The sequence below is a fragment of the Camelus bactrianus genome, chromosome 5 (genome assembly GCF_048773025.1).
Source record: "Camelus bactrianus isolate YW-2024 breed Bactrian camel chromosome 5, ASM4877302v1, whole genome shotgun sequence".
In the NCBI taxonomy this organism is placed as follows: Eukaryota; Metazoa; Chordata; class Mammalia; order Artiodactyla; family Camelidae; genus Camelus; species Camelus bactrianus.
In genome coordinates this window covers 67475890-67547978 of record NC_133543.1, presented here as the reverse complement: position 1 = coordinate 67547978, position 72089 = coordinate 67475890, and the positions used below count along the sequence as shown (strand labels likewise).

Sequence of the window (72089 nt, the reverse complement as noted above, 5' to 3'; positions counted from 1 at the left end):
TAAAAAGTAGACTATGTGGCACATGTAAACTCCATTTTGGAGGAAACTGAGGAGCACCACAGGGATAATGTCTTGGGGCAAGTGGGAAACAGGTTCTTTCAAGGACAAAGAAAAGCGACATCCAACAAAAAGGCATTTGATGGTTGTCTAGAGAAGGGCTGCTTAATCAAGGGCAACTGAGAAGGATGCTGTGTTCATCTGCTCAGGCTGCCATCACAAAGCACCACACACTAGGTGGCTTAAGCAACAGAAGTTTATTTTCTTACAGTTCTGCAGGCTGCAAGTCCAAGATCAAGGTGTTGGTGAGCTGGGTGTCTTCTTAGATCTCTTTCCATGGCTCACAGATGGTCATCTCACTGTGTCTTTCTATGGTCTTCCCTCTGTGCGTGTGCATGTCTGTGTCCTAATCTCCTTCTCCTCTTATAAGGACACCAGTCATCTGGGACTAGGGCCCACTCTTATGACCCCATTTTACCTTAATTATGCCTTTAAAGACCCTATCTTCAAATACAGTCACATTCTGAGGTACTAGGTATTAGAATTTCAGCAAAGAGATTTGGGGGCACACAGTTCAGCCCATAACAGAGGTCAGAAGGACATCTGAATGCCTGAAGTGGAAGGCAGTCAAGGCATGGTTCAGAACATCTGAAATGGAGGTTTGTGATATACCCATGGGAGGGCATGTCAAGCCTTCTCTTTCTCAGAAAGGGAAACCAAAGTCTAGTATGAGAAAAGTTTCGCTGCCAATAAGGAGGAACATACCATAGTCTAAGATGCCATGAACAAAGAACACAATGGTTTCGGTGATGATCCCAAATGAAATTACGCTAAGAAACCTAGTATCAGCTCGATGTCTGAAGTTTGTTACATCTACCGAGACTGAAAAGGGGAGGTGATGTTGAGACACATTATTCAAGAGAAAGGTCCTATTGGAGCCTCAGAGCGTTCACAGTCTTCATCAATGAAACATCTGGGGCTCAGACACTGTTAAAAATAAACCTTTAGGATTTACATGAGTGATTTCAATGGGGTGTGATAGCAGGGAAGCAACATAGACCCCCCTGAATATCGTTGGTTTCCTTCAACTATTATTTTTGCTCTCAGATCCCTAAGAGTTTCTACAGACCTGGTATCTGTTTCACCAGGAGTCTATCATAAAGCCAAACATCCCAAATGGCAGGTGCTCATGTCTGACTGATGTGTTTCAGAAACTAACAAAGACGGATCCAGAGTGAGTAGCAGCAGAAGTCTGTCCATATGCACCTCAATGCAATTAAAAATACAAGTTATTATGATACACTTCATTACAAACTTGAAAAAAAAAAAAACTTGAGGTTTTCTATCAGCCCTGTCCAATAGAAATACACTGAGGGTCGTATTTGTAATTTAAAATTTTCTAGTAGTCACAGTAAAAAAAAAGTAAAAAGAAACAGTGAGATTAATTTCAATAACATTGTATTTAACTAATTTTTCCCAAATACTATCTGTTCAACAGACAATCAGTATAAAAGTTACTCATGAGATATTTTATGTTCTTTTTTGTGTACTAAGTCTTTGAAATCTGGTGTATATTTTTTACTTATGGTTCATCTCAGTTTTCATTGGAAATACCTGATCTTCATTTTAGGTTTCATAAAATGTATTGTTAAAAAGTAGATTCATGTATCCACATTGTTCTAAACCTAACTTAAATGTTCTTAATAATGTCATCAAGCATGTTGTAAATTTAAAATTTAAATTAATTAAACCTTAAAAATTGTGTTCCTCAGCCATACTAGATCACTTCAAGTGCACATTAGCCATATGTAGCTGGTGGCCACAGTATTTGACAGCAGAGCTTTGAATACAGTTACATGAATACAAGTAAAGAAATAACTATAAGTAAGGAAAACTATTATCTTCAACAGTATTTTTTCTTGTTTCTATTATGCTTTAATGATGGCTAAGGATTTTGCTGACCCAAACAAGTCCTAAGTAAGATGGGAGGATGACATAGTAAAATCACACAGGGGGTCTGGATGATGGCCCTGCCTCTGTCCCCACCCATTGGGGTGACCTTGAGCAAGTCACCTCACGTCTCATACCCTCAGCTTCCTCAACTGTGAAAAGAGGGAGTTGGTCTAAAATCTCTTCCAGCTGTGACTTTTTATAATCTAAAGTCACTGAGGAATTGAAGTTGGCTTGTGTGGAAGTAAATTATATTATGAGAAAAATATTTGGTTAACATTATGAAAGCCTGTTTTCCTCTTACTCCTTACACTCACAACACACAGGGTAATATCAGGGTAAAACAGTTTCACTAAAGTAAAATTAGTCAAATTATCAATAGTTAAGCAAGTGAAGACCAAATCACCTGGAAGCAGTCGCATCCTGAGTCAGTAAGAGATCAACCTTATGAAATAGTGACTCCTTCCAGGAGAAACAAGCTGGGTTCCAGCCCTTCCCATGTCCCTTTTTGGAAGAACCAACTGGAAGCCCACTATTTGGCTTGTCCTGAGTCAGGTGAGGTTTACCAAGCTTTGAGATTCGTTACTCATGAGATGATGGATGACATGCTTGATTTACAGCTTTTATGGTAGGAGGTATCAATTAACCAAATAAGTGGCAACTTAATCTTTATTAGTCTTATGTCTTTGAGTATTATTTAATTTTTTGACATGTAAGAAGTTCTATATTTTTCTGACCACAATAGCAATGTTGGATGTATTTAAAATTTTTGAGAAAGGCATTCTTATTTGCAATCATATAGGGTCCATCTTGTAGAACTCTCAATAACATTGAGCATTATCATTATTTTTAAACTTGCTTACTTGTTAGGCAAAAAAGCTATCTCATATTGTTTTAATCTGTACTATGTGTGTGTATTTATGTATGGATGTATATATGTACACATATATCTATGAAATATTTATACACGTATACATACATGTAAAATCACTGTCCTTTTAAAAATTTGGGGTAAAAATTTTCAAAATAGGTATATCACAGAAACAGAACCAGTAGGAAGAATTTATTTATTTACATTTTTTGGCCCTCTATATTCATGGGTTTCACAATCTTAGATTCAACCATTTTATATACCATTTTATATAAGGGACTTGAGCAACCATGGACTTTAGTATCTGTGGGGGCTCCTGAAACCAAGTCTCCATGGATACTAAGGGACAACTGGTATTTGCTTGTTCATTTATTTATTTATTGCAAAGAACTGGCATATACAATTGTGGGGGCTGGCCAGGGAAAGCCCATATCCTTAGGGCAGCTGTCAGGAAGGGCAGGGAGGAACTCACAGACATAAGCTGAAGCTGCTCTCTCTCCACAGATGTAATTTCTTCTTCAGAGAAACTTCAGTTCTGTTCTTAAGACCTCTCAGCTGACTAAATCAGGCCTACCTACTTATTGAAGATAATCTCCTTTATTTAAAATCAATTGATTATAGATGTTAATCATATCTATTAAATATAATCACACTTAATGTTTGAACAATTGATTGAATAATAGCCTGGCCAAATTGATGCAGAAAACTAACAATGGGTCATGTAAAAACCTTCTCTACTGCCCACATAACATACTACATTCTTCATCAAAATTTTCAGTTTGATCTCGTGACAACACTTTTTTCTTTCAAGATACATGTGCCCCAATGTTCATAGCAGCACTGTTTACAATAGCCAAGACATGGAAACAACCTAAATGTCCATCAACAGATGACTGGATAAAGAAGTTGTGGTGTATATATATACAATGGAATACCACTCAGCCATAAAAAAGAATAAAATAATGTTATTGGCAGCAACATGGATGGACCTAGATATCATCTTTCTAAGTGAAGTAAGCCAGAAACAGAAAGAAAAATACCATATGCTATTGCTCATATGTGGAATCTAAAAAAAAAAAAAAAACAAAACCAAATAAATGAATGAATTTATTTACAAAACAGACTCACAGACATAGAAGACAAACTTATGGTTACTGGGGGGAAGGGAGTGGGAAGGGATAAATTGGGAGATGGAGATTTTCAGATACTAACTACTATATATAAAATGGATAAACAACAAGTTTCTACTGTATAGCATAAGAAACTAAATTCAATATCTTGTAATAACATATAATGAAAAAGAATATGAAAGCAAATATATGTATGTATATGTATGACTGAAGCATTATGCTGTACACCAGAAATTAACACAACATTGTAAACTAACTATACTTCAATTAAAAAAACCCCACTTTATTCTTCCAAATCTCAACTACCAAAATGGAATAACCTCAATAGACAAGTATAAAAATATTATAGATGCAGAGTACCAGGCTTGCAGTAATATTTAACTTCTAGCCTTCATTCCATCAAAGTAGGAGGAACATCTACTTTGCCAAAAGCACCACACTGGTAGGTTTTGTGGTGGATACCAATGTGAGATAGCCATAAAGGAGATGTATAGTTTCTTATGAAAGAGGGGAAAATGTGAAAAGTACTCTTATGAAACATAGTAACTTCAGTGGGTGCTCCAAAAAGGGAGTGGGTATTTTTGACTGTGGGGTGAAGTCAGGCTTCTTGAAAAAGGGGGCATTTCAAAAATAAGTGTGTTTGGGATTTGCAGATTCTACTATATATAAAATAAATAAACAACAAGGTCCTACTGTATAGCACAGGGAACTATATTCAGAACCTTGTAATAGCCTATAATGAAAAGAAATATATATATATATATATATATAATCTGAATCACCATGCTGTTCACCAGAAATTAACACAACATTGTGAATCTACTATACGTCAATAAAAAGTGTATTAGAGATATTTGGAGTTAGACATTTCAGATGCAAGAACTATTAGTAAAAAACACAGAACTAGAAACTTATAAGAAACAGAAGTACATGGTATTGGAAGAGAAATAGTGAGGAAAAATCAGAAAGAATATGTCAAGACCAGATGTCACAGTTTTAGGTAATGCTAGAGTAAAGGAGGGGGGCTTCATTCCACAATCCCCTGGGGGTGAGATGTATGTGGTGGGGGAGGATAAGAGCCTGGGTTCACTGGGACAACCAAGTGCTGGGGACCACTAGGGCCAGCCCAGTATCTGGGTCCTCAGGGTCCAGTCTGGTGCTGGAACTGCCTGGGAGCCTGGTTTTGTGGAAGACAACCTCGTGCTAGGATGAGCCAGCAGCCTGGGGCTTCAAGAATCAGTCTGTAACTTGGGTCTGCAGAGCCAGTTGGCGTGTAGGTCCTTGGAGGCTGGCCTGGCGCCGGGGTGGGCTCAGGGCCTGGGGCTGTGGGAGCCATCCTGGCAGCTCTAGAATTCCTGAGGTCTCCACGGCATAACTAAGGGCAAGAATTCTCTAGAATATTGATGGAATCTCGTCTCTTGGCCTTACCCAGAAGAAAAGCTCTATTGCAGCCCAGGGTCTTCTCAGGACAAGATCCCTCGCGGGTGGTCACACTCTCTAGAACTGTGCTTTTCCACCTGATGTGTGGGCCCCACCCTTGGAGATGCTGAATCAGTGGGTGTGTGGTAGCGTCTGTGCATCAGATGTACCATCAGCAGAAAAGCTACTCCCCTAGGATCAGGCGAACCCTGAAGTATAACTCTATTCCAAAATAGAAGGCCAGAGCAGGTTTCTTGAGTCAGCCTACTAAAGGACCCTACCTTGAAACAGCTTTGGAAACTCACTCAGATCCATGTGGGATTACAGGAGTGTGGCCTGAGGTCTGGGAGTATTTAGTCTGGGGCTTTGGACACATACCCCGTCTGGGGAAAAAGACAAAGTAGACTTGTGCCTGGATATTCTGGGCGTACTTCGAGTTCATAGTCTCACCATCTTCATACAGCTAAGGTTTTAGGTATACCTTTTTATATCACTTGATATATTTTCCCCTCAAAACCAAGTTTCCTGGGCTAGACAGTGGTTTCTCTCTCTGAATATAATAGAAATTCATTGTTTATCATCTAAAAGGTTATAGACTAGATACAAAGATACAGTGACAGAGTTGACACAAAAGATTAAGAATCATAGAACTCAGAGACATAGGTAAAATCTGATTAACCAAATACGTCAGCAACTTGTAAGTCTTTTTCTGGGAGCGTGATAGCTTTTTCTAGAGGAATGGAAAGTGTGTCTTGCATTGTAAATTAATGTCATCCTTTCTGAGCCCAAGAGAAGCATATAATTCCTCTTGCTCAAGAACAGGGTCTCTCAACCTCAGCACTGACTTTCTGGACTGGATAACTCTCTGTCGTGGGTGCTTTCCTGTGCATTGTAGGATATTTAGCAACTTCATGGTCTTTACCCACTAGATGCCACAGCTACGTCATGAATATTAGAAATGTCTTGATATTGTCTAATATCTTTTGAAGGTCAAGTTCTCTCCCCATTGAGAACCTGTTGAGGCTCTACACTATGCCTTTCCTGACTTTGGTCATCTGTTTGGGTTACTTAGAGATGACCACACTGAGGAAGCCAAGGTAGCTCATCAGGTATATGTTGTGTGCTATTTTCAAATTTCATTTGATCAACAGGTAACTATCAAGACTTCCAATAGTCTGTGATATAGAATTCTAATGGGCAAGCCTCGGCCTATGCAAACACTCAGACATTGAGTACATATGCAAATGTATGTGTTCCACTCCACCGCACCCCTGGCAGAAAATTGACAGTTTCATCAGTTTTTCATGGGATTTCAAGACCCAGACAAGATCTAGAATTTCTGCTTTGGCGACTCAAACAAGCTAAGAGAGTGTCAGAAGGAAAAGAGACAGTCAGGGGCTTAGTAGAGGTGGAGTTCCAAATTTAAAATGACATTTTGCTTACAAAAAATAAGCTTCATATATTTAAAGAATTATTTTGATGCTTAGTGGACATACAGAAAGAATTACTGGTTAAATGACACCTCATGTATAAATTCTTATCTTCCTCTTTGTATAGAATGGCACTCCCCTTTTTAGAAGTTAGATATAATAAAAATTTAATCAGTATTTTGTGTAAGACAGTGTGCTAGGTAGTGGAGGACATTATAAAGGTATCTGTATTGTCACACTGCTTTTTCCCCCCTGAAAATATAATGACCATATGATTTGCCTATTTGTTCTCCTACTCTTCTCTGTTTTGTAGGGAAATACATTTCTTAAGCTCTCTTGACAACTGATTTTCAAGTAGATTTGACTAACGAAGTCATGGGAGACCCTGAGGGGAGAAGAACTGTGTAGTTTTGTGGCAGTTCTGGATTCAGCTGAGTCTCTTCTATTGCTACTACCTTCCGCATGATCCCAGATCCTATTCCTTAGCCCCAAGCATGCTTCTGGCCCTAGGGCTCTGGATTCTGGATTCTAGTAATGTTGCTTTTACCACCTTCTCTCAGTGCTTCACCAGCCCCAAGTGTGGGAAGGACTTTCTGCCATTGTTACTTTCTGATTTGCCTCATTAAACCTATAGATTTTGTTAACTCTCTCATAACCTATATAATAAATTCCCTCTATTTGAAATACCTAGATTGGTTTGGTTTTCCTTAGTGAATACTGAATTATACAACAGGCTACAATAAGGACATAAATAATTGTAATAAAAGGCAGGCTAAAGAGGATGCAATGAAAGACACGTTGCCTTGGGTTTTTATGAAGAGGAGTGAATATATCTACACATGCTGAGAAGCTCCTTGGAAAGACTTCCTGAAAGACCTGGTCTTTGAAATGGTCCTGAAAGGATGAAGAACAAATTGATAGTAGAACTGAGGGGTGAGGGGTGGGAAAGCAAAAGCAGAAGTCCATGCTGAGGGAACAAAATAAGAAGAGAGCTACAAACAGAAAGCCAAAATTATTTTGTGGAGACAGAGGAATAATACAGATTTGCTAGAGTGAAAGAAATACGTAACAGGATTGTGCTGAAGAGGGTCTAAACACCAGTGTAAAGAGAATGTACTTTCTAAGTTCAGTAAGCCTTGGATATTGAATAAAAGATGCAATATGTGGAATTATGTCAACATTTTTTGGTCAACATTTGTTTGCTTATTATGTCAATGACTATTTATTGAGTGTCTAGATTCTGGAGCACACTGTGCACTATGGGAAAAAAAAAAAAAACAGATGAAAATCCCTTACAGGGCTTGTATTCTAGTGGATCTGTTTAATATGTGAATAATTTTGATCATTTACAGCTCTGATTTAAACTTAGGAATGGCACTGGATGATATTGGTTGGGTACTAGCTGGATGCTAGCTGAGCAGGGAAGAAAGACACGACAGCACAGTGCATTTGCCATGGATGTATCCCCCTTTTGGAATCCCACTCTGAACTAATTACTAGTCCAAACTAGACCACTTTGCTTTAAATTACAGATGTTGCCTCCTGTAATATTCAAAGCCTCTCATGAAAGAAAGGCTCTGACAAGAGTCAGATCAAAGACAAGACTGAAATAAAGCAAAAAGTTTTTCAATCAAAATAAGTGCAGCTTTCTTTAATCAAGAATGTTGGTTGCAATTTTTGTCAAGATAGCAAGTTCTTTTTTTTTTTTTTTTTTTTTTATCTTTCGGTAGGATAATAACAGTGCCAACCTCAGCCAAAACTGAAAAATAGGCAAAGTTTTTTCCTTGCACCCCAGCTTCCAAATGTTACGACTTTGCCTGTAGGTTGGTATTTCTGTTTCTTTACTGCCTCACCTCCACTTACTGTCCCCAAGCTCTAATTTATCTCAGAGAAAAATCAATCCTTTCTAAATGTCTTGAGATGGAATCTTATGCATCCAGACTAAGCCATGAGCATCTCTCATTGAGACTCCTGCAAAAGCCTTCTCACTGATTTTTCCGTATCTAATTAACTTCATTCCCTTTTTGTATTTTCCTCTGCTGTGTGATCTTTAAATGTATTTACAATCATACCATATCCACTGCCCCTTTAAATCCCTTTCATAGCTTCCCACAGCCCCTTCCGGCTTCCAGCATCATCCTGCACCCTCTCCATCTCTCTCTCTCAACCTCTCAACCCTTTTCCCTGACTGACTCAAACTTCAGCCCTCACTTAGAGTTCTTTCCTCAGGGGAGTCCTTGGGGACAATTATTTTCCCCAGTTCTTTGCTGGTTTAGGTCTCCTAGCCCACTGCACTTTCCCATGGCCCCTGTATGTCTCCATCATTACAGATATCACACCAAGATTTAATCAGTTATTGTATGTCATCTCTTATTAAACCCTATGCTCTATGACAACTGTGATTGCACTTTTTTGATTCAAATCTATATTTGAATAACTAGTAGAGCTGATGGCTTATGGTAAGTTCCCAATAAAGATATATTTAATTAATAATTCCTACTTAGATTGGATTTTGCTTTCAGAATGGGGTTTGTGGGCTTCTTCCCCATATCTTGTGTATTTCATACACTAGGAGGTCTCCTACCAGGTTGTAAAATAAGTTCAGGGAATAAAAATGGGACCACTGACTGAGAATTCTATGTCTCCGAGCATCTTTCTGAGCTGTTAGGACTCCACATTATCAAAGGAGATTGTACACATAATGTACAGTATTTTGAAAAATGAATATGTTTCACATTCCAAAATAGAAAAATTTCCTTTCAACTAGATGTTAATGGAGTCTTCTGTAATTTTTTTTTGAAATGGCTGCACACTGGGAAAATGGAAGATATTGTTTGATTAGCAAGCAGGGGGTGGTTAACAAGAAATTTCTGCTGTGTTTTCATAATCTAACTAGTGCAAGTATGCTATAAAGGCTCTCAGTGTCTGAGAATTTCTCCCACCTCCCCTAAAGCATCTGGAAGTTACCATCATAGGCACCATAACCACAGTGAATACTACCCTCCTAACTTAGCATTCTTATGTCCTGCTTTCTCTAAGGAGGCCTAAATTTTATTTCATCACACAAAAAGCAGGTCAGATGTTTTAATCAATCAGGAGTAAAATTAGGTAAGAATAAGGCTTCTTCTTTGAATCACATAGCATCCAGGTACTGAAAATGATAACAAAATATTCCAGGATAGGAGTCATGCCTGTAACACGTAAACTGGATCTAAAACATAATATTGTTAGTATCTTTTCTCGGGGTTGGGGCTGGCCACTCTGTCATGGTGCTCAAAACTGTTTAAGAATCCCCTTCCTTTACCTATCCTAAGGTGCTATCTGTCACAGAGGGACTTTATACTCTGCAAGGCACACAGAAGTAAAGGCACTATTCTGAGTTGTGAAATCTTGCACAGAGGAAATTTACAGGTTGAATGTGGTCAGATGTAGAGTTTGGGATTAAAACCCCAGGAATCTCTTTGGTTTTGGTGCCAGACAGCACTCTCCCCTCTCCTCTAAGGAAATCAGCTTTGGGAAAATCCAACAAGAAGGCCAGTGTGGCATCTCACTGTGGCTTTTAGAAGGATCCTCTTAAGTGGCATTTACAAAAGTGGCATTCATTTAAAGTTTACAGCGTCAAGTGAGTAAGTCTGCTAAAGAGGCATTCAGTGATGTAATAGTGAATGGAAGCTTTGGACTTTGCTCAAAGGTAATGGAGTTTCAGCTGATTAGAACACTCCCAGCTGATCAAAATCAAATTGTGTTATTTGTGATTTTTTATGGTTTTCACAGAGGGAAGTTCATACTAAAATTAGTTTGGAGGCTAAATTTCACAGCCGTTATTGTTTTAATTATGGGTCTGCTGTCCACTGTCTCTCCATTAAGTCTTTTTGGAATTCACATCAAAGGAATATAAAAATGGCACATTGAAAATATTTTGACTGAGAACTGGATAGTTTTAAATGGTAAGACTTGGTAAATTTACTCTATTCTTTCACTCCCTCTTATTCCCTAAATGACTCAAATGTTCAGCTCAAAATATTGAGACATACTGAAATCTGAACCAAAAATCGATTTTTTATTCTTTGTTCCTGCTTCCAACATGTTCTAATACCAAGGTTCCTTTTTTTCTCTCAGTAGTTTTACATCTTTAAGTTACTTTATTATAATCTTAGTGCTAAGAAAATTTATTCTAAAGTCAGAATGAAATCAACCCTAAGGATGGAATTTGATCTCATCATAGAAATATTAATATCAGCATAAAAGCAAAAAAAAAAAACAACAACTGAAACTAATTATATTACTTTTTAACTTTTCTACATGATTTAAGATGCATGTTTCACAGAATGAGATAATGCATAGCATAGCGTCTGGCAAGCTTAAAAATATAACTACTGTGATAAAAATAAAACTACTGTGGTTATTATTATTAGCCTTTATGATTTCTCTTATGATACTGATTATAATATAAAGTTGGTTGAAACATTAATTTTAATGTTACACTTTTAATATACTAAATTTAGCTGAGTATGTCCTCAGCATATATACACATTAATGTGTATTATTTGCTCAACTTTGAGACCTAATTTCAAAATAAAGGGAAAGAAAGCCAAAAGAACTTATTTACGAAACAGAAACAGACTCATATAGAAAACAAACTTATGGTTATTGAGGGGGAAAGAGGGTGGGAAGGGATAAATTGGGAGTTCGAGATTTGCAGATATTAATATATATAAAATAGATAAACAACAAGTTCATACTGTATAGCACAGGGAACTATATTCAATATCTTATAGTTACTTATGGTGAAAAAGAATATATGTATGTTCATGTATGACTGAAGCAGTGTTCTGTGCACCAGAAATTGACACTTTATAAACTGACTATACTTGAATAAAAATATATAAAAAAAATAAAGGGGGAGCAAAAAGATATTCTGATTTTAATATTGCCAGAGCTAAAATTTTGTTTTAAACATTCCTTATACAATTTCATGAAATTTCCTTCAAATCTAGAGAACTTTCTGGATTTATTGAGGATCAGCACAAACTAAATAGTAATGAGCTCATTTTCATAGAATGAAGCTTATTATGATTCCAGCTGTTAAAAAACTTGCACATCTGGATACTGGCTGCAACATAGAGCTCTCATCTGTTGGGGGAAAAAATCCAATTTAAACTTAAAACAAAAGGCTCTTTCTATGACTTTGAGGAAACCATTTTCCACTGAAATTCATGTATGTGACTTGATGTAAAGCTAAAACATGTCCAATCCTTCTTTTAATACATTTGTACCCATTTATTTTAAGACAATCAAGGTTAAAAATAGCTTGACAATACAGCTTATTCTGATTAGAACAAAGGACTCTCTGGAAGGGAGCATATTTCAAAGCCAAACCCTAGATATGGCAAATTTGGAGTCAATCATCCTGTACAAGGCACTGGAGAGAGGGGGGTTAAGGTTACTATTTCAAGGATACAAGGTGCTCAGGAAACTGGAGGCAGGGAAAAAAGGTGCTATGGGCACCTATTAAAGAAAGATTCATTGATTCATTCACTCAAGTGTATGACACACTATTCAGCTCATATAGTTCCCTCAATTTGCATGAGTTGTAATTAACAATAAGGATTTATTATAAGTTTGTGTTCAAGGTCACAATGAAAGCAGAGTTTTCCAGGTAGGTAATGTCTGCCCCAAGGCAACCTCTAATCCCAAATCCCAGGCATGCTTATGGATTGATGAAAATGCTTCTGAAATCTACTTTTTCAAATATATTTGGTTCTAGTTTTAATTAAACTAAAACATTTTTAGGGATAGTCTTATGAATTTTCTTCTTTGTGGAATGTTCTAGGTTTGCAAACATACCATGGAAATGATAATACTGAACATGATTTATAATTTGCTTGAAATAGATTCGTGACCCAATGAGAGAGTTTAACTATGTCTTGTGCCCTTTCACTACCAACCAAAATAGATTAGTCCAACCTTACATCTTGTGACAGAAAAGTAAAGATGGGTATTTAACTCCAAACTACTGCATTGTAAATGTCTTTAAGATTTAAATGTAAGAAGCGGTAATATTCCTTTAGCAATAAAATCTTAAGTATAAAGAGCTCAAGTCATGGCAAATGGTATGTCTTAATGGACTGAAGGACATTTTCCGTGAACTGTGTAGTATACAGGAAGTATATAATACAAGTGCTGGTGATGTGTCTGGAATGTCGACATTACATTAGAGTCCCACTACAGCCTTCAGACTTTAGAGACTTGTAAATCCCCAGTATGCGACTTTCATTTTTTTAAAGAAGCTGACTTTACAGTCCTCTTGAGTACTATGATTTCTGAATTACAAAGAATGACCTACCAAATAAAATTAGAATCTTTTAAAATGTTTAGTGGGGTGGGCAAATGGTTCTTGAGAGCTGCAAAAGTCAAACTTGCCTTGCTTAAGAGAGTTACTGGGATTTTGGAACTCAATTATGATTTTGTCAGCTAAAAAGTCAAACATGATAAATGCACAGTGATAGATCAAGTCCATATACACACATATGCGCGCACATGCGCACACACACACATATGTGTGTGTATATATATATATATATGTATATATATATATACATATATATATATATAATATATAATATATTTTAGGGACAATGGAAATCTAAAGAAACAAGACAGGTTAATATTATTTGGTGCTTCCTCTCCTCTCGTTAAACTTTTTGAGTGTATAGGTTCTCATTTCGTCCCTCCTAACCTGGCTTCTGTGTGTGTCGTAAGGCTGGGCATCCATGCAACATCCTCCTCTTGCTGACTCATCCTTTATAGAAACTTTCTGTAGCAGTTCTGACTGTGTAATTTCAGGACCCACTGTAAAAGTGAAGGTCACCTTGTTCATGAGTTAGACATTTCAAAAAGGCAACAGTAGAGCATTAAACCAAGCAAGGGGCCCTTCTAAGCATGGGGTCCTGTCCAACTGTGTAGGTTGCATGCCCAGGAAGTTGGCTCCGATCCACAGTCTAACAGCCGTAAGAGAGGACTCAGCCTCACCATTTTACACACTATCTGCCAAAGTATATTCAGGAGTTTAATTAAGCTACACAGTGGTACTTAACCAACACCACTCCCTGAACTCCTTAAGCTTCATTCCAATTTCTTCCAGCCAATAAACACTGTTTTTTACCCTTAATTATAAAGATTAATTAAATCATATTTGGAAAGAAGTGTGCTCTTTATTACTTCTGTACAAGGGAGGGCTGCTGTAAATGTTTTGTATTTGTTGAGAACTGTTCTAGATGTTGGCCATACAGCTGTGAACAAAGTAATGCCTTTGCTCTTATGGAACATATTCTAATGAGGATATTTCATACTTCAGCAAAGACCTCCACAATTATGATTCTTTTAAGAATCTGTAACTGAAAGAGCTTTTTCTTGAAATAACTGGATTTTTTTGTTTAAATGAGTGTAATTTGGCTTGGGCAAAAATAAGAACAACTTTTAAAGAAAAAATGTGATGATTTAAGATAATATGACAGTAAATATCCTTTCATTAGGTGATATTTAATGAGCTTAGTTACAAGAAAAGCAGGAAATTGTTGATAAGAAAATGCAAGAGAATCAGGGAAATTCATTATCATTTCCATTTAAATGTGTCAATAACTTTAAAAAAAATTTTTTTTCAACCTTTGGTAGGTTTCTTCCTATGCCTTGTGTCCAAGGGTTGAGTAATTTTTCCAAAGTTTTCATGATGTCCTTCCATAGCGACCATACACAAAGACACAAGAATCAGACAACAAAGGGATAAATGTACGATATTTCTTTTTATGATAATTTAAATTTTTTTCTTTTCTTTTCTCTCTTCACTATTTCTTCCTTTTCATAGAATGTCGCTTCACTGTTTCACTTATTTCTTGATTTGGGAGTATGTCCTCCCATAATTTTACATTAGAATGCTCATTTTGTATATAGCATAATTCTCACAAACCACAATGACTTTGTAAGTATTTTATTATACGGAAAGTCTCTTTCAGGGTTGAGTGGGATTTCTTTTCCTATTGTGTATCCTCTATTTGTAGCAGTCCCTTGCAGGATGTTTGGTCCTTCCTAAAATGTCCATAAGACATGTGGTCCATAAAACATTTGGTCCACACCAAAAGGTCCTTGATACTTGGTCTTGTCTAAAATGTCCATAAAATATTTGACCCATAAGACATTTGGTCCATGCCAAAATGTCCTTGATATTTGTAGAATGATTTGATTCTGTCCAAAGTGTCCATAAGACATTAGGTATATGCCAAAAGTTCCTTGATATTTGCAGGACCATTTGATCCTGTCCAAAAAGTCCATAGAGACATTTGATCCATGCCAAAAGGTCCTTGATATTTGATCCTGTTCAAAACAATTTGGCATGGACCAAATATGCTCATGGACGTTTTGGACGGACCAAATTTCAAGGTCCTTTTTATGTGGACCAAATGTTTTCTCAGCATTTTGGACAGTACCAGATGTCTGCTAATCATGGCAGTCCTATTGATTTCAGTCACAGAAAAGTACTGAATCTGTTGAAATAATTATTATTTCAGATGTTTGTTCTGCATTTAAACTTCACTCTCTTAGAAGTATTGTGTCTTTTTTCTCATTATCAAACTCTGTTCTGTGTTGCTGAAGAGAAGAATGAGTGTTACTTGAATATCAAGATTTGACAGAAAAATTATAATTTTATTTTTGACTTCTAAAAGTGGTTAGGAGTCTTGAAGTCTGTAAAAAGCAAAGAAATACCTGTCTGGCTGTTTATATGTTCATTTCAGTAATCTGTTCTTATACTTCGCAGCATTTCCTATCAGGAGATGTAAGAAACAATCTCAATTTCTACAACGTTTTACTTCAAAATTAACCTGGTGGCTTATGGCCATCTTGTTTCCTGCAAGGATAGCCCAGGAATTCATTTTAACAAAGGATCTATTTAACTTTTAGTTAAGGAACTACAAATAGTCCCCCTAAAGCCTGCTGACCACAGTCTGAAAATATGAAATGTTCTTTGGAGGGTTTTGGGTGTGGGTTGAGAGACACATTTTCATAATATTCAGTGTGTCATCATCAAGTAATGTTTACAAACCCCAACGCCCTGGGGATGTGTGCAAGGTTTAACAAGCAGATGTTAGCAGTCAAGGAAAAATTATGACTGCTGCCTGAAAATATTCCCTCTTGTCTATCAGTTACATACAATACTGTCAAGATCTCTTCTTTTTGTTGTGTGCAATTTGCCTGGTTTATGGGACAGTTAATCCAAAAACAAATTTGAAAATTCCTGAAAGAAATTGTTTATAAATGGCCATTCAGGAACCTCTTGTCCATTTTTATGAGTTTTTTCTATTGGAAAGAACCCAGCTGTGGGCATTCTAATGGTGCTATTTTAAATGATTACCTTATACTTTATACACACACACACACACACACACACACACATATATACATACACACACACATATATATATATTTTTTTTTTAATCCGGATTTTCCATCCTGCCTCTCCACTTCTCTGACTATTAAGTTATTGAAAACACTAATTGTATCACATGGCAACTCCCAAAATATATTAACTTCAGATTCTTAGAACTGACAAGTCCTTTTAGTGGAAAGAGATGAAATAAGGTGAGCATTTTGCCTTGATGCATTGATATGTAGAGAGCAAATTCTTTCCTTCTCTATATAACGTATAAGGGTTTGGGGGACAAGTTGACGTGGTCTTTCCAGAAAGACTAGTTAGAGCTATTGGACTAATTTTAAGTGAGCAAACAGATTTTTTAAAAATAACTAGTGATATTGCTTGTAAACTTAGCTTGTCTTAAAAGAAAATCAGACATAACAAAAATAAATGGACAACTAATGGGTACGAACTATGGTACTGTAACTCAGTAACTTGTATGATAAAGTGAATAAACAAATGTTCAGCATAGATGAAAAGAGATATACATATAAAATGAAAAATTTAAGAACAAACCCTGTGATGTCCAATGGGTTATGAAATATTCCTATGCAATCATTTTTAAAATAAGAATGCATATTTCCTTGCTCTAGAAAGAGTGCTAATGCAGTAGCAATGAACTTTATCATACAAATTTCAAAATAACATGCCAATGTTATTACTAACAATAGGACTCCCGAATGTGGGGTATCTTGCATATACCCTGCCTGGGACAGAGAGTCAAAAACCATGTTTTAAAGTCATTTGAAATATTCTTCATCTGTATGATTATGCTACCAACTTGACGTGAAATCAAGTTTGTTTCTATTTGCCTTTTACTTATAGAAGTTCCTTTTTTTGGCTTAATTTTACAAAACATTTATGTAATTTCAAAGTCAAACAATGTCATTATATTGTGTTACTATAATGACTCCACATCCAGAGACATTAAGCCCCCTCATTTTCTTCCTCCCCTATCAGTAAACATTTTAATTCATTTTGGGTTTATCATTCAACTGCTTCTTTTTGTAATCTTAAAAATACATACATATTTATAGCCTTCTTCCTAATACAAAAGAAAACATACTATACACACTCTTCTGTACCTGGCTTTCTTACCCTAAATATCAAACACTCCAATGTATTCTATATATGTGGGCATGTTTGGAAAGATCCACAATGAATAATTAAATTCAAATTAGTTAACTCCATCATTCTGTTAAATAGTAAAGATTTTGGAGGGAGAGAGCTAATCTAAATTGATCACCATTTTTACTTTGAAATGAATAGGAAAGTCCCCCCACTTCTTATGAAAGCAGAAAAATGTATTTCAGAACGATTTTCAGCAAGGGGAAGAACCGAAATGAAAAGTTGGAATTTGAACTTTCAAAAAGTTAGGAAATTCAGCTCATCAGGACACTGCCTGGCTTTCTGTGTGTTGTGGTTAAACGTTTTGTAGCCTTTGATTTGATTTGCCTTGCAAGGAAGGAAAGTCATTTCTCTTGTAGTTTTATCACATGTGCTTGTTCAGTGTAACTGAACTTGAACTGTCCTTTAAGACTTTCTTTTTTCTGTAGTATCAGTTCTTCATATGCAAATGTTTGGTGGCACAGCTGGGAATGGGAGGGAAATGTGCTTTTATTGAAATTAAAAGTTTTCTAAATCAAGAAGAGAAAGTATGAGGTTTATAGACCTGAACTCCTTTTGAAATAAACCTTGAAGCATTCATATGGTTTTATCTTTGGCACAACTTCATTTAAGCCGAACAAATTTACAAATATAAATGTCCCTTTGATGTTATGACCTCCACTAGATTTTGTTTTGATACATTGAGAGCAATGAATCTGAATGAATGCAAAATAGGTAGATCTAAATGCCCATTCAATGCACTATTCATAAGTTAATCATTTGTGGTTACAAAAAGTGTTTTAACTTTCAGGGGTTTGGAGGAAAAAAAAAGTGTGAATGTAAGTTATTACATTTGGTGAGGCGGGGGTGGGGGGGAGTTTATGGAATCCAAAACATTTCCAAAACTCAAATTTGTGCAGATTATATGTAACTTCCTTTGGGACCCAAAATAACTGGGTTTCAAAAGTTAAGTGATTCTGGTGGGTGAGAGTAAACATTCCAAGGAACGTGGTCATGTGCCCGTCGATGCCCTGTGATGCCAGCTTCATCCTAATCCGAAGAGGGAGCGTGGATTTTTCAGTAGAGAAAGCCCAGTTACCCATGGCTTGCCAGGAGGGCTCTGCATCCCTGGTTTGTGCGAGGCCACAGTTATCCAAGGCTTGCCCACCTTCAGAGTGAGTCAGGCACTGCTGGCCGACCACCAGACACCCCAGCTGCTTGGTGGGTGGGTGTCCTACCACTTGGTGGGTCCATTCACCTGAATACCTGGGAGCCAGGCTCTTCTGCTTGGCTTGTGAATTGGAGGTGCAAGTCAGGCTCTAGAAAGCCATGCAAGGCTGTTTCGTGAACCATGTCTGTTTCCTTTTATCTATTGATTTATGTCCACCTCCTAATGAGAAGACACACAAATTGGCTTTGGCCTGGCCAGAATGCTTTTAAGTTACCTAAGTGAAAAAGTTTTACATTCATCTAAAATGGGGCATGCGGGCAGGGTTTGAGAAATATTGTCAAGTGTAAACCAGAACACAGACCCATACATGTGGTCAATAGATCAGCGTGGGTCCCAGATAGCCAGGTGGTAAGATGTTCAGAAGTCAGTATGGTGAAAGCAGAAGTCTTAACAAACTCTTGTTTCCCTGATTCTGGCATTTCTTTCTTTCCTTGGCTATGATTAGAAGGGCTTTACTACTGAGCTCAAACCTACATTTTCCTCTGCCAGGCATGCAGGCGGAAATCCAATTAATAAAAATTACTTTGATGGGGGTGGAGAATGGTTTTATGCTTGAAAATGGAAAAGAAATGTAAATGTAAGGATGCAGGCTTATAGAAAAAACATTTTAGCTCTACTGAGATGCACATTGGAAACTATGATGAGCTGGATTGTCCCAGGAAAAATCTCTAAGCCAATTTTTTTAAAGTACACGATAGCTGAGAAGATTATTTCTGGTTAATGTCAGAGGTTGTTCTCAAAGTTTCTGTGGATAAACCGAATATTATCTTTAACAATCACTTAAAGGTCAGATTGGCACAACAGGCGTTTTGATGAGCAACACTAAATTTGCTCTTTCCTTGAGAGAACAGAGACTGTCATTGCTGTGTCCCTGGAGTAGCTAAGGTGGCCTTTGGTCTCTTTCCATTTAGTGTGGTGACCTTATTTTAAAAGGTACCTGAATTGCTCCAACCATCAAGCCCAGCCTCCAGCACAGACGCAACTGGTAATTAGCCATGTCACGTAATTCTAGGATAGTCCAAAAGGATTCCAGTTCGCTGCTGCTGCTGCTTCCGGCCCACTTCCTGATGCCCGAAATCTCCTCATCTGCACCTCATCCTGTCTGCTTAAAACTCTGATCTTTGTCAAAAGTCAAATTACCACTGAAAGACTAACACAAAGCTGCAATCAAACGTGCATGCTGGTGTTTGTAGACAGAGGTCCGCAGACCCCTAAGGAAGTCTCGCGTCTGGGCTTCACATACTGTATTTTTACTTCCACAATCATATGATCGTTTTATTAAAGTCAAACTTTTTTTCTCTGGCAATTGATATCTGTTCCTTGGAGGTAAGTGACAATTTTTCTTCTTTTAAAGATGTTTTGTATGTGTTTCCAGTTCACAAACACAGAACTGCGTGCCGATGTCCATGGACAGTCTGACGGCAGGTTTTGTTAGAAGGGAGGGAAAGTCCTGGGGAGGAAAACAGGGGTGCGAGGACGAGACAGCAGAGGCAGACGGCCCTTGCTTAGTGCTGCACACAGGCTGGCCTTGTGAAGGAGAGCCCTGTTCTCCAGCCGCCGCAGACAGGGCCGACGGCAGATGCAAAGCTGAGCTAAGCGTGAAATCGATTAACAGATACACACTTCTATATATAAAATAGATAAGCAGCAAGGACCTCTGTATAGTACAGGGAGCTACATTCATTCTTGTAATAAGCTATAATGGAAAAGAATCTGACAGATATATATAGGTATGTATGTCTATGTATAATTGAATCGCTTTGCCGTACACCTGAAACTAACACTGTAAATCAACTATGCTTCAGTGAAAAATAAAAGTTAAAAATTTTTTTAAAAAGAAGAAGAAATGTAGGACACAGGGTGGGGACTGAAGCTAGGAGTGGAGCCATCATCGAAGGCCTGGAAGCAGATTGTTGGCATCATCGTTCCTTTAAAACAATGAGCCATGCTGTCTCTCTTTCAGCAAAGTGTTTATCTTGGGACTTCTGCACAGCCAGCCGAATGGAACGTGGGGCCAAGAAAATGGAAAAGCTGAATCACCGAAGGTCATGTCCCTTGTCCAGGATCACACAAGAAGGCTCAGTAATGTCAGAGATGACAAGCCGCAGAGTTGTTGGGCTTCCTGCTCACAGCTTTGGCCCTCAGATGATTCATTGTCCTGGGTCCCCCCTCAGGCATGCTTTCTACAACCCAGGATAATCTGGTCAGACCTAAAAGGAGAGATTTCACACTTTTAAATGGTCTTCAACCCTCCCCCTTAGGGATTTAGATTCTTACTGTTCTTTTCTTTCTGTCCCTCCTTCCCCAAGGGTGGAAGTAGTGTATAAATCACCCTTGTCTTCAGACTTTAAATGAGATTATGACTGAACCTGGGGGCGGCAGGACCTTCCTTTTTCCCCTTTTGACATTCAGGAAGGATGGCCTTCAGGGAAAACACTGCCCTGGGACTCTTCACTTCTGCCTACACTGGTTCTAAACCTCTTCTGTGCCATTGACACCTTTGACCTTCTGATGGAGCCTGTGGGTGTTTTGATGTGCTTGAAATAAAACACATAGGATTACACAGAATCACAAAGGAAACCAAATATATTGAAGTACAGTTTTCAAAACATTAAAACACCAAATTTTTGGTGTAGCAACATACATGCTTCTTTATTAATTCTTAAAAATATTTTTTTAATTGAAGTATAGTTAGTTTGCAATGTTGTGTCAATTTCTGGTGTACAGCACAATGTTTCAGTCATATGTGAACACACATATATTCGTCTTCATATTCATTGTCATTATAGGTTACTACAATGTATTGAATATAGTTCCCTGTGTTATAATAAAATTCCCTGTGCTATAATAAAATTCCCTGTGCTATTTATTAATTCTTAAATAACAAGACATAGTGACAAGTTTAATAACTATCATGATTTCAAAATGGTGATGAAGAGGGAGGGTATAGCTCAGTGGTAGAGTGCATGCTTAGCATGCATGAAATTCTGGGTTCAATCCCCAGTACCTCCATTAAAATAAATAAACCTAATTACTTTCCCCCAAAACAAAAATCCAAACAAAAACAATCAAAATGGTGCTGAGAGTAAATGGCTTGGAAAGATATCTACAACTACTGCAATGTGATAGTAAAGAATCTGTGGTTTTCATTACTGATGAATCACAGTAAAAGTCACTGTGTTTTGTTGTTTACCCTCATAATTGAAGGAAATAACAAATTTCAATTTGAGATTAGTGGAAATAAAGATGTCTTTTTTTTTTTTTAATCCAAGTTCACAGAATTTGAATTCTATCCAGGAACCCTAGATTGAGAACCCCTGGCCTAGAAGATTTGATGGATTATTGGACCTGATAAATTTTCCTGTTGGCTAATTATGAGGACAGGCTTTCGTACAGGTTCAAATGAACTTCCAAATCCTTCCTTCTAAATTTTGACCCCAAATTTTAATTTTTTTATGTGCAAAATATACCCAAGCAAGCTTTGATAGAAAATCAGGAAACTGGCAGGGGCAAAGCCCCGTCATCACCTTGTTCCCCTGCATCCTCTTGATGTGTTAAACAGCAGAGAGGCTGGAGCTGTTGCTGCAGCTTCAGCCAAGGTTACTGAATGGCCTCCGTCTTGAGGGCTTGGTTCCCTGCTTCCTCTGGCAACTCTTTAAGCAAGGGCGTGTATATAACATGCCATTCCCACATGTTTATGTAGTTTTTCTTCAAAGAACTTCTTAAAACAGATGTTGCCTTTCTATGAGAGAAGCCTCTGGATGCTGTTCCAGAGAGAGCAGATCATGCTGTCTCTGACTTTGCATTTTGGGGGGGAACGAAATTCAATTTTCCTGATGTTGGTTTTTCCATTGGAGTTTTTGGCCACAGTGTACATAGGCAGAGGCAATTTACCCACCGAATTTCATTTTCAGTCTTTTCAAGAATCTATTTTGAATATATTTATATTTCTACTCTAACCATTCCTATTAATCCAAATGCTGTTTCACTTATTTACTCACGATTTATAAGGAAAGTTCTCTTATTAGCCAGATATGGCCCTTGATGCCTGCTGCTGTGTGAATCAGAGGCTCGGGAAAGTATAGGCAAATGAGTTCTTGAATTTTATGACCAGGCAAAGTTGTTTCTATGGGATCAAGTTATTTAGAATGCTTAACAAATGCAGTGGTTACTGTAATTATATATCAGAAAGCAGATCATTCTACAAAATACATACCTTGTATGTCAATTGGATATTGTTATTATTTAACTTAAAGTACTGGTAGATTGCCTTTTAACCTTGACTCTATGTCAGTGTTGTTCTTCACCGGGATGTGGGAGTTAAATCACGTAGTGTGTATTCGTACAGCTTCATCTTGGTGTCTCTGTGCCACGGCCTGCATGCTGTTGACATTCAGAGGTGGTATGTCCTCTTGCACTATGCTGCCTGAGCTGGCCAACACGGAGACGCTTGCCAAGGGTGTGCTGGTAAATGCTTAACAACTGGCTCTCCAGGGGAAATAAAGGCCAGATTTGTAAGCATCTGCCAATTTTCGTGGTGTAAATCCTCCCACCATAAATGATTTCAGGCTACTAAGATGACTTCACTGAACACAGAGTTGGGAAAAGATGAGCATGAATGACTCTTGTAAGCCAGGGCACAGAGCCCCAGCACCTCACTCAAGACTCACTATTCCCAGTGGCTGGGAGGCTGGGAACTGGAATTGTCTGTATCTGGGTCGCTTTTTTTTTTTCTCTTTTTGTTCATACTCAACTATACAGCAGGATGAAAGACACACACACACACACCTCTCCAAATAAAAACTCTTCCTCTGACACTTACTTTCTCTTGAAGCTGATCTCTGGGACTTCAGTTTTGGTAACAGTCAGCATTATATGGCATCATTATAGGCAAATTTATGTCCTGTTTCAATGCTGTTCATTACTACTGATGTCCCCTACTACATGACTCTGGAAGCAAAGTGTGACATCTGTTAGAGACTCGAGTCTTACACTTACATCGATCCAAGTCTCACACCAGTTTTTTGCAGGCCACACATGTTCCAGTGAACTCAGGAAGCGATAAAAATTGTCTTCTGATGAAGCAGGATCTGTGGATCTTTTTCAATGTTCATGAAAATGTTATCTAGAATGAAATTTATTTTTTCAAGCAGAAATATTTCATCTCTAAAATACTTTAAGTATACTAGAATCCTCTTAGTTGAAATCAGGGTGCATTATGTGTATGGCACTCCCCCAATACAGCAAACCAATCAAAAGGGAAATGATATTGTTTAGCATGGACCTGCATTGCCTTTTAATGCTTTCTTGTTCTTTCCTAAATGTTTGTAAACTCTCCATTCTAGAATTATAAAAAGGATGCTGACCAATAGTTTCTAGAATCTAAGTCTTTTTATTCTCTCTTTGAACACTGGGACTGTCAAGGGTGACATGGTCAGGTTGTCCCAATCATCCTCTGTGTTTCCTCATTGACAAAACATTGCTCCAGACTCTATGAGAGTAATTGTATATTGAGATACAATTTACATACCATACAATTCGTCCATTTAACATGTGCAATTCAGTGGTTTTTAATATATTCACAGGGTTGTGTAACCATAAGCACCATCAATTTTGGAACATTTTTATCACTAGAAAGAAACTCTATATTCATTAGTGGTCATTTCCCATTCTCCCCAGCCCTTGGGCCACAAGAAACCGCTAATCTACTTCTGTCTCTATAATTTGACTATTCTGAATGTTTCATATAAATGGTCTTTTGTGACCAGCTTCTTTCACTTAGCATATTTTCCAAGTTCATCCAAGTGGTACCATGTATCAGTGCTTCATTCGTTTTTGCAATATGATTTGCAAGAATGTTCTCCCATGCCATAGGTTATCTTTCCTCTTCTTTCATGATGTCCTTTGCAGAACAAATATTTTTTATTTTGATGCAGTCTAATATAAAACAAATATTTTCTTTTATTGATTGTACTTTTGTGTCATTTCTAAGAATCCATTACCTAATCCAAGAGCATGAAGACTTATGTCTTTGTTTTCTTCTAACAGTTTTGTAGATGTAGCTCTTACAATTAGATTTCTGATTCATGTTGTATTAATTTTTTAATATGGTGTGAGTGTGGTCTATCTTCATCCTTTTGTGTCCAGTTGTCCCAGCACCTTTTGTTGAAGAAACTATCCTTTTCCCATTGAACTGTCTTGGCACTCTTGTTGGAAATCAATCTAACATTGAGTCAAATCTTGATTTAGCTAAGTGGAAGACTTGAACCCTAGGTTGGCACTCAGGTGATTAATAGCAAGTCAGCTTTATTGCCAGTTCTCCAAATATCATTAGGTTAATTTGAATCCACACACCACAAAGTGAGGAGCTGTGTATTCACATCAGCTAGAGAGAAAGCTCTAGTGAAGAGCCCCAGGACATTGTTCTTGACTTTGTTCTGTTCAGCGTTTTATCAATGATTTAAATGCAAGCACGCTCACTAAGCTTCCGGAGAACTCAAAGCTTAAAATTACGCGTGAAAGAATCAGAATTCAAAATACTCTTCATCAGTCAGAAAACTAGATTGAAATGAACAAAAAGAAGGCAAGCTGAGATAAATAGGAACACTTGGCTTCAAAAATTAATTATGTAAGTATTAAGTATTGGAGACTTGCCTGGTTTTTGTTGATAGAATTAGAGTTCCTAGATTTGGGGTTGACAGTCCCATCATACTCTGCATTAGTTCCTCCATATGTTGGGGCAGACATTTATGCAGGCCCTGAAAAGTATCTGCTTGATACCATGTAATAACTTGGCAAGAAGCTTATGAATAAGTTTTTCACTATTACCCTGGGTAAGGTACACCAAGGTCTAAGTGCTCCTAATAAGAAACAGGGCACACACACACACACAAACACACATCTGTATACATGCAATGTACACACATAAACACACACATACATGTACACTATACACATAGATGCACATTCATGTATATATATATACATATGCAGATAGATGGAATTTTACAGTTTCTGAAGACTGTTCAGTGTTTTCTTTTTGTTCAGTAAGTACACGTCTAAAAATAATAGTCCTCTCTTTCGATATATGTACTTGTTTTTCTGTATTTACATTGGTGACAAATATTTTCACCCAAATAAAGTTGAAAAAAAGGTAAAATAAAAGGCTCCTAGAAGTTACCATGAGCCTTAAATGTGTACTTTAAATAAGATTATAAAAGTAACCAGAGCATTCTTTCCATCTTTAATACCACCATCATCCCAGGATAGCTGCCTGCTGTTCCTTTAAGAGTCCTGGAATGAGATCTTGGGCGTCCTCCAGTGTCATGTGGCCCCGCCGATAACCTCAGGAATCTAAAACTTTGAATAGTTGAAGACCCTACATCTTTAGGCAAAGGGTCCAGATTCAGTGTAGTTGACTCTAACTTTATCCCTACTAGGACATGAAGGGAAAATTCAGCCCTGAGCAGCCCTGCCTCTTGTATACTTCAGCTTAAGTGGAATATATTGCTCAATTCTTAGCGCGGAGACCTCAGAGTAATACTGACAAGCTAGAGAACATTCAGGGGAGAGCCAGAGAGTCTGTGGCAGATAAGTAAGCATGTCAGATGGGGAATTTTTTTTTAAATGAAATGGTCTATCCTGGAGAAGAAAAGATTAAAGAAGATATGATAGGTATGTTCAAATATTAAAGCAGCTCTATGTTTTATAGAGGAATATGTAATTTATTTTTACTTTCTGTTTCTGGACTCCAGTACTAGGAACAATGGATGTATTACATTTTTACTAAGACTAAATAAAGAACTTTCTAAAAACTGCAACTGTATGGCCAAAGAAAGGGATGGCTTTGTGAGGGATGAATGCAATCTCTGTGTTCTCTAAAGCAAAACTGGGAGCTCATCTGTTGGGGTACTATGAAAGAGATGGGGAACTGATAGGGTAAGAGCCCTTTCAAATAGCAGTGTCTATAATTCTCTCCATCCATGATTGCCATAAAGCTGCAGGCACTTGGCTCCAAACATAGATTTTCTTCCTTGTAATAAATCAAGGGACCCAGTGATAGCATTACATTCTGCTCTGCCTAAGGACAGAGTTGGGCATCCCTTTTTCTCATTCAGCCATAGACCACATATATATATATGGCTTCTCTCCACAAGGATATCGAAATTATTCCTCTTCCCCCAACTCATTTTTAAACATTAGTTGAACATCTGGTCTTTGATTTTATATTCTGTTCCTTGAAGAAGCCTAGTCCATTTCATAAAAAATCGAGCAGCCCAGATCAGGTTTACATTCAGTGAAACTTTGTCCTTTTTTTTTTTTTCCCTTCCATTTATAAGGTACCTTCTGGTGATCACTTCTTGGAGGCCTGGTGGTCAGTCTACAAACCCCGCGTCATGCTGCTCGGTTCTGCCCCACCGTTCCCCCTTCAAAGGTGCAGTCAAGCCCAGACACGAGAATATGGGTCCATTCACTGGCTGACGGTAGGAGGTGAGTGAGCCAAACCCCTGCGTCTTCCTGAAATGTGTTACTGGATGAGAGCACAGAAGAACGCCAGTTTTTGAGTTATACTTCAACTGGTCAAGACCAACAGTGTCATATCCAGTAGGCATGCTTACATCAAAACATTCATATTCCGATACGACCAGTCTCAGGTATATCCTTATTGTGTACAGAGCGTAAAGAAGAATATATCCATTCTCTCTGGTTCCTAGGCTTGTTTCAATTTCAAATAAGGAAATCTGTGACCCTAGAGCACTAGAATGTAAGTGGTGGTCTACAGATACACACACACACACACACACACACACACACACACATACAGACAGCCTCCTAGCAATTTAGTAACAGTATGGCTTTTTGGTTATTGCCATTTGTTTTTTTTAATTTGAGATGTCAGGCATCATATATTGATACATTTTAAAATAACTCTTCTAATCTTTTCCTTTCTTTCATGCACCCTAGACCCTTCTCTCTCAAACATGCTACACAAAATACTAGATACAGATTAACAGCAGGCAAGATGAAACTCTTACGTATTTTTCAGTGCTGTCACCCTGAAAGTCTAATGGAATGTGTTATGTTTCTGATGAAGGAATCATTTTTGGCACATGACCTTCAAATGATTTGATTGAAAAGGAAATGGCCATTTGTCACCTTTCTCCCTCCTCTTACTATTGCAGACAAAGCATGGAGTAAGAGACATTTTTACACCTGTCAGTTGATGAAAAGGAGGAAAGTTGGCATGTCCTAGGCAATTAATCTCAAAGAATGGGTAAAAGTTTAGATAAAAGGCCCATGATCTCCTCTTTCAACCTGAAAACAGCCTCTACAGAAATATTTATAATCCATAAGGCATGAGCCAGAAAGGAGATAATTCTTTGAAATATGGGTGCGTAAATATGCATCATGAGTATAACAGTTCTTCTTAAAAAAGAAAATATTTTTTAAAGCTCTTGAGAAAGCAATAGGATGAGGTGTGAAGAGACTTGACTTCTCAGCCCAGCACTGATAATTCCTGTAAGTAGACAGGTTACTTAACTTCACAGAGTCTTAGTATTTTTTACCTGTAAAACAGACATTCTAAATGTCATGGCAACACAATACTGAAAAGATTTAATAAATGAACATGTATAATATGTTGGGCAAATTAGACTCTGTAGATATTCGCCTATCTTTAGCTAATAGAAGTAAGTCTTTGGCAATACAAAAAATAAACTGGAATTAATCTTTCACTTTTTAAACATTTTTATGATTGAATATATCCTTTTAAAGGTAGTGCATGCATTTGTGGTTCAAAACAAAAATAATACTGTGTGGTTTTGTGAGTGTATGTATTCATGGACATATACACATATTCATACACACACATATAATTCATTTCATAAGCAGAAAAGTAGTGGCACTCAATAACTGTTGAAGGCCTTCCCATGAATGTCTTTCAGTTTCTCTGAATTATCACATCACAGATTCGATGAGTTTGGACTGTGAAGTGTCAAATTTGGCTCCATAAGCTGTTCATTCCCACCGGAGGCACAGAAAGCTCGCACCCAGCTCCATATGGAGGACCGCCTTCCCAGGCAGCTCACTGGAATAGGATGCCGTTGGCACTTCTGCAAAGTGGCCATCAGGAAGCTTTTGCTTTGCTGACAGGGAGCACATCTGGGTGACTTTTGATTTTAAGTGATCCAAAACTAGTCCATATAATCTAGAAAGTTGGAGAGCATTCAGCAGATAACTAGGTGTAGCTTTGTAGAAAGAATGTTGGAATCAGAAAGCTGGTTTAGGGGGCTGAGGGTCTTACTAGTTGTTCAATCTTGAAGGTATTGCTTAATTTCTCTGAATTTCCACTCTTATCTATCAACAAATGCCAGTCCACTTGCCTAAAACTGAAAAAAAAAAAAATCTTATTCCTTAACACTTCCCTCCTTGCTGTCTCTGCTACAGCTTCACAGGTCTTCTTTAAAATCCTTAAATATGCTGAGCTCTTGTTCACCTCAGGACCTTTGCACAAGCTTCACATTAAGCCAGGAACTTCCTGTTTTGGATCAGCTTCAACTTTACATCTTCATAGAGGCCTTCCCTGACCTCCTCTATGAATTTCTGTCTCATACCACTTGTCATCATTTATAATTGTTTCATTTGTTTGCTTTAATTGTAACTTGCTCTGCTATCTTACTGAAATACAGGTTCATTGAGGGACCCCAGCTGTCTTGCTGACCACCATATTCTGAGTGTCCAGTAAAGTGCCTGATAAGGCTCAGTAAAATATGCTGCATGGATCAAATATCATTTTCGGGGTTGTTGAGCAGATTATATAATTTATGACATAGTCTACCTTCTCGATAAAGTAAATCTTTTAGAAAATAATTTTTAGGGGCACAGTTGGTACACGATGCATCTAGTTCACATGTTAAAGTAGCTGGTCTTTGGCTGTAAAAGCAAAGTTTGCTAGGGCCACTGTCTGCATGGAGTCAAAGTCATTGCTGACCCGCTGACGGGCCAAATTCTAGAGGAAAATCCCCTTCAGCAGACAAGATGTATCCCATTAAACATATCCACAGCTTTAGAAGCACCAGCAAAACAATTTTCAAAGCTTTCCTTTCCTAGAGGCCAGTCAGGACTTGAGCATTACACAAAGGAGACTTTTTCTCCACCCCTCTTACAACATGGTGAGGTGGCCATTACAAATCTGGTTGTGCATCCCGTACACAAATTTGAGATATGTGGGCTTTTCGTCTTACTTTGTCTCCGAACAAAAGAAAACTGTTTCATGAGCCTCCTCTGCATTTTAAATAAAAACGACTGTCATTTGAAATCCCCTAGAAAAGGTTCGTTAAGCTATTGAAGAATGCTTCTACTCTATTTTTCCAATTGATGACTTCAATCCAGGTCTCTTTAAATGATTCCAAGCAGATTATGGGAGAAAGAGGCTTCTGCAGATGCCTTCTTAAACTCGGAATAAGGCCAGTAAAAACTAATGATCTAACAACAAACAACTGCCAATTCTGTGTCACTGAGTCATCTTCTGTTGGGAAGTGTTTGGATTTCATTAGGCTTTTAAGTACCGCAGGCTGATTTATTATTTCCATTTTTATTTTCTTAGTGGGTTGTCATGAAATTTCACATCATTAATATGAAGAATAAAGTGCCAAATAAGCTATAATTTCCTAGATAAGTACAGTAATGATGATAATAATAATCACTGAAGGCTCCCACATTTATTTATATCAACTGAACTCCAAGATGGTACAAAAGTCATCCTTCAGAATATTTAATCACCTCTTTCCTACTTCGTCTTCCGATCTCTGCTCTCATTCTGCTCTCTTGCAGCTTTTTTCCCTTGTGATACTCAACCCACATCTAATATCTAGGCTTGGCCTTCTTTCTAACATTGTTTATATCCTTACATTCATTTCAAATTTTTTGATGGGAGTTTTCTGTGCAGTGTTTATTGAGCCATCTCTAAGGATACCATCGTGAAAACCACAAGTAACTTCTGGGAGGGGATTAAATGAAGCTACACGGAGAAAATAAAATAAGTTTCCTTATTTCAGGATGCTGGTCAAAATGGAAATTTTAAGTACTACTTGAGTTTTTGTATGTTTCTCTAATTAGAGAAGTTCTTCTCTTCTATACGTCTTCAGTTAATGTGTGTTACTGGTTCTCCAAATGGCCATGTCTCGATGTCAGCATATGCCTGCTTTCTTACTGATGAAAGATGTTAAATTAAATTGTTACATGGTTTGGGGCAAATCCTCTGTAAAGTCCTTTTACCCAATGAATAAAGACCCAAAGAGAAATGTGCTGTGCCCAGTAATCTATACAGCATAATTAATTACAACCTCATGTCTCAAGAGTTGAAACACTTAGATTATGTTTTTGGGGGTTTGTATTTACATGCAACAGTGCTACAAATATTAGATATATTATTACAGGGAATACTGAAACATAAATTCATGGAGTTTTCAATCTTTCATCAGCAAGGGCAATCTGATTCAGGTGAATATCTAAGCAAGTATTTTTCTAGTATTTTGAAACTCTGACCCAAAGTAAGAAATAGATACTATATGGACCCCAATACATACAAGTACACACACAGTGGCTAAAATTAAGGCTTCATGAAATAATACCCTCACTGGATATGAGAGGTGAGTGTGCTTGTCATGTTGAAGGTATAGTAAAGGGTCAATGTGGTTGAAACAGAGGGAAGGAAGGTACAGGAGATGAGCTCAGAGGCACGAAAGATCCCAGGTCACGGAGGGTCTCGTAGGTCATCGTGAGGTTTTCGGTTTCCATTCTAAGCATGTGATCAGAACTTCAGAGGGATTTCTGTGGAGGAGGGACATATCATGACTTGGTTTCCTCTGCTGTGTCATGAACAGACTGTAAGGGGCCAAGGATGGAAGCTGGAGACCAACCAGGAGGCTATTTTCATAGTGCAGGTGAAGAATGATGGAGGCAGTGAGAAAGGGGCACTCCGGAAAGAGAGGAGGGCTTTGGAGTCTGTAACCAATCCTGATATCGCCACCAAGAAAAAGCTGAAGAAACACAAAAATAGAAGTGAGGCAAAGAAGAGAAAGATAGAGTTCCTGCATCCAGGGTATAAGGCCAAGAGACAAAAGACAGTGTCTCAGCTTACCCCAAAGCATGAACTTTCTGGTCTACCAGCTGATCTGAAATCATAGCAGGTTTTATTATTTAATTTAAACTCTGGTATAGTTGTATATCATACAGTTTAATATAATTGTGCTCATTTTTTAAAAAATATTTCATACTAAAAAAAAATGATGAAGGTAGGATGAGGGCAGGAGTGGTGAAATAGGTAAAAACAAAGCAAGACAGAACAGTTTGTTTCTGGAGATACTGTGAAGATAGAAGCTCCTTGAGAGATGGGCTGTGTGATGTGTGATGTGAGAAAAAGGCACAGGAATAACGGTGACTCCCAGGTTTAACCAGCTTGAAAGATAGAGGTGCTATTTCCAGAGATTGGGAAGGTAAAAGAAGAGCACGTTTACAGGAAGAAAACATTTGAAAATTTGAGCTGCTTATTGGGTAACCTAGTAAGGACATCTGGTTGGAGGTCAGAAATTCTAGTCTCAGATCCATGAGAGAGGACCTGGCTGGATGTATACCTTTGGGAGTTGTTAAAATATGTTGATATTTAAAGAATTGGGACTAAGAATCACCAGTCACCAAAGGAGTCAACATTGACTAAGAAAGAAAAGATCTTAGTTTGAGTTCTCCTGAATGCAACCCTAAGACAAGGACTGGAATGGATGCAATTTAACTGGAAAGTCGGACTGCAGAAAGCACAGACAAAGAAATGGGGAAAGTGAAACAAAGGAAGGAGAAAAAAACCAATGAAAGAAATAAAGGGTTGTTTGTAAGCTGGTTACCACCAAGGATGATTGGAGTTCAATTCCACAGGGGACCTTCTGAGGGACTGAATGGAACACATCAGAACTATCCTGCCAGGAGATGGGAATCTGCAGTATTTATCCCACAATTCTTGTCTTCATTAGTTGAGGAATGCTCTGGAGGGTGTTGGGTCCCTGGCTCTTCAAGCCCCAAGGAGCTGGGGAAATTCCTTAGGCATAGAAGCAGAGATCTGGGCCTCGGGGCATAGGGCAGGGCACCCAGGGGTCTGGTGGCAGGTCTGAAGACTGAATTCTGTTTGGAGGTTCATAACAAGAGGAGACAGGGAAGGAGTAGCCAGTGTAATGAGAGGAAAACTAGAAGAGTGTGGTGACTGGGAGTCCAGAAAAGTCATTCTAGAAGGGAATGATACTAAGCACTGGCTTTTGCATCATAGAATCTGAGAACCATTTCATTGCAGTGGGCTGGGATGGAAGCCTAATAGGATTAGGTGCAAGAGGAAGAGAAAAGTTGAAAACTAGTTTGAAAAACTTATTGGAGGAGTGTTGCTGTAAGGAGTTGCAGAGGAGAAGGAGGCTGGAGAGACAGCAGGGTATTCTATGACATTTGTACCAAGGTGCAATGAAAATGAAAGATCTGATGTGTTTGAGATTTCTAGCTTCATTCAGAAGAAGGACCCATTGGTTTGGCAGGGCCAATGATGAGTGAGTCTTCATTTGGGGTCTATGGCTACAGGCCTTGCATATGTCCCACCAATCACCCTCTGTTCCCTTAAAACGTAGAGGATGAATAGATTTGGAGTCATATTTAAGGCCACTATTAATGATTTTATTTTCCTAAAACTGTCATATTAAGGAGCAGTAGTAACTCAAGAGTTTGAAAAATAGTGTTGTGTTTATCAACTAACTTAGCAAAGATTTTTCAGGCTATATTAAAAGAACATGGAGCATTTCAAATGAATTTAAAAATAAACCCATTGTGGTATGTGTACATATATATATATGTGTGTGCATGTGTGTGTGTGTGTGAAAGGACAATTTCAAATACAGTTAAATAAGTTCTGAAAGGCATTTAGTATCATTAACCTCTTTCTTTCCCCTGTGTTTTCCATCCTTTCTGTTTTTCATGTCTGTTAATTGACTTCACAAGTTAGCCACCTCTGATGACTCTAAAGTTGCTTAACAACCATTTGACATATCAGAAAGAAACTGTGCTCACAGCCCTTGAAGATATGGCAGCGTTGACATGTGGTTGTTTATGTTGTAGAACAAATGGAAAGCGGTGGCATTACAAATCTGATAGATTGGAACAAAATTGTTATGAGCTGGCACAAAACATAAAAGGAGAAAAAGCTGTTCAGAAGAAAAGCAAAGCCAAGACACTCTTCATTTAAAACCTACGTTCCATGTAGTTTTCCTTTAAAATGTCAATTCTCTTTTATGCTGCATCTGAGTGAGGAATTAATAAGTTTATTTCATAAATGCCTAGGTTTTTAGGAAAGGCAATAGTTATGTCCTACTTTCAAATGTCATTCACAGAGACTTTTCAGATACATGTACAGATACTGTCTAACGCTAAGCACAGTCTAACAAGGTGATTTGAGTTCTCCTTTGGAACATGAAGAGTCACCAAGAGGAGTCAATTTACTCTTCAGTTTGAAATCTAATGGAACTAGTTATGCAGAAAAAATACCACAACAAAATTGAAGTTGTAGGCACACTACAAATGAGTGCCCTCCAGTATAATGTTTATACCAAAAATTAGATATTAGCCAGATCCAGATGTTAGACATCAACCTGTGTGTGTGTGTGTGTGTGTGTAAAACAGTTGGAATGGCATATAATAAATAAGAGCCATGATCAGAAAGTAAATCACTGTGGGGAGTTATAAGAAATAGTGTGTTAATTTACAATCCAATTCCATTTTCCTTTAAAAATATTTTGGTAATTCTGAAGGTAGTTCTTCCCTCTGGGTGGTTAAATAGTCTCCTTACGTTTACAAGTCTGACTTAAGTTTACCACCTTGTCTAGTTGTAGCTGGTCCAAGGACCAAGCAGGTGATGTGCATGCGCGAGGTCCACAGGCAGTAGCACCTAGGCAGACACGGCCTAAGCCGGAGAGAGCGGTGATGCCCCGTTCCTCCCACTGGTGTCAGGAGGGCAGCCACTACCCAGCTCTGGGTGATTTCTGCCAAAAGGCGATAAACAAAATTTCTCATTTTTGAAAGAGAAATCTCTTTCCCCCTCTTCAAATTTACATTTTTACTTGAAATACCTTAACTTTAAATATACTTCAAGTATTAAAAGGCATTTTGCAGTCCACTAAACTGTATTTGAAGAGCAGGTTTCTCCCACAGGTAGCCAGTTTATAAACTGCTCTATGAATTCAACACAAAGGCAACACAACAAGCTTTGGCTTGGAAGAATAAAATAATGCCATTTGCAGCAACAGGGATAGAACTAGAGATTGTCATTCTAAGTGAAATAAGCCAGAAAGAGAGAGAAAAATACCACATGATATCACTGATATGTGGAATCTTAAAAAAAAAAAATGGACACTATGAACTCATCTACAAAACAGAAACAGATTCCCAGACATAGTAAACAATCTTACGGTTATCAGAGAAAGAGGGTGGGAGGGGATAAATTTGGGAGTTTGAGGTTTATAAATGTTAGCCACTATATATAAAAATAGATTAAAAAAAAGTTTCTTTTGTATAGCACAGGGAACTATGTTCAATATCTTGCAATAACCTTTAATTGAAAAAATATGAAAACAAAAATATGTATGTACATGCATGACTGGGGCATTGTGCTGTACACCAGGGATTGACACATTTTAATTGACTGTACTTCAATAAGAATGGAAAAAAAGCTGTGGGTCGGGTTTTACATTTAACACTCCTTCACAGTTTCTTAAATGTACAGAGACATTCTTTGTCAGCAGGGTTAGGAAAAAGTAATTAGAGGTTAATTAAAAATCACACATAAAAGCCTGAGGAAGAATACCAGAGAATCTTCTGGGGTGCCAGAAATGTTCTAGATCTTGGTGATCTGGGCAGGGACACTAGTGTATCTGTATGTAAAATGTCATTGAGCTACACATTTAAGACCCATGCACTTCATACATGACTGTATATTTGGTATGGGTGTGTGTATATATCTCCCAACCAACAAACTGCCAAATTTAGAACTTTAAAATAATCAGATGGCAACCTCAATGCAGGAACAGACAGGGCAATGACCTCTTCCTTGGGGTGTGCAGCTGAGACAAAGCAAGTTCAAGTGCACTGTGTTACATTTAGTGGAAAAAAAGAAGACTTCATGAAACCAAAAGGTGAAAACTAGTCCTATCTAATTCCCCTCCACCCAGTATCTTCCCATCCCAGGCTACTCGGTTCCTCATCTCAATCTAAGTGGAGGCTCATTTGGGACAAGCTTCGTTAAATTTTTCTCATGAGTCACAATGGACCAAGGATATGATTGAGTGAAGGCAAAGGCAACAGGTTCCTTCAGTGAAGATAAAAGGTATATCAGATTCCGCACACATGTCTACAAGAACTGAGAGGGGTGAGCGTCCCAGGCCTGAGTGTCCTTGTGGAACATCCTGCTGTGGATGCTTCAGCCCCACCAAATAAGCATCCCATCTGGAGCATCGAGACGTCTCTTTGTGGCCCTCTTTCAGGGTGAGATGGAGCAGGGAATCGGTAGATGCTCTGACTGCTTGCCTGTCTTTTCATCAGGTGCAAGCAACTGGTGTCAACCCCAACATGTTTCCAAGGGCAAATCTCAAGACCAGGAGGAAATCTTGCAAAGGCCCATTTCCAGGCATCTCATTGCCCTTGCTGGCTCAAGCTTCACATCTGCTGGGGTCTATGATAGCAGCTTCAGTTCAGCCAACATTCATGAGCCCCCATGGGGCACACAAACATGAGGCAGCCACAATCCTCACTGGATTAGTTCATTAATGCTGCCAAAACAAAGTACCACAAACTGGATAGTAGCTTAGAACAACAGGAATTTATTATCTCACAGTTCTGGAGGCCAGAAGACTGAAATCAAGGCATCTGCAGACTCAAGCTCCCTCTGAAGATGCTAGAGAAAAATCTGCCCCAGGCCTCCCTCCCAGCTTCTGGTAGTTCCTTGGCTTGTGGCAGCATAACTGCAGTCTACACAGGGCAGCCTCGCTGAATGTATGTCTAGGTTCCGATTTCTTCCTTTTTTAAGGACACCTGTCACTTTGGATCAGAGGCCCACCCTCACCGAGCTTGACCACGTCTTAATCAGTGACATCTGCAACTACCCAGTTTTCAAATAGGGTCACATTCTGAGGCCTTGGGGGTTAGGACTTCAATATGAGTATGAATTTGGGTGGTGGGGATATGATTCAGCCCATAACACTTGCCCTCCAAGGGTCTATGATCCAGTTATATACGCCCGTCACTCAAGCCTTTTAAAAATAACAGATGAAATCCCACTGGAATTTGTTCCCATAGCAAGGATTTTTCTAATGCTATCTACCTACCAACTGTTTGTTTCACGATTTGTCAGCATGGTAATAAATAAAACTGGTTTATGGACATGTCAGTATTGTACACATATTTCAACTATGACAAAAAGGTGAATAACAATACCACTATGGAGAAATATTATGTGATTTTTTTAGTATGAGGCAAAGAGTCAAAAGGCTCAATAATGGATTCCATTAAAATAAGGCAGAGGGAGATAGAAATGCTATTGACGAAAGCACCGCATTTCCATTTATCACAGCCAAGAGAGCGGAGCGTTTAACCCCTGAAACTGCGTCTACATGACAGGGCAGAGTGGAACTTTGGTGATTATCTGGTTACTTTAATCAGCTTGGACATTTCATTGGGACAATGTAAGCTCCAAGTGAACAGGGCAGATGTTTGAAAGAATTATCAGAACAGTAACCTAAACATGAGGTTCAAAGAAGGGGACCTAGAAAGGAGAGGTCAGTAAAGAGAGTTTTGAGACTTTTCTCCTGGATGTTTACAGCTGATAATGATCATCACAGAAATAGAAACATCACACACACACACACACACACACACACACACACACAAGAATTAGATAAAGTTCAACAGGTAAAATAGAGAATTCCAGGGGTGGTGGAGGAGTCTTACCGTAGGGGCATTTGCAGCTCTGAACATTGAACACATGGTTTAACTTGCTCCTTTTATCCTTTCTGCTAAGACGGAATCAAGTAGCACATCATCCCAAGGTAACTTTATGTTCTACAGACGTATTTCCTTGGGTATACTTCATTGTACATTTTCTTGCCACTTGTGTTCAAATAATAAAATATCATAAAAATTCTGTCTGGTGGGGGTGTGTGGTGTAGGTTTTTATTCTGCACAAAAGTGTCAAAGCAAAGTTGACTTTTCTCTCTCCATACTGTTATCTTCTCTTATACGGACTACGTGAAAACAAATACCAATCTGATGAGGATAGTCCTTTGCTTAAAATGCTTTAATGGCTTTCCATTGCCCTTGAAGCCAAGTACAAACTCTGAGACGTGACCTGCCAAGTCCCGCAGGATCTGACCCCAGTTCACTTGTCTAGTCATAAGGAATGTTTTGCTTTTATTCTTTCAGTTCTCAAATAGCCAAAGCTCTCTTTTGACACTGAGCCTTTGTCCCTGCTATTCCCTCTGCTTCTGTATTTCCTCCTCTCTGCCTGGTGAGCCCTTACTCACCCTTCAGTCTCCATCTAGATGTCCCTTGTTTTAGGAGCCATCTCTGATCCCCAAGTCCACATCTCCACACCCTCTCCTCTCGGCAGCTGGCACTTCCTCATTTCATAGCACTCACCTCACTGCACCGTAACTGCCTGCCTCCTTGTGTGTAATCCCCCGTAACACTATTTTTCCAGAGGGCAGACACGGATTTTTCTCTTGTTCAATATTGTATTCTCGATGTCTTGTGGGCAAAGTTGGTACCAGACAATGTTTTGAACAAATGAATAAATCAATAAAGGAAAAAAGAAATAGTAGTATTTCTACTTTTTTCTTCTGTAGTATCTGGAAGATGAGTAACTATTAATAATTATGTTAAATACCCTTTCCGTTCAAAAACAAGTGAAAAAGTGTTGATAGTAATGAAGATCAAAATAGTGGTTACCTTTGGGAGTAATGATGGGGGAGAGACACAAAGGAAACTCCAGAGGAGCAGAAGATTTTCCCTATCTTGACCTGGGTGTTGGCTTCATGCACTTCTGCATATATACAGGTACTTTGAGCAGTACACTTAGGATCTGCATGCTTTATTGCATACATTAACAAGAAAGAAAAAAAGTTTAAACTATTTTTATCTCACTCTAATTCCAAGTATGTATTTTACTTTACATTAGCTCAAGAAAGTCTGAGTTCTGATTTCAAAGGTAGTCTTCTAATTCTGTTTAAGACTGCAACCATTTGATAAGATTGGCCCAAACCTACAAGCACGGATAGGGTGGGCCAGTGAAGGCCTCTTCTTCTGCCTCTAGAGCCCAGAGCAATTTCAAACCAGCTAGGTGTCTGTCTGGGGTTGGTCTTGTCTAAGCATCCTGTGGGAGTCAGGCTTCCCAATCACATGAAATCTACCCTATCCTGGTTCTAACCTGGTAGGAACCAAACTGATTGCACTTCCAAAGCCTCTATTCAAATGGGTCTTAGCAAACCCAGGAATCCTTCTTATCAGTAGTCACCCCGAACTGAACGCACCTCCAATAATAATCAAAGAGCCCCTCTGACCAATGATGGACTTCCCCGGTTCTCAAGATGACTTCTTCAAGGGGACTTCCAATGACCTAAGCAGAATTCTTGTGTAATTAAGCCATCATTCCAGCATATTATCATGTAAAATTGCTTCAAGAAATTAGTTCATACTTCAAGGGGAATGGAATTAATTTTCCTCTTGTAAACAGATTTAAATCTATATGTGTATTTATAGAATTCTCGAGTTACCTTCATTCATTGTTGCTTTTGTTTCACATAGAACTAGTAACATTTTTGGAAAATAGACTATTCATTCTGGTGCCATATTTGAAACCAATTATAACATTTCTAAATCAACTTTATTCTAACCTTTCTCCCTCATCAAACTAATCTTTAGTTGCTTTATTTGCTTCACTTCAGCCTTGTGGTACTTAAAAGCCTGCCTATGTCTTCAGCTATTTGGAGGGTTAAATAGGTTATGCAAATTGAGTGCAAATTGTCTTTGCAGATTGGGCTACACCATTATTCTGGCTTTGTTGCATCCTGCAGTTATTCAGTCTGGAATAATGGTCAGAATAAGCAATCGCAAACTGGTAGTTGTCTTTGACTGAGGAATATTTATTATTGTTATTAGATGATGTGCAAGCTATCGGTGCACTGTTAGGGAGGCAGAGGCATGCTTCTCTCTGAGATTTTATCTTTTACAAGGCACATAAAATTTCAGGTTTGCATTTCAGCTTCATAAATACACACACAGAGCTAACACAGATCATCCATCTTGAGTTTCTTTTGGTTCAAGAAGCCAAGGAATTAAATCCCATATACCCTATACAAGCTGTGTATTTAAATCAGCTTTCATGGGGTGGGTGGGGGAGTTCAACTGCTTGGCAATTCAGGACAAGACAATATTGTAACTTGAATTTAACAATATTTTCAATTGAGTTCCTCAGGAAAGTGAGAGAGCTGTAAGTTTTTTCAGCTCTACATGTTATTAAATATATTCAACATTTTTCAGAAGTTTCTAAAGTCTAATTTGAAGCCATGTTAATGAAGATTCTTACTTCTAACCTTTGAAAACCAAAATATAACAAAATACTGCAAGTTATCTGTGGAAATACACACACATACATATTACAGAGTCAGTATTGGATAATGTAGCTATGTAAGAAATTACTCCAGAATATAATAGCATTTTTGCCATAGTGATGATTCTCCCCCCCCCTTTTTTTTATTGCTCTGCCTCCCGTCCCTCATTCGTGTAGCCCAGTCCTGTAGCCCAGTCCTGTGTTTATAACACCAAGGAAAAGCAAGACTTGGGGTGAAGGAGGACAGAAATAGCCAGAGAGTCTCTAGCTTTTGTGTTTTCAACTGCTTGAATCCTTCAGGAAGCTCCCGCCAGATGCTTGGGATACAAACATCACTGGTAGAGGGGTTCCTTCTGAGGGTCAACCGTCAGGATCAAGTGAAAGAAGAACCCTTCCTCCAGATACCAGTCCTGTGCGAACTCTGACTAATACGCTACAGGCATTAAAACAGAGTAGGTTTAATTTTGGAAGTTGGCTCTCCAGGTGTCACAGGGCTGGGAGACCAGAAGGGGCCTCGGAGGTGCTGGTCTGGAGGCAGTAACAACAGGGAGCAGGGACCACTGGGCTGCTTGAGGGGTGGGCTTCAGTGAGGTGGGGCTCAGACCTGGGAGGATGGGGCCCCGCCCAGCTACTGTTGGCTATCCTCAGGGGCCCAGGTAGCAGATTCTGAAAGTGCTGGCAGACACTGGGGCTGAGGTATAAGCCAACTGCCATTGGTGGGACAAGTCACCTGTCCTGGGCAACACTGACAGGACTAGCAGTAAACTGGGAGGAAGCCCCTTCTCCCTTCCTCCTGCCTTCCTTCTCCTCAGCTGCTGCCAGTTGGCAGGATGAGCAAAAAGGCTGCTGGCAAAGGAGTCTGGGAAATACAGTTCCAGAATCCCAGTCCCAGCATCACAGAGTAGAGTGTAAATAGGGTGAATGTGGAGCTGAGAGGCAACAAGCAGATAATCAGCATATTCTTGTATCTGGAAAAAAAAAAAAAGGTACCACTGAATTTCAGAGAGAAGACATTGGGAGTTGAGAAGAGCTAGAATTTGATGGGGTCCTGGGATTCTGTTTCCTAGGCAGAAGCATAGAAGCTAAAGAGAAAGGATGCTAACAGGGACAAGAAACTTCTTAGTGACCTATATAGATGATTACCTGATGGTCAAGGACCCCCCAGTCCTCTCCTCCCATGTCTGATGTGACATCACCCCCAACCCCTATCAACTTAGATACCTCCTCAGAAAGAAGGAGGTGTTCTCAAGTTGATCAAGATGAAATTGTGGTTCCCAGGCAGAGTGAGGACTTGACAGAAATTAATTTGAGCATGAGAAAAATAAAGAAAGTTAATATTTTAAGTATGTCTCAATTTGTAGACTAATATCTATACCCTCTACAGTCTATTTTCAATTGTGTAAAAACTGCAGACACAGGGTAAATGTTGGAAGGTTAACACCAATTATTTTTGCAATTATTGTTTGCAATTATTATTTCTAGAGTCCAGCATTGTGACTTGTTCTTTTTTCATCTTTATATCTCATTATTTTCCTAATTATTTCCCCACAATAAACAGTGTCACTTTTACAATGCAAATTATTTTTTCAAAATTTGTTGATGTAAATGTTATATATATTATTAATATTATATTGTGCCTCAAATACATTTCTGAATTGTCCTGATAAAAAGTCTAAATTTCCCTTTTTATTCTCACATTTTGTGTTAGGGAGATTAGAAACTGACAGATTCTGTGAGTTCCATTCCTTGATAAGTCCCTAAACCTCATGCATCTTCTTAATAAAAAGAGGAGTGTAGACTTCATTTCCTTTTTCATTTTGACAGGAAAATACATGATTCCAAATTCCAGTTTGAAATTTTTATAAACTCTTTCTTCTGCCCATTGGCACCAGAGTCTATCTCTATTATGACAGTGTATAATTGATCTTGAAAATATGGCAGAAGTAATTTACCAAAAATTTGGGAGAATAATTCCAAAAGTTCAACAGAGTTCTGTTTTTGTCAGTAAAACACGGGCAGTGGAACAAGGGCTGGGAAATAAATATGATTAAAGGAAAGAAACAAGAGAAAGGTCAGGCACTTTATTTTCCACAAAACCCTTCACACCGTAACACATATACAGTATGAAGAACTCTATTCTGTTAAAAGAAGGAAAAAAGAGAGAGAAAGACTGAGATTATTTAACTTTTGGAGAGGCTTGACTTCCAGGAGAAACAAGGATCTGGGAACTTAAAGTTTACATCTGCCTTTCGGCATCGTGCCTTGAAATCTGTTGTAAATTCCCTGTGTTATTAGTCCAGGAGATTTCCACAGAAAGCAAGATTCCTGAGATTCAGAAGAAAGAAAAGACACCCACTCAAAGATGCATTCTAGTTAGCATCGTGAAAAGGCTGACACCTGAAAGCATATTTCAGGAGGAAATAAAAATAGGTAAAAAAGGACGAATGCAAATCTGTGATTATCAGTAGAATCTGGTATCAATATTGTCAATTTCAGGGAAATATCTCATTGGACTCTCTCATTAGCTCTTATTGGACCTCATCGCCTTACCCTCTCTGGAGTTAGACTTGGCCAAGTGATGTGACTGGCCAATGAAATGTGAACAGGTCTGTGTCACATCTGGCTTCTAAGATTATGAGCCAGTACGTAACCCTCCCAGTCCTCTCCTCTCAGCCTATAATCAGCATCAGCCTGGATTCTAAACAGACCCCAGTGAACAAAGTAACTCTGTTGATCCTTGATGGCTATATAGCAGGGGGAAAACATAATCTTGTTGTTGTAAGTCACTAAGATTTGTCTGTTATTGCATCGTAACCTTGCCCATCGAATATTACAATATCCATCCTGAAAGCATTTTAAAGAATCTATGTTTTTGTTTTCCACTGAGTGAAAGAGTTGCTGCAAGTTATCATTTCAGTGACTCAAGGCAGGGGTTAAATATTTTATAACTTGCCCTATTTAAAATATATAATATATTATGCCTCCATTTGTTACAGACACTTTACTTCTGCCATGCTTTTTGAAAAACACTTTTAAATCTTGTGTTCTCATATGATCCTTTACTCCTATAGTTATTTCTTAAAATCTTTTTGGTGAATGCTTAATGGACAGCCCCATGAATACAACTGATAGGTTTCTGCTTTTTCAACCAGTACATTTTAAAATATAGGTGTCTGCATCTAGGTAACAAATCTAAACAAATTTTTCATTTTGACATTTAGGTACTTTTTCTGGCAACTGCACAATAACTAGAAGATTAGACTCTTCTTCCCTTTAATAAATCCCACAAGAAACAGAACTAGTAACAGGAAATTAGTGTTTGAAAAATCCACCATTGCATGACCGTGAAAAGAAAACTCTCCAAGGACAAGACTAGTATGGGTAGCATTAATGAAAAAATATTCAACTATTTTCTTTAAGTCAATCTTTCCTCAAAATCTTGTAAGACATTTTTCTGGGCTGTTAAGGGTCTCCATCCAAACTTGATATTGGGCTTTTTTTTTTTTAATCATTCCATTTTTTCAGGTGCTCCCATCAGTAGGGTGAATTTAAAATTATTTTTGCTGGGTGTGGATCTTTTTGAGAGAACTGGCAAACCAGGAGCCTTTGAAGCAGCTGTTTTTTCATCGGCTGAAGGCAGAAATCTAATCCCTGCATTCTGACCAGATCTGACCTCAGTGAACACAGCTTGCCTCTCACAGAACAAGACTGGAGGGAAGAGCTGGTCTGCAGGTCCCCAGCTGAGAAAAAGGGAAGGCGGGGAAAGATAAGAACTGGTTTCAAATATCCTTAATGGGAATTCTCCATAGTCATTTGTCATCGGGGCTGGGTGCTGTCAGAGCTTTGATTACTGCCTCCTCTTCCCTGGGAATCCTTCTGTTTGGTCCCTCTAGTGTTTGGACTTGGGCCAGCACTTTTTTGTGTGTGTTTTCCAGGTAACTCTGAGTCTGTCTCAGAACATCCCTGGAGTGACTCATCTGTCTGTAACTGATAGACCACAGTCTGATTTTTAGCTATCCAGGTTTCCCTCACGTATCCGTGCCCTGAAAGGCGATGGTGAGATTTTTTTTTCTTTTGTTTTCCTGCCTGTTATCTTGCTGGCTCAGAAAATCTAAAATATACACAAGCCACAGAATAGGGCATTTTTATCAGTATTTTTATTGGTTTGTTTTTGGGGTCTGTGCATCCTGAAATTTAATCAACATGTTAAAAGAGAGAGAAGGTGATCAGAAGAGGAGTGACATTTGTTAGTGGTTTCTGATGTATGAGTCTGAAGGACCTGTCACACTGAGCCACAGAATGACTTTAATTAGCTGCCTGACTGAAATGCCCTGTCGATGTGGTCCATTAAAGCCGTATCATCTGACAAAAGGAGACGTGAAAAGATGCACGGAGGCTGGCTGCGAACACGAGGCACACCGCTCATTTTTGCCTGCACCTCCACACTTCTAATAAAAGGTAATTCATCACGGCGCATTTTCCAATTTTCGGTTTGTAAAAGTAGTTGTGACTATTAATGATGCCCTGCCCAGTTTTTGCCTGTTACTAACGCAGACTGTATCCCCTTTACGGAATGGAGCTTAGCAGGCTGTGTGATGTGGCTGAAAGCTCATGGTCAAAGAGGACCAGGGATGCTCATGACCCAGTCTGTGCAGAGACCACAAACTAAGGGTATTGTCCGTACCTTTATTTCCTCCGTGACATAGCGATCTTCTCCATTGAGTCTCGGGTGCAACCTTTTGCTGTCATCAAAAAGGCTAAACAATGCTGGGTGTTGTTGGGAAGGCTACTGAAAAACCTAACAAAAAACCTGGCTTATTCATTCATCCATTCATTCATTTGTTTATTTTTGTATCTCTTTTTAAAAAAATATATTTTTATACAATTTTTAAGGGTTACTTTCCATTTACAGTTTTTACAAAATTATTGGCTGTATTCCCCACATTGCACGAAACATTCTTGAGCCTTTCTTACACCCAAAAGTACCTCCAACCCCCAACTCCTGTGTCCCCCCCCCCCCCCACACACACTGGTAATCACTAGTCTGGTCTCTATATCTGTGAGTCCAAGCAGACTTATTCTTGTTCCAACCCTGGGAGTACCACATCCTGCTGTGGGTGCCAAGATCTGGCTGCCCTGCTGGGCAAGCGTTCCTTCAGGAATGGGGATGGCCTGTGAAAGCAAACCAGGAAAAGACCACAGATTTTCAATCTGAGGAGGCCAAAGTTGAGAAAAGACATGCTGGATGTCCTTAAAACAACACCATCTAGCAGGAGTAAGAGAAGATCTTGGCATTATGTTAGAGATTGCCTGGGAATTTTGCATGGCTGTAGCTCCCACCCTTTTCCAACTCTGAAACTCCTCTCAGGCCAGGAGAGTTTGCTCACTGTTTCACAAACATGGCCTGCCCTTTCTGGTGGCCATGCTCAGAACTTCACTCATGTCCTTCCCCTCACTTAGATGTCCCTATACCCTGCTGCTAAGTGTAAATCTGACTGTGCATACGAAACATATGGCATATGGTTTCCAGGAATTAGGTGTCTCTATATAGCAAAAACCTCAACACAGTTGAACAAGGTAACTTTCTCTCTGAAATAATAGAAGTTAGAAGGTAGGGAGAGAGTTTGGGGTCATTAAAGATACACTTCTTCTATCTCTCTGCCCCACCATCCTGGTACCTGGGTCATCTTATCTGCAATCACAGCTCAGAAAAGAGGAAGGAAAGAGGGACAAGAAGGAGCCCTCCCAGCTGAGCCCTCCCAGCAACCTTTAAGACGCTTTCTCAGTCGTCCCTCGGGGCCCTTTTTAGATCTCATTGGCCAATTCATGGTCACCTGTCTACCCTTGGCAATAACAGATGTTAGAAAACAGTCTTAGCTTGGGTCATTGCCACCATGTATAAAATACTGATTTTGACCAAAAAGAAGAAAAAGGAGGAGGAGGAGGAGGAGGAAGAGGAGGAGGAGGAGGGAGAGGAGGAGGAGGAAGAGAAAGGAAAACTAGATATTGAGTGTCAGCTAGCAGTCTTTGCTGTGTGGTCTGACAAATAATTTTGTGGTGTGTCAAGGACACATGCAGGTACTTAGGCTATAAAAAAAAAAAAAACCCTGGAAATTCTAGGAAATTTTAATGAATTATAAAGGGGAAACGAACTGGTGGTTTACAGACCAAATTTTGCCTGAAGATACGTTTTATTCTGCCAATATAGTGTTTAAAATTTTGTTGAGCCAGTACTTAAAATTGGGAGAATGTATATAAATTCTAACACAGAAGGAACAGAATAAAGAGTTCTTCAAAGGGACCCTGGTTATTCCCCAGGGCTCCCCAGAAGGCTCTCACTGGGCTTACAAACGATGCATCAAATGCAGTTGTGACCACCCCGTTCTTCCTGTGTTCCAATCCCACTGGTGTACCAACCACAAAGGCTCCCCACGACTGCTGCTCTAAGAGGCCACCTGGAAATCACCAATGTTGCTAGGGTTGCTCCCAAGGTAGCCAGTCCTCAAGGTGCAAGAAGTTTATTTGAGGCATTACTCAACTTGGAGAGAACTGTGGCCTCTGTCCCCCAACTTTATGATTTGTCCCCAGAGCAGTACTGTCCACAGCCTCTCCAAGTTCTGCCTGTGTTTCTAACTTCCCCCCCACCCCACATTTCCAGGTATCCAATTAAAGGGCTGCACCCGCTTTTGGTCCCCAGACACCCTAACTGCCAAGGTACCAATGAGATGCCAGGAAAAGGAACTGTTGCTCTGCCCTCCTTCCTAACCTCTGCTTCCTCTCTCCTCTCAGGCTGTGCCTCCAAACCAACTCTTCCCTCCTTCACTTACAAATGAACCTGGCCTGGCACAGCAGTGGATGGGAACAGATAACTGCTGTTGTCTGGGGAAGGCTGCACAAAACCATGTCAGAGCCCTTCAGCAAGTTCAAATGTCCCATTATGCAGTGTGCGGTCACCATATCTCCAGCAAGCCTGGGCAGAAAGAATCCACTTCAATAGTGAAGAAACTGAATCAGAGATTACAGTATTTTTTAGGGAGTCAAAAGGGCAGAGACAGAGAAGCCGAAAGGCAAAGAGGGCTCTTTGATTGCTTGTTCAGTGTGGTCTCCACTGACCCTACTCCTCTAACCATGATAGAGATGTTTATTCCATAAAAGCTCAAAAAAAATCAGACATTGCACCGAGTGTGGGACAAAAATGTTGTTGTTCCCCAAGGGCTCATGTAAACCCAGAGGGGTGTTTAATTTGATAATGCAAAGGAGATATGATAACAGTTGCTTCCCCTGCTTGTTCCAGGCATCTGATAAACCAGGATTAATGTTTATGCTCAGCTATGTGAGACCACAGCAACTTCTCATGGTTACCATGGGATACCTTCTAAATATGTGCCTGATGTGATTTCCCCAAGTTGTTATGCAATGAAAATGCCATAGATGCTGCTAAGTATGGAGTTTTTTCAGTTGCATACCCGAAGAAATGTGATACTTCCCCTTAGGGCTGTAGTGTACTGAGCTTGGCTATGTGTCAGGAGATTTCAGTAATGGAGAATTAAAGCTTTTCTAGCTACAGGGCACCAACAACTAGAGACTGGTTAATTTGGGGTAAATAATTTGAATGACGTCAACTTTCTTTTTTTTTTTTTAACAAAGGAAATCTCCTTTCTAACAGAAAACGTAAGGAATGTTCTCCTCCTGGAAGATAACTTACTTGTGCCAGATGTGCTCATCACGCTTTGTGCGGCCTTTGACTATTGCACTTGTACACAGTGATTATTTCTTCAGTTGTCTCTCTTCTCTGCTAAACACGAGCTCCTTGAGGGCATGGGCTGTGTTGTTTGTTTTTATTTCCCCAACATCTGATGCATTGGAGGCATCCCATAAACGGAGGTTAGTGAGTTAGTGGGTGATGCGATGCAGTAGTCCACATGGACTAGTGGTACTTTGGGAGAGAGCCTTAGAAGAAGGACAATGTCCAAGAATAAGTTTTCCTAAAGAAGAGTCTTTGCCACACCCACAATTTTTGCTCCAGGGTGAAAGGAACAAGGATTTAACTGGTACTTCATTTCCACACAGATATACACAAACCCAGAAAACAGACTTCGGATTGAGAGCCGCAAGACGAAATCCTAACAGTCTGTTGAATCAGTCTGGCCATCTTGTCACCCTGAAGGTAATTGTATCTGGAGTCTAAAAGGGATGATGCATTGCTCTGTGTTTCCCATTCCTCTGGGCTTCCACAACGTCCTCTGCTTCCTTCCACCACCCCCTTGTATTGTAGTTTCTTTCCAATGAGTGATTATTATGGGATCGCTAGTAGGGAAGAAATAGTCACTTTTAAAACAAGATATTCAGCCCTGTCTGTGTAAAACTGTGGGTAGACATGTTTTTAAGGTATTAGTCTATTTCTCATCTCCCATTTACATGATGGGTGTGCCTCCTTTGACCTCTCCTTTGTTTGACGGTGGCGTAAACGTCCTTGCACACAGATCCCTCCTCCTATCCTCTTTTCTTCACCTTCCTTTTCATCCTGAAATACTCTTTCTTGTCCAGGGGGAAGCACACATCCTCACAGCTTATTGGTTTGCAGCAGCTGCCACAGAGGATGCTTGTGTGGAGTTCAAGTTTGTTTCTTTACTGGAGGGGGAGGAGGGAGGAACTCTGCCCCAACAGTAGTCACTAGGTAGGGGGCTCCTCCCTCTTCTTCATTGGCTCTCTATGAAACTTCTTGCCTTCTGAAGTGTCATTGCCGTGGCTTTAAAGTTTTTTTGCAAATTCAGCTTTCAAAAAGTTTTCTCTTTAATGTTCGCCCATAACAATAGCCTGCAGCCATAACCAGGATTCTCTGCTTACCTGATTGCAGCAAAAAAGACTTAGCATGATGGAGGTAGGGAAGAACCCAATGGGCTCTGCACAGTCAGACAGCACTGGGCTCAAATAACTGGCCATAACTCTGTGACTCGGAACTTACTCTCTTAGCCCTTTGGTTTTCCTGTCTGTAAAATGGGAATAATAATATCCGCTTTGCTAAATTGTCATGGAGCTAAGATGGTGTATGGGAGTTGCCTGGAAAGGTGCTTTATAGACAGTGCAAATTAAATCCACTTTTGATTAACTTCTCTCCTCTTCCCCTAGTAACAGGAGCTGGGAGATGGGGAAAATGGAACAGCGGCTTTGCTGGAGTTCCCCGTTCACTCTTCCTGCCCCGCCTCTCCTACAGTCTCCTGATACAGGAGCTCTGAAGGTCTCAGACAAGATGCGTGAGGAAAAAAGAAAGTGAAAATGTGTTCTTATGAGACAATTTTTAAGAGTTGCAACAATACCTGGCCTAGAAATTCCCTTCCCTCCAGAATTACAAATAACCACTCTATATTCTTATCACTTTGATTTGAATGGTGTCTAAAAAAGTGCAAGGTCAAAGAGCTAATTCCAAACTTTGAAAGTGTGGTTCTGTGGCCACATACACTTAAAGGAAAAACTGAGTAGGGGAGGAAGAAGGGAAGTGATTACCCTGAATCCAAAGGCTAGGTCAGTGTTAATCCTCAAGTTGATGACGCTTGCTTGTCTGGTCACAGCATTTGCTCTATCTGATTGGCAATTTATTTGAGTTTGTGGTATTACATGCGAGTGTCAGGATCTACAGAGCCATTTAGACATGAGTCTGTACATTCATATAGCTTTAATCTAGTGGAAGACACAAGAGAATCACAGGGGAAGTTAATATAAATGCCTCTCAGTTAGCCTAGTTCCAAAGTCACGAGGGTCTGGAGCAGTGCGCTGGGATCTCCAGGTCTGCATCACTTATGAGGGTAGAAGGTGCAGAGAAAACATCTTTGGCTGCAGAGTCAGTTCTGTTGTATACATTTGCTAGATCCAGCTGTGTTTCCTAAAGACTGAACATATTGTTCTGACTATTTGTATTCTTGGCATCCAACCCTGCCGCACATTTCCAAGCGCCAGGAGCACGCAGCACAGCAGTCCTTCCCTGAAAGGCTGTAAAGCCACGACTAGTTTCTTCTCCCAAAGACCCAAGGTACTTGTTAAAGCACGAGAGCTGTTTCAATGGATATGGCTCTGAGTTAAGTGTGTGGCAACACAGTCTTAGGGAGACAGAGTTCCTTTGCCTAACAGTCTCTGTATTTGTCAAAACTACCGTAGGTCAAAGGTTAGCAGTAGCGTCTGGCAGCACAAGACCAAATCCAAAAAGCTTAACTAAGCTGGGCCAGTGAGCCCAGTTCCTGCGACAGCCTCCTCTCTCCATGACTCAAAGGCCGGGTCCATGCTGCTGCAGAGCGGAAGTTCATAGGTGATGGGGGATGTACGTCAGATGTGCAAGCAAAGCGGTAACCTCGGTGATGCTTTCAGTCCCAGAGAGGGATGCAGAAGCTGGCTTTGTCACAGCTCTCGGGGGATGTTACAGAATTTCCAAAAACATGTGTTTCTATTGACTGTGTCTTTAAAATACAAAGATAAGATTTTTAGGTAGTTCAGTTTCAGAGAGAGGCAGAAGCATTAAAAGTGCATGCTAAGACTGAATGTGACGGGAGGGCATTGGAGGGATATTAACCTAGCTTGAGAAAGGATGGAAAGCAGTGTCGAGACAAAGGGGCCACTACTAGACCCCCAGAGACCCTAACTCACTCCACAGTCTAAGTACTGGAGACACATACACCATCCGGACTGCATACACCATGACTGAGCACCTCCACTTTGCACCATCTCTGACATGGAAGGATTAATAGGTAGGTTTCCTAGAGGAAAATGAGGCCTAAATTAAGGTTAAGAATGCAAACTGAAACAAACGAGAGGGTGTCACTCTTACAAAGTCTAGGCTGAATCTCTCGTGAGACATCTGATGTCTCAGATGTCTGTGTGTTTGACATACTAGTTATCAAAGCATGATACATCAAAATGCACTGTGTCCTATCACTAACCCTGACCTAAAGATGGAATTAAATGCTGCATAGTCATGGAAAATCAAGAAAAAATAGGATTTGTCTCAGGAAAAGTCTTTAAAAGTTTAATACCTCTAGATACACAATTTTAACTTAGAGAAATTTATTCTAAGTAAATATTTAGAGAATATTTAGTTACAAGAACATCCATCACTGTTTTTAGGGGTGGGATGGCTATGAAAAACTGAAAGTTATGTAAATATTTGTCCAACAATAATACATTGTATGGTATATTTATGATAATGGAATAATTTATAGCCTTTAAAAAGCAATGTTATGGAAACAAATAATCCAATTAAAGACAACAAGTATTGGTGGGGCCATGGGGAAATTGAAACCCTTGCGCACTGTTAGTGGGAATGCAAAATGGGGCAGCTGCTGTGGAAAACAGTATAGAGGTTTCTCAAAAAATTTAAACTACAACTACCATATGTTTCAGCAATCCAACTTCTGGGTATATATCCAAAAGAATTGAAATCAGGGGCTCTAAGAGATATCAGCACTACCATATTCAATACAGTACTATTAACAATAGCCAAGATAGCCAAGATGTGGAAACAAACTAAATGTCTATTGACAGACGAATGAGTAAAAAAAATGTGGTACACACATACAAAGAAATAATATTCAGACTTAAAATGGAAGGAAACTCCAATATCCAATAACATGGATGAAATTTGATGACATTACACTAAGTGACATTCACAGAAAGACAAACACTCCATGATTTCCCTTACATCAAATATCAAAAATAGCAAAATCCATAGAATCAGAGAGTGGATTGGCGGTTTCCAGGGGCTGAGAGAGAGGGAAACGGGGAGTTACCAATCAATGGGCATAAAGTTTCATTTAAGCAAAATGAATAAGTTCCAGAGATCTGCTGTACAGCTCTGTCCCTATAGTCAAAAAAAGTCTAGTGCACTTAAAAATTTGTTGAGAGAGTAAATCTCATGGTTTTTTTTTTTTGACATTTTTTTATTGAGTTATAGTCATTTTACAATATTGTGTCAAATTCCAGTGTAGAGCACAATTTTTCAGTTATACATGAACATAGATATATTCATTGTCACATTTTTTTTTACTGTGAGCTACCACAAGATCTTGTATGTATTTCCCTGTGCTGTACAGTATAATCTTGTTTATCTGTTCTACATTTTGAAATCCCAGTCTGTCCCTTCCCACCCTCTGCCCCCTTGGCAACCACAAGTTTGTATTCTATGTCTATGAGTCTGTTTCTGTTTTTTATTTACGTTTTTTTTTTTTTTTTTTTTTTTTTTAGATTCCACATATGAGCAATCTTATAAAGGTATTTTTCTTTCTCTTTCTGGCTTACATCACTTAGAATGACATTCTCCAGGATCATCAGATCTCATATTAAATGTTATTACTACAATAACTTTTTTAATTTTAAAAGTGAGCAAAAGATCTGAATAGTTACATCACAAAAGAAAAGATACAGTTGGAAATAAGCATATGATAAGATGCTCAACATTACTTGTCATTAGGGAAACACAACTTACAACAACAAGATGCCACTACACATCTGTTAGAATAGATAAAAATTGAAAAAAAAAAAACTAACAATACCAATTGCTGGCAAGGATGCTGAGCAACAGGAACTCATTCTTGGCTGGTGGGAATGTGAAATGGTACACACACTTTGGAAGACAGCTCAGCAGTTTTTCACAAATGCAAATATAGTCTTACATATGATCCAAAAATCAGGCTCCTAGGAGTTTACTCCACTGATGTAAAAATGTATGTCCACACAAAAGCCCACAGGCAAATATTTATAGCATCTTTACTCATAATTTTCTAAAACTGGAAATAATCAATTTATCTTTCAATAGGTGAAAGGATAAATAAACTGTGGAACATCCATACAATGGAATACTATTTAGCAATAAAAAGAATCAGCTATCAAGCCATGAAGAAACATGGATAAATCTTAAATACATATTGATAAGTGAAATATGCCAGTCTGAAAGGTCTGCATATTGTTTGACTCCACATATATGATGTTACAGAAAAAAACAGAATTATAGAGACATCAAACAGATCAGTGGTTGCCAGGGATTTGGAGGAAGGGGATTATTGAAGAGGTGAAGCCCAGGGAATTTTTTGACACTATTCTGTGTGATACTGCAATGGTGGATACACGACACTACACATTTAACAAAACCTATAGAACTTTACAGCACAAAGAGTGAACTTTAATATGTGCAAATTAAAAAATTTAGAAGATCAGGAGATCTCAGCATGGAATGCAGACTATGACAAAGGAATCTGTCTATACACAAATGTGTAAAATGACCTAACAGAAGGGAGTAGGGGAAAAGTGCTGACCTAAATAACTTTGAAAATAAGTGGAAACTAAAATGAAAGGCAAAATTACTGTACAAAGCGCTATATCCTAGTTGGTAAAGTTGTTTCCCATGAGACCTGAGACCACTATACTTGTATACTAGAATTGAACAATTATGTAAATGGATGACAAGTGGTGGAAATGAGGTTTTTCAGTATTGGAGTCAGAGTTTACAGACAAGCAAAAGAAGAAGTCAGGAATGATCCATGTGGTACAGGATTAGGGTTGGGGACATCAGTATGAACTCATATTTTATTTAATATAGATGTAGAAAATATATAGGAAAAATAATTATAAATTTACATGTATATCAGTTAATGTACACACATATATTTCCTTGCTCTGTCAGCTAAGAGAGCCTACAAGCAGTGACATCCTAGTAGCAATGAGCACACTTAACACCCAGATCTTGGTTTCTAATACCATTCTCCAATAAAAGGAACCAGGGCTCCTTGGAGAAATGGCTGATTCCAGGTCTAGAGCAAGGCAAATACAAGATGATTCCAGAGCATCTTGTAGTGCTAGAAAGTAAGGGAGTGCTCCAGAGAACCCACAACAATGGGGGCATATCAAAGGGCACAGCAGCCAACGGAAGAGTTCCCAGTGGTCAAGCCTGCAGCAATTTGAGCAACAAAATATATAACATAGACACAGTATTGGATTAAAATCCAAAGTATTAAACAAACATCCATGAGTCCATAAATATAAGTAAATGAGAGAACAGACAGATCATCCATGCAGAAGAATTTTGAATAATTTACATAGGTACTCCCCTCTTCAAGGAGTGGAGCATAACTCCTTACTCCTTTAGTGTGGACTCCACATAGTGACTTCCTTCTGAAGGGCACAGTATGGAAAGAAGGACAGAAAGGCAGAGAAAGAGTAACTCTATGATGGAGAAAACAGACAAACACGACCTCAGCTAGATGAGCAAGTTTCACATCGGCAGTGCAAAATCGCGTTGATAATGCGTACCCTTGATATGATGTCATGAGAATGGCACTTCACTTCTGTGCCTCCCTTCCCCCAAACCCATGACCCCAGTATTATCATGAGAAAAACATCAGACAAATCCAAGTGAAAGACACTCAACAAAACACCTGACCAGTACTCCTCAAAATTGTCAAGGTCACCAAAAATGCGGAAGTCTAAAAAATGTTATAGTCTGAAGAGCCTAAGGAGATGTGATGACTAAATGTGATGTGACATCCCGAATGGGGCCTGGAACAGAAAAAGAATGTTAGGTAAAAACTAAAGAAATCTGAATAAAGCATAGACTTGAGTTAGTACTAACGTATCAACACTGGCATTGGTAATAACAGTGTGTTGATGTTGGTTCATAGATGTGACATCAGTACCATGCTAATGTAAGATATTAACAGTCGGGGAAGTTGGGTGTGGGCTATATGGGAACTCTGCCCTGTCTTCATAACTTTTCTGTAAATTTAAAGCTATTTTAAAATAAAAAGATTATTAAGCTAAGAGTGTATGCTATACTTTTCCTAAAATTTCAGGTAGATCTATTGGTAGATAGACAGATAGATGACAGAGACACATGCATTCATAGAAAAAAAACGAAAGGTTATGTATCAAAACATCAACATTGATTATTACTGGTGGTACAACTAGAGAGTATTTTCTTATTTTGCTCTTCTGTACACATAATTTTATAATGCCATAAGAAAAAAGAAAATTGTAAGCCTTCATTTGTGCCAGAATATTTCCCTGACTTAAGTACCAAAAGAGGAATTATATCTAATATTTAAAATTCCCCAAAATAGTTAAAAGGCACACAGTATGGAACAATTCTGTCAGGAGGGAAATGTAAAAATTACTTTTTTATTCAACACTTTCTTCCCAGGTTGTTCTTTGATAGTACTCAAGGATAAAGGTGAAGAATAATTATATCTGAACTAAGAGTTTGATAAAACATAGTCAAGAAAGAGTCTCAAATTAACCTTCAAGAGGAATCCCAATTCCCCATGTTAATCCGTTCATTTCCCTCATTCTAATTTCCTATGTAATTTAAGATGTTTAAATCTTAAATTAAACCTAGAGGGGCTGGTATGAGGCTCCAAGAAGCTGTTGTTTGATGTCCCTCTAGCTCCATTCCAAGCACACCTGCTAACACCCTCTCACGCTGGAGAGTAGAAGCCGGCGGTCAAGATAACATGAGAGTGCTGGCGGTGTCATTACTGCCTCCTCTAGTGAGACGCGGTTAGCTACTTTAAATAGAAATGATTCTTTCATTCCTATGACAGCTAGGCTTATTCTGTTTTAAATTACTAGATCCTTCTTTGCGTGAGCTTATTGAGGATAAGCTACCTACATTTTTTTTCCAAGGATCATTTCATTTATTTATTTATTTTCATTGTATAAATACGTATTGAGGGCTTACCATTTGTCAGTTACTGTATTAATAATTGAGGAATATTAAAACATAAAATAAATAAATAAAAATTTTAAGGAGATTCTAGGAAAGGGGGCGGCTGCAGTGAAATAGGTAAATTAGTATACTTACAAGACAGAATACATGCCATAAAGCAAAGTTCAGATAAAGTGAAGTGAGCCTCCGCAGCAAGGGGAGATTACATCTGTGCAGAAAGGCCCAGGGAAGGATGGGCGGAAGAGGTGACTGAGAATTGGTCCTCGTTCATATTTGGCGGATGCAAGGGCGGGGAGAATGTTTATTCTCCTTTCTTCATGTTTCCATATCGAGGAACTTCAGCTGCAGTAACACTCCTGGCCTCTTTCCCCACTCATAACTCCTCCCACAGGGGGACAGACAGTGTGCTTGAGAGCAGAAACTGAGCAGTCTCTGATTAACCCTTTCAGGTTTCTCTTTAGGTTGAGACTGTTTGCATGACCCTTATGTTGTGGTCTATTTCTGCCATGCAGTGAGAAATGCTGAAAGCCCCTTTCTTCTGATAATTTTATCAGTGATAAAGGTGATCATGTAATTAGTCTCTGCTTGATCCCTGAGTCCATCACAGGAGAGGAAGACTGGTGTTATTATTAGCTTGCAAGAATTCTATTAATAGATTTTCTACATGTTAATGTAGAAGTGAGGGGACAAGATAAGCAGAGACATGAATACAACATTTGGAAGAATATTAACTATGGCAAACCAATGGGAATTGAGCATGAATAAAGGGGAGAAGTGGAAAATGAAGTAAAAGGAAGGTTGGAGCTATGAACAGGATGTCTGTGTTCTCCCCAAATGCCCATATTGAGACTCTACTCTCCAGTGTAGTGGAATTTGGTGATGGGGCCTTTGGGAGGTAATAAGCCGTAAGGATGGAATTAGTGCCCTTACAAAAAGATACAGGCGAGAGCTTGCTTCTCCACCTGCTCCACCCTCAGTGTAAGAATACAGCAAGAAGGCAGCCACCTACAAGCCAGGAAGCAGGGTCTCAGCAGAACCCGACCATGTTGACACACTGATCTTGGACTTCTAGCCTCTAGAACTGTGAGATAAATATTTATTGTTCAAGCCACCCAGTCTATGGTATATTTGCTATAGCAGCCTGAGCTAACTCAAAGAGTTGGAGACTATTCCTAAAGTATCTTAAAAGCCAGACATGGGCTTTAGAATTAATTCATAGTCAATAGAGAAGTTCTGGTTTTACCCATCCCCTTCTCCCCAGCACTTATTCTATGGAGGGACTTCTTATGCACTTAGCCGTGACAGATACCACTGGAGTAGGCTGCCTTATGCCTACCTTACACTCAAGTTCTCATTCATTAATCCTTCTAACTGTCCTGGAATCTGTCTTACACTAAACTGAATTGCAAGGTAGATAAAGATACTTCTTGTCTCTCCCAGGCCCCACTCTGCAATACTTCCCCCAACTTGGGACTTGTTACCAAAGGTGACCAGTGCCATCTTACTGCCCTCTGACTTCCCGATGTCCTGCTCTGGTGCCCTCTACACTCTCCCCTCTCCATTCCTTTCTCCCCCTTTTATATCCTCTCACTTTTGAAAACTCCCAGTTCCTTAGTATTGCTGACTTCCGGAAGGAGTTAGCAGAAAAACAGTTTGATTGATCTAATTCAAATTATAGTGTAATTACTGGAATCTAATCCTCATCCCGGGCACTTGTTTTTGTTTTTATCTTGTTTTTGTTTTGTTTTGTTTTAAGCTTTTATATACTTAAGTGACTCTCTAGATCATGTGACAAAGGGATGAGAAAAAGTGCACACTTTATTTTGTAATTGTGTAATACTTTAAAAATTTGTGCTAACCTATGCTATTCATTTGAGTATACTCTGTTTCATGAAATCACGTTTAGCATTCCAAGATAAAAGCCAAATATAAAACAATGAAATAGAAGCATCTTTATTTTACATATGGAAAAACTACTAGACTGGTCTGCTTACCTTCGTCTTTCTCCTGTGCCCTTGCCTTCCTCTCCTGGGAGAAGTATTACTGATAGGCATGTGGAAGCCCACATTTTCTCCATCTGCCTCACATACTTTCCACTATTTTAATGACTTGGCTGGCTTACTCCCTTTTCTCTTTATTTAGGGCTATTTTCACCCTATTTTCACTCTCTTGACCACTAATTAGAGACAAATAACACAAGTCAAAAGGGCTTACACTTTATTCCATACTCCAGTACATTTTAAGATTTAAATCTATGTCATTCTGCTAGAGTGAAACGAAAGTTAAGAGAGGAGTAACGGGGCCATTTCCTTACTCTGAGAGTAACTCTTCATTGTGCAGTTTGTTTCTAACCATTGGAATGTCTCCGCCCTCCTCCCTGTTCATCAAAATCCCTTCCATCCCACAAAGCCCATCACCATCCTCATTTACTCTTCCAGGAAGCCAACACAAACACCCTCTTCCTCATCTTTCATAGAACTTACTGCCAATATCACACACTTTATACTCTACATTTCAACATTCTCAACTTGCTCCACGTGTGTAAATACTACTTCCCCAATGAGACCATGAGTTCTCAGAGATGAGAGCATTGCTTTATAAATCTTAATACATCATATGGGTCAAGGTATGTAATAAAAACTCAGCGACCTGAAGGGTTGAATTCTTTACATTAACAAAGAGACCCAAGACCCCTAGAGTAAGCAACTTAGAGCCTTGTCTCTTTGTCTGCAATTTTCCAATTAGTTTTCCAAAAGGAAAATCCCCCAATACCCATTGAGTATAAAGCATGAAAGAATCAATGAACACAGCATTTAAAGGATCAAACTTCAAAGCTAGTCAGTGAAGGAATTCTACATTCATTCAGCTGTTGCTCGCTAAACATTTCCCGTGTTCAGGTACATAGTGCTAGGGGAGAAAGTTGGAAGAAGACACAGTTCCTGGGCTCCCAGATGCAAATAAGACACTAACAAATCAAGAAATGAGTAGATTCAAGAGTTTTCAAGGAATGAAGAAAATAGTTAATAAAAGAAAATATTAGTGAAAGTTAATGAGGATTTTGTCACCGAAATATAAAAAAAATTGAGTTTATCACAGTGAGTTAAAGCAAGTATAACAGAACACAAAAAAATATGTACTTTTGAGTATTTAAATAAGAAAAATCAGAATTTAGATTATTATAAACTGAATGGCTGGGTGGCACTGATGGGCAGGGAATAAAAGGTGCCTATGTTTGAAAGGCATTATTTAAACATCAGTATGACACCCTGAGAGAAAAAGTAATTGCATATAGCCAAGACAATTTTCATGGCTGAAAAACACATCAGATTGTCTTTATCTTTGAGCTGACTTGCTTTGTATGTTTCTCTAAAACAGAATCATAACAGGCCAATGGAAACACAATAGAATAGAGCATGCTATTCTGCCTTTCGTTCCTTTGGGAATAAGCTCAGATCTGAACATGCAGATGAAAGCTGTCTGGCCCTGTTGCTGCTGAGAGTCAACATGGATGTGTTGATGGAGTGTGCAGTCTGATGATGGGCTGATCTTGGGTGGAAAGTGGATGATGGTAATTTCAAAGCTCTAGGTGGGGAACAAAATGTTAGAAATACTGATTACTCACTATCCCCCTTTAATACGTTCATTTTATTAAAATCTTGGAGGAGAGCTGTAAAACTTGAAAACCAGTGAGTGCTCAAGCCCAAGTTATAAGAATATACACAGCTCCATAGCATTCTGTTGGCCGGGAAGGGTCTTCCTTTCCCTAGTTAACAGCACAACCACTCACTTCACTCAGATGTCGCCTCTTTAGAAAGGACTCCCCAGACTACCCTCCGTGCAGTTTCGGCGCTCTCTCCTGTCACTCCTTGACTCCTCATTATGCCTCTAGTCAGGATAACCTATGTGACAGCGCCATAACAACAAATCCTCCAAATGTCAGTGACTTAAAAAAATATTTATCACTAATGAAAAACGCACTGCTGGTCTGGGCAACCCTCCCAGGGAGTCCTCCCCGATGAGCCCTTATCAGTATGAGCCAACACACTTGCCAAGAGAGGTGGAAGTGAGGAGAGTCAAGGCCAGCAAGTAAGTGCTTCCACCCAGAAGCGACGTAGCTCAGTCCTACTCACACTGCTCTGGCCAAAGCAACCAAAGCACAAGAGGGCAAGAAGTGTGATCCTGGGTCTGAGGGCATACAGTAATGTCAGATGCATCCTGCTTTACTTATCTTTGTAGCACTTTTCACCAAACAGCGTGTCTTTTATCTGTGATTTCTCTCTCTTTCCTCACTGGAGTACAAGCAGAGTGAGGGCCTGGACCATCACATCTGTTTGTTCACTGCTGTATCTTCAGATCTCAGAACAGAGATTCTCAATAAATATTTGTTGGATGAACGATTAAGAATGCAGGAGATTATATGCTTTTCACCATAAATTACAAGCCCAAGTACCTAAAGAACTCGACCCTTGATATAATGAGGGAAGTGAACAAGGTTGGAACTGTGGCTAAGTAGGGAACTTTTGACACTGCCTGAAACTTGCCAATTGTTGCCTTGATGGACTATGGGCCCAGGGTAGCCAGATTTTTCATGAGAAGTTGAAAGTCAGGGTTTTTAGATGGAATTCCTGATTTGGTTCATCACATGATTCAAAATTTTCAAAACCAGGTCATACCCAGCAAACATAATGTCAGTCTGTGCCTTTTGCTTTAAATGGAAAGACTGAAAAGTATGTCTTGAGATTGACAAAGTTTGAGTTAAATTAAAAAAAAAAATAAAGAAGATAAAGGAAAAAACAGAATCTCCACATCCATTTCTCCATCACCTAAATTGCAATTTGGAGGGATCTCTGCCCTAGATTCTCACTTCTCACCCCTTCCCCTCTTTACCCAGGAGTTTAGAAAATTATCTCTTTTTATTTATAGGACCAGTTCCTTTATATATTGGCAAATCCTATGTACGGTAAGAAGGAATCAATCCTGCCTTCACTGCTGTTATTGTGTGTCTTACATAACAATATCTAAATAAACAAGAAGCCCTGGGGAACGGTCTTCCAAGGTTAAAATATTTAAAGAGCTGCTGTGATTAAGATGGCACTAGCAGAATAAAAGATCTAATACCTACTTCATGTAATAGATGAGGTCTCAACCAGAAACTCTTCTCCAGTTTCCAGTAACCAGTAATTTGGCCTGATTACATAATGAATGTTTCTTTTTCTTTGCCCTAAAATTGAACTTTGTATATAGAGGGGCTGCCAAACACATTTTCACTGTAAAGAAATTTTGTTTTCCAAGTGCATCACCCAAGAGGTTTAAATTCAGATGAAAATGTTCAAAAATCAAATTTCTGTATTTCTTTGGATTTAGCTTAGGGTAGTTTAGCAAGTGGTATCTACTTTTCTTCTCCACAGGGAATTATCACTGAGCAAGGTCAGTCAAACTTTAAATATAATTGCTCATTTTGGTGGCCCTAAGCCTGCCCTTGGGAGTTTTCCAGCTGTGGAATCAATGAAATACACCCTGGACTCTCCAGTCAGTGACATGATTGCTGGATTCCAGGCAATTGGCTTTTCCAAGGAAGCAAATGAATTAAAACAGTCCTGCCCTTCCTCCCTTGCAGAGAATTCTATCATCATGCATCTGACTTCCAAATGCTCCCGATACTATTCTCCCTGCACAGAGCTGCCATTTCATATCTCAGTTGGTATCTCTGTCAGATATTGGCTTTAATTCTAGGATAATTGAGAAAATAAATATTCATTACCTCTTTCCCTGCCCAGTCCCATCATCCAGTTGAGATCCTCACAAGAAACAGACTCCTGGCAGATTCTGATGTACTTGTAACTAGCTTTCTCACTAGGCCACCCTGCTCATCACTGGATACCATGAGTTTGAAAATTGCCTTGAAATAAAACAAGTCACCAGTTCATGGTTTTTTAAAACAAAATTACCAGGACTGAAATTGAAAATCTTGTTCTTACAGCAGTAAATGAAAATATGAAAATCTCTGGACATATTTCTTTAGCAAAATATAATTACTTCCATAGAATTTTAGAACGTATCCATCTTAGAAATTTGAATATTGACTTGCTGAAAATAATATCACCATGACCTCTCCAAAAGAATTCTCTTCAAGGCAGCCACTTATTTTGCACACAAAAACACAATTTCAGTCAACATGACATTTTAAGATTATGCTTTGATATTTACTTTAGCACACACACAAATATAGCCTAACAGACCGGCAAGACATGCCTCTGGGTAAGTGACTGAATCTTTAATATCCCCTAAACTTGTTCTGAATGAAAAGGTAATAGAAGACCATGTGAAAGCAGGCACAAAACTTCTAAACAGGAAGAGGGTAGTAGGGGTGGGGTGAGGTGAGAAAGAACTTGTGAGAAAAGCTTATAAACCAAAGTGCTCAAGTATGCAAATAAATAAAATGCTGAGAAAGACAGCCAACAAAATCAACTGCTGACAGGTTTGTTCAGTACAGAAAAGATTAAAATATTAAAATAGTGGAGAAAAGAGTAAAAGATCTGAAAATGAGCAGGCTTAGACTCTTCAAAATGGTAACATATGGGAAAAACTTGAAAATAACAAGAAATAATGAAGCAAAACAGGCAGAAAGACAACAATACATGGATGAAGAAAAGAATCAAATAGAAATCTTGAAAATGAAAAACATAGTTATTAACATTTAAAATAATTCCATAGATGAGACAAATAGGTCTATAACAGGCGAACAGTTTGTGAATTGGAAGGTTCTCCCGAGGTATTAACCAGGAATGAAGCATAAAGGAACAAGCAGATTAGAATTATGAAAGAAAAGTTAATGACATGGCATATAGATGGAGTGGCCCCATCCATAGTTCTAATAGGAGCTCTACAGGAAGCGAGTAGAGGAAATAGCAGGGAGCCCTATTAGAAGAGGTGGGATGGGTCTGCACCAAAATTTAATTATGAGTCCTCAGATCAAAAGTCCGTGTTAGATACCAAGCAGGATGAGTAATATTGAATCTATGCCTACACAGAAAAGTTACATGTAAAGTAATAAAAATAAAAATATTTTGAAGTATCAGGGGAAAAAAAGGGAGATTATCTACAAAGGAAAATCAATTTGACTGGCAGACAGCAGGATCCTGGACAGCAACAATAAAGCCCCAAATTATAGATGTTAAAAATAAAGTAGCAACTCATATAAACCTTGAAATAGACTCCACAGCTTCCAAACCAGCAGATTAAAAAAGAAAAATTAAGAAAAGAATTTGTTGACAATCCAACAGAGGAGAAGAAAGCAAAAAAAAAAAAAAAAAAAAAAAAAAAAAAAAAAAAAAAAATTAAAATATAATTTGTTAAAAAAATAATCAAATTTCCTTTCCATATGTCAGCAACAGTCAGAAATTGAAATTTTAAAATGATTTTATTTTTATTAGCATCAAAATTTTTCTAAAAAAATATTTAAGGATAAGTGTAACAAAAAATGTGCAGATTTATCCACTGAAAACTAAAACACATCGCTGAGAGAAATTTAAGAAGAATGAATGGAGACTGTGACCATGGAGTAAAAGAGTCAACTATTTTTAAGATACTGGTTTTCTCCAAACTGATGTGTAGATTCAACACAATTCCATTCAAAATTCCAGCAGGGCAGCATTTCACCAAATTTGAACAGATACTTCACCAGATTTAATATACGGATGACAAATAACCACATGACAAGATGTTCAACATCATGGTCAGTAAGGAAATGCACATTAAAACCACAGTGAAGTACTGCTACATGCCTATTAGAGGAGCTAAAATTAAAAAGGCTGGCCACGCCCCATGTTAGCAGGGGTAGGGGAATGATGCAACCACCTTGGAAAACAGTTTGGCAGTTTCTTAAAAATTTAAAAATACATCCAGCCTATGATCTAGGCATCCAATGCTAGGTATTTATCTAAGAGAAATAAAGGGATATATCCACAGAAAGACTTGTAATCACTACACATTTATTAGAACGGCCAAAATCTGAAACACTAAGGATGTGCAGCAACAGAACTCTCATTCATTGCTGGTGGGGACACAAAATAGTATACCACCTTGAAAGACAGTCGATCGGTTTCTAACAAAACTATCCATACCATTCCATCCAGCAAATGTGCTCCTTGGTATTTATGAATACTCAAATGAATTGGAAACTTATGTCCATGCAGAAACCTGCACAAGGATGTTTATACCTCACTCATAATTGCCAGAATTTGGAAGCAACCAAGATGCCCCCCAGTAAGCTAATGGATAAATAAACTGCAGCACAGCCAGACAACGGAATGTGATTCAGTACTACAAAGAAATGAGCTATCATGTCATAAAAAGACATGAAGGACTCTTAAATTCATATTGCTAAGTAAAAGAAATCAGTCCGAATAGGCTACATACATAAGATTCCAACTATATGACATCTTGGAAAAGGTAACACTGTGGATACAGTAGACAGATCGGCCGTTGCCAGGCACTAGGGTGGAGGGGGGATGAATAATTGGTTCACAGAGGATTTCAGGGCAGTGAAACTATTCTGTGTGATACTATAATGGTGGATACGTGTCATTATACATTTGTCAAAACTCATAGAATGTGTCACATTTAGAGTGAACCCTCATAAGCTATGGACTTTGGGTGATAATATTGTGTCAATGTAGATTCATCAGTTGTAACAAATGTACCACTCTGGTGGGGGATGTTAATTGTGGGGGAGGCTGTGCATGGGGGAGGCAGGCATATATGGCAACTCTGTACTTTTTGTTCAATTTTGCAATGAATCTAAAGCCCCTTTAAAAAATTAAGACTACTAAAAAAAAAAAAAAAAAGACTTAGACAAAAGTATTCTGACCAGAGGTATTTGTAATAGTCAAAAACTAGAAACAACTCTAATGTCCATCAACCAAGTGAACAAACCAATTGTGGTATATCTGTGCAATGGACAACTATTCCACAATAAAAAGAATTATTGATACATAAAGAGCATGAAGAGCCTCAAAATATTTATGCCAATAGAAATATGCTAGGCACAAATATTATTTGATCCCAATTACATAATATCTGAATATGAAAGCAGATCAGGGGCTGCCTGGGATGGTGGTTAAGGTGGGGCAGAAGGTAAGGATTACAAAGGATCATTAGGCAATTTGAGGGATAGGTTTGCTATCTTGATTGTAGTGATGGTTTCACAGCACACATTAGATAAATAGATGATGGATAGATGATTGCTAGCTAGCTAGATAGAAAGATATCAGAACTTACCAAACTGTGCACTTTAAATATGTACAGTTTATCACATGTTGGTTATATCACAATGCAGCTGTTTCTTTATTTTTAATGGATATAAAGAAATATTAAAGGAAATCAAGAATACTTAAAGGTGATTTTGTATTTTAAGAAGACAAATGAACTCAACACAGTTCTGGTAGGATCAATCAAGAGAAGCCAATCAGAAAAAACCAAGGAAAGAACAAATAAATTCTAATAATTAAACCAGAGATATTTTTTAAAAAATCACAGTATTATGCCAATAATATGAAAGTTTGGTTAAAAGAATCAGTTTCTAGAGGAGTATAAACTATTAAATTGTGTTGAAGGAATAGAAAATAATTGGCCATGGGTTGAATTATCTCCTCCTGAATCCCTGTAAAAAGATATGTTGAAGTAAGTCCTCACCGCAAGTACTCAGAATGTAACCTTATTTGGAAACAGGGTCTTTGTAGAGATAATCAAGTTAAAATGAGGTTATTAGGGTGGGTCCTACTAATATGACTAGCATCCTTTTAAAATGAGGATATTTGAACACAGAGACAGACACACACAGAAGAAAGATGCTGTGAAGACTTACAAGAAGAAGCATGTGAATAGACTAATGCCATCTACATTCCAAGGAAGGGCAGGGATTGCCAGCAAACACCAGAAGCTGGAAGAACACAGAAGCATCCTCCCTTCCTTAGAGCCTTCAGAGAGAACATGCCCTGCTGACACCTTGATTCCAGCTTTCTGCCCTCCAGAATTTATGAGACAAGCAAGGGATAGATGATATATGATAGACAGGTGAGAGGGTGAGAGAGAGAGAGATGATGGGTAGATAGATGGATGAATAGATAGATAGATGATAGATAGATAGATAGACAGATAGAAAAATCTTTTTTTTAAATGTTGCATATAAAAAAGCTGTATGTGGAATAGTGCTCCTGGTACCATGTCTCCTGCATAAAGTTCAAAAGCACACAAAACAAAAATTTATATTGTTAAAATAACCACATATGTAGTGAAAGTGTAGACACAGGAAAGGAAGGAGATTCCGCTTCAGGACAGCAGTCTCTTGGAGGAAGGAAGAGGAAGGGGAATAGTAAGGTCACAAAGGGAGTTTCGATTGTATCTGCCCTCAGTACTTACGAATACTTCCTTAATTGTAAGTAGGAAACATGAAAGGTGTATATTGTTACCAAAAATACTAATTTGTGACCTGAACTGGTGTTCACAAGTGACTGAGGCCTCATATCTTTGTAATACAAAAAGATAATAAGGAAGTATTAACCAGCACATAAACATGAGAGTGGGAAAGTGTCTCTGCGTATCAGTCCTGCGCATGACCAGAGAGCCCAGTTCACGGTGGTGGTTCCTCTTAACTGTTCCTCCAGGCCTCCTCTGCTATATAAGCCTCTCTATCTGAACGTCAGCCAAGCTGGCCTAGGCAGGGGGTGAGGAATGCCAAAGTCATGCCTCATGTGCTCTATCTGTTATGTTATCTGGTAAGTTACTTGGAAACAGCCAGCATTTCATTTTTTTTAGCAAGGGAATAGAACTGACCTGTCCTGAGTGACAGCAGTGTAAGCTCCACTTGACAATCCATGAAGATGATGTAACCAAAAGCAGCTCATTAATCTCAAGTCTTAAACTCCAAGTCACAGCAAGTCAGATTTAGATGTTTCCACTGAAAAAAAAAACCTTGAGAATGATTTTTTACGGTGTATAAGACATTCTACTACTTCAGAGTTTGCTGCAATGAGCTTTAGAACTAATGAACTTACCTTTTTTAAAAAAAAAGATAATAATAATCACTTGAGCTCTTAATTACTCTTAGAGGGACCACAGCTGAGTTTCAAACTTAGTAAAAAGAATTTAGATCATCTTTAATGCATAGGTCAGGCTGGTAATATGGAAAGGCATTTGTGTATTGTCCTATATTCAAGCAAATTAAAAGTCTATTCCATAAGACTTTCCACCAGTGCTATTCACAGAACTTTCTGCAGTGATGGAAATGTTCTAATACCTATGCTGTCCAATACGGTAGCTATTAACACTTGAAATGTAGCTGGTGACACTGAGGAACTGAGTTCTTTATATTATTTTGTTTTAATTGATCCTAATTTTCATAGCTACATTGGCCAGGGCCTACCCTATTGGATAGAGCACACTAAGTGAAATAAATTAGGTCCAAGTCATTATATTTTATTATTAATAGTAGTAACAGAGCTGAGACTGAAAACATCACAGCAGCTTTTACAGATCATTTCACCCTTGCCATTGACTTCCCCAGACAACACTCTGAGGTCAATGGCGTCAGTGTTACGATCACTCCCATTACATGCGAGGAAACTGATGCTCTCAGACCCATTACATGATTTCAGTGACCTGTGACTCAAACTACTCGTTCTTTCCACCAAACTGCATGAGAAACCATGAAAGAGTATGGTGACCTTCCATGGAGCTGACCAGTAGGCTTCTCTGAAATGAACTTTGAGAAACTTGGGATGGGGGAGAGAGAGAGAGAATATAAAACAAACACAGCCCACACTGGACATTGTGTTAAGTAAAGAGTTCAGTCAGATTCTGCACAAGCATGTTCCACAGCTGCCAAAGTCCAACTTAGTGACTTTCTGACATGGGGGCGGCAGGGGTGGGCATAACATAAGACCCACCCATTGTTGCTTCTGTCAGTGGTCTGCAACCCAGGGATTTTTTTCTGCTTTCTGTCGGTCTCTCTTTTCCATTGTTTATGCAGTTCTTTTCCTCTGTGTCCTGTGACTTCAAGTCAGAAACTTTCTATATTAAAATGGTAATTCTTATGTAACAATCTAATAAAGCATTGGTAACAATAACAGTTTTTCTTTGTCTTTAGAAAATGTGCTGGAACTTGTAAGAAGGAAAATCCATCTTCTTTTTAAAATTAGCATAATGAAATATTTTAAATTGAATCTGTATGGTGGGTAATAGCTTAGAGAAAAAGGAATTGCACCGTAGTGTCCAGGCAGTTTGCAGACACATTAATGAAGACCCCATAACCTGTTTTTTGTGATAATCCTGGGTGAGGCAGGTACTCTGCTAGAGAAATGGGACCCACATCACTGAGAAAGACTCTGGTTCTGCTGAACAGTGTGTATTTTCTACATTTACATTGGAAAGGCAAACGTTTAAATTGGCCCATCTAAAACCTAAGACTGTGGTTTCGTGGATTCTTGATAATTGGAAACAGGGCTTCAGTGCACTAAATCCACCTCTTCTGGGCTCTTCGCCATGCACACTCCAATCTGAAAACACTTGTTTCAAAAGAAGCATCTTCTACAAAGGCAGGAGGAAAAAGGGAGACAGAGAGGAAGAAAAATTATTACCAATATATTATGACAAACATACCTGTCACTTGCTAAAACACACTTTACTCAAGTTGTCTCCCCGCTAATATCATTACAGTTCTCCATCATTACAGTTCTCCAAATAACACTTAAGGGTCCTAAACCGCCCATCCTGCTTTGGCAAACACTAGAGGAAGAAGGCCACCTGAGCCTCCAGGACTGGGGCCACTAACTGTCCATCCCCACCGGTGACCACAAGTTTATAAACCTAAGGAGCCTAGCTGGGGGGACTTTCTGCTGCAGTCACACATTAGCAAGCATTGTTTTTATTTTTCATTTTTTAATTTTAATGTTTGGGGAGGGGATCCTTGATTTTTTATTTTTATTTCTAATGGGGGTACTGTGGCTTGAACCCAGAACCTCATGCATGCTAAGCATGCGCTCTACCACTGAGCTATACCCTCTCCCCTGCAAGCATTGTTTTTAACTTAGGTGGCTAGCATGCACCACCACCATTATAAAGGTGGTTAAATATTGGGGAGAAACAGTACATATTTTCCAGGCAGAAAGATTTTTTTTTAAAAGAATACCGAATACTTAGGAAGAATTTACAGTTTGGGTTGGAAATACTGGCAAAACAAAACTACATGGAATATATAAATATTAAGCATGTTGTTTTGAAGGTGGAAATAGAAACCAATTGCCAAATGAATTCAGTCTCTGTTCTCTGTTATTTATTTTGTTTATCTTTATTGATTGTATTTTAATGAAAGAGAAAATTTGGTATTTTAAGATTTTGCAAAGTTTGAATCTTTTTAATAAAAGAGAGAGAAAGAAAGAGAGAGAGGAGCGCTAACACAATTGCAGGTAGAGTTGGAATTCTTCCTATACCCTTCCTCAAACCTTTCACCTTCCCTCCTTCCCCAGATATAATTATTTCATGAAATGGATATTCTTCATTTGATAGTTTCAATAGCCTCATTTTTTCACTAAATACATACACAGCCATAAAAGAGATACTATTGTGGTGTTTTAAACTTGACATCATTCTGTAACTATCCTTCTGCATCTAGAATTTTGTTGTTCCATTTTATATTTGAGGAACGTATCCACCTTGAGAACGTAACTCTAGTTCATTCATTTTAATTGCCGGACAGTGTTCCATTGTATGAGTACATCATAATTTGTCCAGTCACCCTCCTGTGAATCGATTCATGAGCTCTTTCAGTGTTTTGTCCCTGCTAACAATGCCACAGCGAACGTCCCTGCAGTTCCCCCGTGTGCACGTTGAGAGGGTTCTCTCCTAGCGCCTAGAACTGCTGGGTTCCAGGAAAGTCCCATCTTCAGCTTTATTAAATGTGGGTATTGCCAGACACTCTCCAAAATGGTTATTTGGTTATTTTCTGCATTTGCCCTCTTACAATCTAGTCTCAACACAATAGCCAGAGTGATTCCATTAAAACCTGTCACATCGTGTCGCCCTTGGCTCAAAATCCTGCATTCTCTCCCCATTTCACTCCCAGTGGCCTACAAAGCCCTAACTGCTCTCATCCCAGCCTGTCCTCATGACCTGTCTTGCTCACTTGCTGCTCTTCACGCACCAGGTCCCTCCTCACTGAGGGTCTTTGTTCCAGCTGTTTGCTCTGCCTAACAAGCTCTTATCCCTGACCCAGCAACATTCTTCACCCTCTTCAAGTCTTTGTTAACACTTTACCCCAACAATGAAGCTTACTGTGACCACCTCCTCACACACCCAACCCCTGTTTCTTTGCCTTTTTTTCCCCTGTCGTAGTACCCATACCCTTATATGTGGTGTAGAATTTACTGGGTTAAATGATCCAGTGTTTCATCCTCCTTCTAGAAAGTCAGCCCCATGAGGGCAGGGAACTTTGCTGGGTTCACCAACGTCGGCTAAGCACCTGCAATGGAGTCTGATGCACGGTGGGTTTCCAATGTAATATCTAAGAGAGGTAGAAATGTGTAAGTCTGTGATTCTACATTATGTTTTGCAGGGTGTTATCTGAAAAGGACTTATGATATTTTTATTGGTAACATATGGGGACTTTGGTTTGAGAAAGAACCAGAATCCAGTTCTATGAGCTCCTTGTGGACAGGGGCCAAGTCTGCCTTTTTACCTCTGTGTCCTTAATGCCAGGATCACACAGCAGATGCTCCATGAATGCTTGTCAAATGCATGAATGAAGGCATAAATGAACGAGCAGAGATACATTGAGAAGCTTATCCCACAGTTTGGAAGCTGATTATATGGGAAGTTAAGTTTGTTAAGAGAGTTGAGATTCAGATATGCCTATCAGACAAAACAAGCCACCAATACCTCCTACTTCTAAATTAGCTCATTGGGCCATGAACTGCCCTTCTTGGAAATCTATTCTTCTTAGAAGTTCCTCTGTAAAATCTGATTGGGGAAGTGAAAGGGTGGAAATTTGCTCAACTTAACATACCTTAGTAGAGTGTTTCTCATATTTGACTGACTGATGATAAGATTCTCTCAGGGGACTCTTACAAATACAGATGCCTGGACCTAATCTCGAAATCAGAATCTCCAGGATGGAATCCTGAGAACAACCCTCACGAATTTTTATGATCAAATGAGTTAGAGGAACGAAACCTTAGTAAACAGGATCCATTGGCAGGACAAAGAACAGTATGGTGCCTGAAATGTCAAGATGAGGAGACAGTGCCTGCTAATAACTGTTCAAAATAATAGCTGAACAGCTAGCAGATGGCAGAACTGCCTCCTGTATTCATGCTGAGTCTCAGAGTCTCTCTTCTGTGCCTACCTAACATGGTCATCAGGGTCTCAGGGAATTTGGGGGTGACTCATAGACTTGTGTTTATGAATTAGTCATAGGGAACACAACTGGAGGCAGGGAGGCCACCCACTGGCTCACAGCAATTCTTAATAATCCGTCTTCATTCTGCCTTCATTGACCGTGTCACAGGTCGTTGAAGAAGACAGAATGGAATGCAAAGGTCTGGGTCACTCAGCAAAAGGGAAAAGTAACATTATGAAACCAAGGAGAAAAGATGGGGGTGGGGTGCCATTTGGGTTTGTAAAGAAATATGGCCCAGGACTATTTTATCATTCTCCCAACATTAGAAGCCTTTGTTTGTATGGAGGTCACCTGATATATAGTCAACATATTCCACCAGACAAGGACAGAGATCTCAAGGCTTTCAACTATAATCCCTACTCAAGGGGAGGCGGAGTCGACTACCTCTATGGTGCGTTTGTATTCTGTTGAAGTTGCTGGCAAAATTGGTTAATGAATGTAATTTTTGTACTTCAGCTTTCATGCGTTTGTATTCCAAATCATCTTTCTAGAGTCTTTCCAGTAGAACACATTTCTTAAAACTTAACAGAAAGGGAATTTGGTGGAAAGAGAGCTGTAATTTAATCAAATGAAAACTCTGTCCATGTTTAAATTTGGCATATATTTTAGGTACTCGTGTGTTTTAGGTCAATTTTAGTTATTCCATCTTTTTTTTCCC

At 38.9% G+C, this 72089-nt stretch overlaps 1 long non-coding RNA gene across 1 annotated transcript; it reads left to right on the top strand.

Moving 5' to 3' along the window:
• The first annotated feature begins 25984 nt into the window (after positions 1-25984).
• On the top strand, positions 25985-55066 carry LOC123618340 (uncharacterized). Its single transcript, XR_006726764.2, has 5 exons — positions 25985-26275; positions 26941-27091; positions 44634-44738; positions 48351-48447; positions 49410-55066. It is a non-coding gene; the product is annotated as an uncharacterized LOC123618340 (long non-coding RNA).
• The last annotated feature ends 17023 nt before the right edge of the window (positions 55067-72089 follow it).